The 72089-nt window shown below is 43.1% G+C and overlaps 1 protein-coding gene across 1 annotated transcript; it reads right to left on the reverse strand.

The window, feature by feature from the left end:
• Positions 1-7492: 7492 nt before the first annotated feature.
• On the reverse strand, positions 7493-56087 carry LOC307174508 (olfactory receptor 13H1-like; the record flags this gene model as incomplete). The annotated part of the gene is made up of 3 exons (XM_079898375.1): positions 7493-7550; positions 11312-11774; positions 55649-56087. 3 exons carry the CDS (start codon positions 56085-56087, stop codon positions 7493-7495), a joined length of 960 nt encoding a protein of 319 aa, XP_079754501.1.
• Between the last annotated feature and the right edge of the window lie 16002 nt (positions 56088-72089).

A 72089-nucleotide genomic window follows, 5' to 3' on the forward strand; every position in this document is an offset into this window, starting at 1 on the left:
TCGTTCCCTGAAGGAGGGAACGGAGACGTTCGACGGAGGAGACCGACAGAAATGGAATCTTCGCAGAGAGACCAATCTACTTCAAGAGAAACTAAACGAGCCAATGGACATTGGCATGTGATAATTTGCATCGTGGGTATATAATGAGCAGAAGGTGCAACGCATCTTTGGTTTTTGCTGAGGAGCCGAGCCAGAGTCCTGGCCGCACAGCGATAGTTCAACAACATGGCGACGGGACGAACGTAACCGAGACATTCGTCGGAGGAGACGGACAGAAATGGGATCCCTACTAAAACGCCATGTCGTTGGCCCAGTGCCCTGCATAAGCTTCACTTCTCTCCCTCTGTTAGGGGCAGAAGCTTATGCAGGGAGTCCCGGCCACTGATGTACCACAAGAAACTCTCAGTGAGAACATTGGATAACACTGGGAAAGCGTGCCCTTTCCAGTGGAAGGGGAACGCTTGCCGTGAGGGAGGTAACATGTGGAGAATACACATATGGATTAGCCAAGCAGGGTAGTACAACATATGGAAGTCTCTAGGGTGGTTACAGCCTAATCCTAGGGGGGAAGTGCACCGGCAGAGATGGCAAAGCGGTCTCTGCCAAGGGAAAGAACTGGCTAGCCGACAGGGTAGCCATACCGTGGAAGAATACACATATGGGGTCACCAGAGGGACCGCTACATGTGGACACCCAGCCTATCACAGGTTCCTCAGTGCATACGAGTGTTAGGCATGGCATCAGACGCTACGCAATGTCTGACTGCCGCAGGGGTGACGGAGGAACTCAACAGGGTTATCCGGTTCCAGGGGAACACTACTGGAGCAAATTGACACACATATCTGGCCGACCAGGCAAGAATTACATAGCAAGCCGACACTTGAGCGGGTTCCCTGTGCTACTGGCCACTTGGGGCAAGTATACGGGAGGACACTGGCTCTACACGAAGGCTACAGAATCTAGCGAACATGTTGGGTGTCGCCCAGCCCACAGCTCTAAATATATCTGTCAGTGAGGCGCCTAGAGCCAGCTCCCAGGAAGGAGCAACACTTCTAGTTGAGTGTGCTCGCAACCTGAACGGGCAAGGCACGTCTTGGGATTTATACGCCAAGACAATAACATTGCTGTTATTTTTCTTTCTTTTTTTTTTACATTTATTAGGCTTCAAAAAATATATAACAACTTTTAATTCAGGTGAACTTCAAACAATCCTCACATAAACCCATAATAAATGTTATATTTACCTGTGCTCTTCCTGTCTAACAGGTAGGACATATACAGAAATTGAATAAAGTTATCTGCACAGCATACATTATAAATTAAATATAGACTAATCCTTATTAAAGCTACAAAAGTTATTTAGTCAAGAGTAGTCATTTGTTCTGCTCTCTTTGTTCTTTGATTAACTTTACTGACAGAAAGCTTTATTGGTTGCTGTCCCTTTAAAACCAGCCGCTGCTGCACATGACGTGGATCTCACACGTGACTCATAACTCATTCTCTCACAACTGATCTTATGTTATGAGGATACTCAACAAAACGGACATTTTGACATAATTGTGTGTGTTATTGTTCATTCAAGCACGAAAGAGAACTGTATGGCATGCTGTCTGTGCACACGATACTGGCACGCGTCTTTCTGTGCATCGTGTGTGTGTGTGTCAGAACATTCACAGACAGCACGGCTTCTTTTGTCTTGTCGCGCTTGCATGGTTTTAAAGCATTTGCATGAATAAAAGCAGGATCATATAATGTAACGCTACCCAAAGGATGACAAAAATTAACGGATGCTGCGTTAACTGCATTAAATATTTTAACACGTTAAACTGGACAAAAATTAATTGCATGCATTAATGCGTTAATGTTGAGAGCCCTAATATATATAGATATGCTTTACAGTTTCCTGGTTGTTACATTACATTGGACTGATTTCACATGTGCTTCACAATGCAATCACGTAGAGCGTTCCCACAGCATCAATCGACACAGCGCGAGTTCCCTTGTAAGGGAACAGATATTTTACATTGTAATACTATTACACAATATTAGTGTTTTTACATTTTTGTTGTGCTTTTATTGACGGAAACATGGCTTAAGATTTGTCTAGATTAGCGGCATGCTACTCCACCGAGCCGACCGGAGTCGGTTTTCGGGGAAGACTCGGGGAGGTGGACTTTGCGTGTATATCAACAAAGGTTGGTGCGCTAACTGTTCCATTATTAGCACTCATTGCTCTGAAGATGTCGAATATATGACTATCAAATGCCAGCCATACTACCTACCACGAGAGCTCACAGCGGTGTTCATCGTAGTTGTTTACATCCCCCCGAGCGCAAAAGCTAGTGAGGCGCTAGGAGAACTATATGAAAACAGGCTCTCTCCAAAACAAGCACCCGGATGCATTTTATGTGATTGCTGGAGATTTTAACCATTCCAATTTGACAGACATTACACCAGTGTTTTACCAACATGTCACTATTGCGACCCAGGGGAATAATACCCTCGATCATGTGTACACAAATAGACGCGGAGCCTACAGAGTGGTCCCTTTTCCCAACCTTGAACTGTCCGATCACATCGTTATGCTTGTCCCCTCCTACAGCCCTGTTGTGAAGACAATGAAACCAACACAAAAGTCAATCACGGTGTGGCCCAGTAACGCTGCCTCTGTGTTGCAACACTGCTTTGAGTGTACTGACTGGCAGGTCTTCAGGGAGGCAGCAACAAATGCTGGAGAGGTGGATCTGGAGGAGTATGCATCCTCTGTCACCTGTTACATAAGTGTGTGGACGATGTTACTACCACCAAAATAATAACTATCCACCCAAACCAGAAGCCCAGGCTTACTGCTGAGGTCAGATCTCTTCTGAGAGCACGAGATTCAGCATTCAGGAACGGTGACACTGAGGCGTTTAGAGTTGCAAAGAGAAACTTGAGTACCGGCATTAAAAGAGCTAAGGCTGATTATGCTCTTAAGATACAGGGCCACTTATCTACCAACGACCCCCAGAGGACGTGGGCCGGCATTAAGAGTATCACTGATTACAAAAGAAAAGACACTGAATGCCCCAGAGATCCATATCTTCCAGATGCTCTCAACACTTTTTATGCTCGCTTTGAGGCCTCTAACGCCACTCCTAGCACTAGACTAGAGTGCGGATCGGGCCGAATTTTTCTGTCCGAGCCCGGCCCGCATCCGACAGAGCAGTAACCGAGCCCGACCCGAGCCCGACAGGCATAAAGATATTTATGTCCGAGCCCGACCCGAGACCGACAGTTAAAATCCCATTTTTTTCTCATACTAATGACACATGTACGTTTGTTTGTGTGGAAAGCCCGCTTTTATTAAGCAACTGTAGGAAGGCATTCGGAAATGTCAACAGGATGAGTGCATCAGCGCGCACGGAGAAACAAGCGCACTTAACATAGGCGCGCATGCAAGTGTTTGGTTGTCACGGCTACATAAACAAATTTCTAATTTGCGCACACAGGAAGACAGATGTTATGGTAAAATTTTACATGCATTTTAATCACAAAAACGAACGTGTCACGGTTGGTAAATTCACTGTGTCCTTCTTTTCTCGTGTCACTGTTTACATGTGTGTGGGTGTGCGCGAGTGGGCGTTTCCACTCGCGCTCAGTTATCAGCGCTCCAGCTGATTCACATCATCTCATCACCATCACACAGCTGCAACTCATTCGCGATCCATATATATACTCACTCCTTATCTCCTCTCATTGTCAGATCGTTGTTTGATGTCCGTGTCTGAGATCCCGCGTTACGTGTTGGTGTTCCTGTTTCGTGTTCCTGCCTGTTCCTGCCTGTTCATTGTTTCACCGCTCACGAAATCACCTGGATCACTTCTTCAACCGGACATTTCTTCACTTCTTCTGCACTGACCATCTAGTCCCTGCGTTGCCAGTTGCTGTGTGTGCTGGACTGTTTGTTTGTATGTTTGAAGATTATTTTTGTGCTTCAATTACATTAAAATCTGAGTTTCTTGCATCTTGCTTCCATCATCCTTTACCATGACAGAACGATCTGACCGTTCCATGGAAGCAGCAAGAGCTCCAGCATCCATGGAGGAATTTGTGGGAAGCAGCATTCAACGGATGGACCAACAAGAGAAAAACCTCAATGATACGGCGAGGGCAGTTCAGGCACTGGTAACGCAGGTGTCCGAGCTCACCCAGCAAGTACAACTGTTGCGAGGTCCCGCTGCGCCCCCCCACACCAGCCGCTCCTCCCACACCACCAGATCGCGCCTCCCAGTCAGAACCCCGTCTGCCGGTTCCGGAGGCTTATGGAGGTGAGCCTAACTTTTGTAGGGCATTTCTGACCCGTTGTTCTATGCACTTTGCTCTACAATCCCGCACTTTTGCCACGGAGGCTGCACGAGTGGCATTTGTTCTCACCCTGCTGACTGGGAGGGCAGCGCTATGGGGGACGGCGGTGTGGGAGAACTCTGATCCATGCTGCGAGTCGTTCCAGGCACTCTCCGCCGAAATGCGGAGAGTATTTGATCGGGCCAACACCGGACGAGAAGCGGCCCGCGTTCTGGCCGAATTAAAGCAAGGCGAACGATCGGTATCTGAATACTCCATTGAATTTAGAACACTGGCGGTAGAGTGCCAATGGAACGACGAGGCGCAGTGGGACATGTTCCTGCATGGGTTGGCCGACCGCATTCAACGTGAGATCTACGCCCTGGACCTCCCGGCGGATTTCAACGGACTCGTGGAGCTGGCTCTTAGAGTGGATGCACGTCTATCCCGGATGGAGCGACGCATTCCACCCAATCGCCATCCGGGGTTAACAGAGAGCCAGCGGTCCAGCGGCGGGGATGCGGTCGGTCACATCTACGATCCCGAGCCCATGCATTTGGGGCGAGCTCGGCTTTCCCGGGAGGAGAAGGAAAGGCGGAGATCCCAGGGACTTTGTTTGTATTGTGGAGCCGCGGGACATTTTGCCTCTCACTGCCCGGTAAAAGGGCAAGCCCGACAGTAAGTATGAGGCTACTGTCGGGTGGGATCTCTGCCAAAAAGATCTCATCTACATCGACTCTCCTCCCGGTTAGACTACGATGGTCTATTCACGAGCACGACTGTCAAGCACTGGTGGACTCGGGAGCCGAAGGTAACTTCATGGACCACTCACTAGCACTCAAGTTACAGATTCCACTCCAACTACTCACCCACAAGATTGAGGTCCATGCACTCAATGGTCAAGATCTACCTCACATTTCACACGACACCGGACCAGTCACGCTCATCACTTCTGGCAATCACACTGAAACATTATCATTTTACATCCTGGACTCCCCCCTGGCTCCCATCGTTTTAGGACACCCTTGGCTCATCAAACACAACCCCAGAATCGATTGGCTCCAGCAAACAGTTTTGGAGTGGAGCACTAAGTGTCATGAGTCTTGTCTTGTGTCTGCCTGTTCGTCTGTTTCTGTTTCTGTGTTTCAGGAGGAGGCTGTGAATTTATCTAACGTGCCCACGGAGTACCTGGACCTGAAGGAAGTGTTCAGTAAGTCTCGGGCTGCGTCTCTGCCTCCGCACCGTCCCTATGACTGTGCAATAGATTTAATGCCAGGTAAGACTCCGCCGAAGGGCAAGTTATACTCGCTCTCCGTTCCGGAGAGGGGGGCCATGGAGAAATACATTTCTGATTCTCTAGCAACGGGGTTCATTCGTCCTTCCTCTTCTCCAGCGGGGGCGGGGTTCTTTTTTGTGGGGAAGAAGGACGGGTCCCTGCGACCTTGCATTGATTACCGAGGGCTGAATAGCATCACGGTAAAGAATACTTATCCTTTGCCGTTGATGTCTTCAGCCTTCGAGAGGTTGCAGGGAGCGTCTATCTTCACAAAATTGGATTTACGCAATGCTTATCATTTGGTCCGTATCAGGCAGGGGGATGAATGGAAGACAGCTTTTAACACCCCCAGAGGGCACTTTGAATATTTGGTTATGCCATTCGGCTTGTCCAATAGTCCTGCAGTCTTCCAGGCGCTCGTCAATGACGTGCTGCGAGATATGGTCGATCAGTTCATATATGTCTACCTGGATGACATATTGATTTTTTCTACATCTCTCCAGGAACATGTGCAGCACGTCCGACGAGTGCTTCAAAGGTTGCTAGAGAATGGGCTTTTTGTCAAGGCGGAGAAATGCGATTTTCATGCACAGTCTGTTTCTTTTCTAGGTCACATTGTGTCGGCTGAGGGAATTCGCATGGATCCTGAGAAGATTAAGGCTGTGGTAGAATGGCCAAGTCCAGATTCCCGTAAGGCCCTACAGCGGTTTCTGGGGTTCGCCAATTTCTACAGGCGTTTTATTCGCAACTTCAGCCAACTAGCCTCGCCTCTGACCGCCTTGACCTCCCCCAGGACGACGTTCAGGTGGTCAGACGCAGCTGAAGCTGCGTTCACCAAACTGAAGAGTCGCTTTGTTTCGGCTCCCATTCTTATTACCCCTGATCCTTCACGTCAGTTCATGGTGGAGGTCGATGCGTCAGAGGTGGGGGTAGGTGCAGTGATATCCCAGCGTTCTCCCACAGACGACAGAATGCACCCATGCGCGTTTTTGTCTCATCGTTTGTCCCCTGCAGAACGCAATTATGACATTGGTAATAGAGAATTGTTGGCAGTCAAACTTGCGTTGGAGGAATGGCGTCACTGGTTAGAAGGGTCAGGGGTACCTTTTATCGTCTGGACCGACCACAAGAATCTGGAATACATTAAGACTGCTAAAAGACTGAACTCCAGGCAGGCTCGGTGGGCACTTTTTTTTCGGACGTTTTGATTTTGTTCTCTCGTACCGCCCGGGTTCCAAAAATGTCAAACCTGACTCTTTATCGCGTATTTTTGACCGTTCCGAACGCCCGTCTACTCCCGAGTGCATTTTACCTGAGAGTCTATTTGTCTCAACACTCGTATGGGAGGTCGAATCGAAGGTCAAGAGAGCCTTACAAGGGGTAACGCCCCCGGCCGGTTGCCCACCAAACCGCCTTTTTGTACCGGAGTCAGTAAGGTCCGACGTTATTCAGTGGGGGCATTGTTCCAACGTGGCTTGTCATCCAGGGGTTAGTCGTACCAAGTTTTTGGTTAAACAACGATTCTGGTGGCCACTTATGGCTCATGATGTTCACGATTTTGTATTGGCTTGTTCAGCTTGCGCCACTGGTAAGACTTCCAATCGACCCCCTGATGGGCTCCTTCAACCGCTGCCAGTCCCTTCGAGACCCTGGTCCCACATTTCGCTAGATTTTATTACCGCCCTCCCACCCTCCCAGGGTAACACGGTAGTTTTGACCGTGGTGGACCGGTTCTCGAAGGCGGCTCATTTCATTCCCAAATTACCCTCAGCCAAGGAGACAGCGGTGGCTGTCGTTGACCACGTCTTTCGCTTACATGGCCTCCCGACAGACGTGGTTTCCGACAGGGGACCCCAGTTTGTGTCCAAATTTTGGCAAGAATTCTGTAGATTATTGGGGGCGACGGTCAGTCTGTCCTCCGGGTTCCATCCCCAGAGCAATGGTCAGACTGAGAGAGCCAACCAAGATTTAGAGAGAACATTACGATGTCTGGTCTCTAAGAATCCTACTTCATGGAGTCAACAATTGTCTATGGTGGAGTACGCCCACAATACATTACCAGTGTCATCTACGGGCCTGTCTCCGTTTGAGTGTAGTGTAGGTTACCAGCCACCAATTTTTCCTAGTCTGGAATCCGAAGTCGCGGTTCCCTCCGCTCACGCTTTTGTCCAGAGGTGTCACCGCACATGGACTAGAGCCCGTGAGACTCTACTCCAAGTGGGGGCGCGCACCAAGGTCAAGGCCGATCGCCACCGGTCTAGACCTCCCGTATACGTCGTCGGTTCCAAAGTGTGGCTTTCAACAAAGAACATTCCTCTCCGGTCCGTCTCGAATAAACTTGCTCCCAAATTTATTGGCCCGTTCACTGTCACCAAGATTGTTAGTCCGGTGGCAGTCCGCCTTAACCTTCCTCCAGCGTACAGGAGAGTTCATCCCGTGTTTCATGTTTCCAAAATCAAGCCAGTGTTTTATTCCCGTATTAATCCGCCAGCCCCGGTTCCTCCACCGCCGCGTCTCGTAGATGGGGAACCGTCATATTCGGTAAACCGTATTCTGGACTCGAGACGGAGGGGACGCGGATTCCAGTACTTGGTGGACTGGGAAGGTTACGGTCCGGAGGAGAGAAGTTGGGTACCTGCCCGAGACATTCTGGATCACTCCCTTATTGATGATTACAATCGACAGGTAAGGGAGTCTGGGGACGCCAGGAGGCGTTCCTAGGAGGAGGGGTACTGTCACGGTTGGTAAATTCACTGTGTCCTTCTTGTCTCGTGTCACTGTTTACATGTGTGTGGGTGTGCGCGAGTGGGCGTTTCCACTCGCGCTCAGTTATCAGCGCTCCAGCTGATTCACATCATCTCATCACCATCACACAGCTGCAACTCATTCGCGATCCATATATATACTCACTCCTTATCTCCTCTCATTGTCAGATCGTTGTTTGATGTCCGTGTCTGAGATCCCGCGTTACGTGTTGGTGTTCCTGTTTCGTGTTCCTGCCTGTTCCTGCCTGTTCATTGTTTCACCGCTCACGAAATCACCTGGATCACTTCTTCAACCGGACATTTCTTCACTTCTTCTGCACTGACCATCTAGTCCCTGCGTTGCCAGTTGCTGTGTGTGCTGGACTGTTTGTTTGTATGTTTGAAGATTATTTTTGTGCTTCAATTACATTAAAATCTGAGTTTCTTGCATCTTGCTTCCATCATCCTTTACCATGACAGATCGTTGTGAAAGTGAAAGCATCAGGCACATTGGCTAACGTTACCTACATAATAAGCTGTTTTAAATTTAAAATGTTCAATGCCTTATCGCGCTGATGTGACCGAGCCCGACCCGAACCCGAACATAATTTCTAAATATCTGTCCGAACCCGGCCCGGCCCGTCGGGTACCGACGGGTCCCGTCGGGCTCGGGTCGGGTATCCATCCTCTACACTAGACTCACTATACCACCTGGTGAGCAGCCACCCAGTGTAACCACAGAAGATGTTAGGAGGGCCCTACAGAGAGTCAAGCCACAGAAAGCTGCAGGCCCAGATAACATCCCAGGCAGGGTCCTGAAAGACTGTGCAAATCAGAGGTACTGACTGACATTTTTAATATCTCACTCTCAAAAGCAGTTGTACCATCATGCTTCAAATCTGCTACCATCATTCCTGTGCCTAAGACTACTACAGTGTCATGCTTGAATGACTATTGCCCGGTAGCACTCACCTCGATAGTGATGAAGTGCTTTGAGCGGCTGGTCATGACTCAAATCAGTGAGAAAATTGATGCCAGCATTGACCAGAATCAGTACACTTATAGAAAGAACAGGTCCACCGCAGATGCTGTCTCATCAGTTGTACATCTGGCTCTTACCCACCTTGACAGCAAAGACACCTATGCGAGACTGCTTTTTTGTCCTAAAAGTTACACTGTTACTACTATGCTGCTAATTCTTCAGGGTTTTTAGTGTGTATAGGTGTGTATGATTTGTTATCTGTATTTATTCATGATGAGTTTTAGTTATTTATTTATGAGTGGTTTTAACCAGACCTCAGCATCTAATTTCGTTCCAGCTCATGTGTCATGTTTTGGAATGACAATAAAATTCTCTTGACTCTTGACTCTTGACTTGATTTTGATTTTAAACTAGCAAAAGTGGATTCGGACACGCCCTAAGTGCACTTGCGCCGTGCGCTTTAAACCATGCATTAAAATATGGCCCTAGATGGCCCAGACTGATATGCCCTTTAACATGAAATCTACCAGCAATCACATTATTTACTCCACATTGGCCAATGAGTAGACCTTAGTCAGGAAAGCGCCGGGGCAGAAATGTAAGGCTTAATACCAGTTTTGTTTTATCTGACTTTTGTCTAATTGACAGATTGAATTTTTTTAATCTCATCTTTTTTTTTATTTGGTAAGAAATCAAATACACTGCTAAATAATAACCACTAATATCTATAATATTTTTTTCCCCCTATATTTTATGACAATTTTATGACAACGGTTGCACTTGCGCCATGTCAGATTTGCTATTTACATGGCGGAAAAGACTCCAGAGAGCAAACGGATCTGCACGTGCGCAAGATTACAGTGGCGAGCAGACCATCTACGGGACAAGCAGGATTCCACCATATCTTTACACAATATGAATCTTTTACATTGTAATCCTTTTATTTTTTATAATTGGTTAGGCTAGTTTGTGTGCTGATGCCCTGTATGTGTAATAAGCAGAATGTACGCACGTTGAGGACTCATTACTATCACGCTCTTTAAATAACAAAGAAAAAACTGCGCCATTGACTTTAGACCAGGTTTTTGTTGGTTAATGGCGCAGTCTATTTCAGTTGCCTCAAAATAGCAATAAGCAATTCGCCAACAATATGCAGTTATCATGTAACTGCAGTTATCAGTTACATGATAACTGCATCTGGCTGAAACTAGCAAAAAACACTTGGGCCTGGGCCCCTAGAGTTGTATGACTGAACTAGATGTGAATTCAATTAAAAAGAATAAGGATACATATTAAAGCAATATACATATTAACCAATATTAGGGGAAACATTCCAGATTAATGAACCTCAGTATCTGATGAAGAATTATCTGAAAGTTGGATTTAAGTAGCTTATTTTGATTGTAACAACGTTTAGCAAGATCGCAATACCCTCTACTGATATTGTATAACCACAATGGAAAGGCTGAAGGGTGAAGTACCCTTCTTACATATACAGTTGGGGAGTTGAGAATTTTGTGATCTAGGGTTGACTCAATCAAAGCTCACAGAAGCTTAGAATATTCTTGCTTTCTGTGCATGTGCAAATGCTGATGCACAAATATTGCCTGCTTTTATTATTTACACACATATTACTTAATACATCCTCATTATCATATAAAGTAATTATACATTTGAAATGATGAAAAGAACAAATTAACAGTAATTATTTATATTTATTTAATGTACACCAGCTGCAAATTATGCATTCATCATTATGCTGATCGTTATCACATATTTATGTTATACATGTCATGCGCCCTGCTTTGTCTGCTATACCTATACACAGGAAATTCTTGAGAAGAAATTAAAATACATATTGCTCTCAAATTTGCACTCAAAGAATATTTTCACATCATAACAGTGGCTAATTTATTGCATACATTAATATTTTAATAAATTAAAATCAGCAAGAATTAATTTTTTTTTATGCAAAGTTTTAACATTTTTTGTCTTATTACCTTGGATTGTAAACCATATATTATGGGATTCAATCCTGGTGGTATAACATGAAACATTACACTCCCGAACTTCCTACTCTCAACATATTCTGGGAAACGATGGAGAAATATTGGTACAAATCCACAGATCTGCATGATAATATAAACAGCTAAGTGAGTGCTGCAGGTTTTAATTGCTTTGCTGTTGGTTGCTTTGTTTTTGCTTTTTATACATACAATTGCTATTCTGATATATGTCAATAACACCCACCCCAATGAGGAGGTGAGTAAAACCACAGTAAAACTTAATCCATATATATTATTAATCACTGTGTTTTCACAGGACAGTTTAAATAGTGAAGCGTTGTCACAACAGTGGTTTGGAATGAATGATCTGCAGTGAGACAGACGCACACTGAGGCCGATCAGAATTCCCACTGGAACTACTGCAGAACCCCAGGCTCCTGCTGACAGTTTCACCATCATTTTATTGCTCATTATAGTTGGGTATCGCAGTGGATTGCATATGGCCACATATCTGTCAAAGGCCATGATCATTAAAATAGTATTAGAGGTTGTTCCATATAAATGTGTAAAAAAAGCTTGGAAAACACACTCCACATATGTGATGTAGCGCTCAGAGGGGTCTGTTAATAAGTCCTTCAGTAAACGCGGTATTAGGACAGTTGCTCCCATAATATCACTCACTGGCAAGTGACAGAAAAGAATGTGCATAGGCTGGTGTAAACTTTTTTCTGCTGAGATCTGAATCAAAATCCAAATGTTAGACACCATCACAAAGACATAAGCTATCAAAAGAAAAATGAACGTGAGCTTGCTGGACTGAGGTGTAACTTGCAGTCCGTCCAGTAAGAGTACACTGTATCTGAATGTCAGGTTATCCATTTGTGACCTAAAGAAAACATACAAATTAAGTGACAAACACTTGTATTAACAGCATTTTCTGTCAAAGCATTGCTACAGGTAGATCATATCTTCATATCATGTCCACAAGATAATAACAAGGGTTTTCTTAGTTATGTCATGCTTTACAATCTATTTCTTCCTGTAGAAAGGTTACTCATTTTTATCAAGGGAATTTTACTCTTTTTTTTTTTTTACACTCGCTTACAGAACTTAAGCTATTGTTGATCACTGTACAATTATGTAACATCATTTTGGGTCCCACTTTATATTAAGTGACGTTAAGTACTATGTACTTACATTGAAATTAATAATTTGATACAATGTACTTATTGTGTAACTACATGTTTTTACATTGTACTTACATGTTAAAATTTCCTGCATGTAATTACAGCTGTAATTAATTTATGTAATTACATTTGTAATTACACAGTTGACCCTTCCATTACACCTTAAACCTACCCAATCCACCACACCTGTCCCTAACCTTACCCGTATCACCTCAATAACAGCAAAAGTGTTTTACAATACAACATGAACACAAAAAGTACATTGTACTTATTTTTCAATGTAAGTACATAGTACTTAACGCCACTTAATATAAAGTGGGACCTAATTTTGATATAATATGACTACATCTGAAATATTCTTAACTTACCAAGGACAATGACCGATATATACACAGTTGTCTCGTCACTTTACAGAGTCATCTAATCTATTAATCAGTGTTACTGAGTTATCATTTGTTATGAAGAGAACAATCTGCTTGTCTCGGAGTAGATTTAAGCTGGCTTGACCATTTTATTTATATGTCACCACAACTTAAGTCTTGTCGTCATACCCCAAGAGTGAAAATACACTTTTAGCTCTCTTTTCTGCAATTGGTGCACTGTTTGCCAGGGGTGTGTTTTTCAAAGGCATTTTTGCAAGTTTTGTTGTTACAATCAAAGTTCAATGATTTAGTGTTTCCCAAAACCATAATTCTATTATATATTTGCAAACAGCATTGCAAAATTGTGGTTGGAACTGCAGCTCTCGACCTGTCGTTAGAAGCTTAGTTTGGAGTTAGAATGAGAGTTAAACTTAATTAGATCATGCTCCTAATATTGTTTCATATTTATTTGAATTTCATTCTGTATCTTTTAGTGTGTCAAGCACCATTTTTGAAGAGTGCACAACACTCAAGCTCCTGGAACCCTGGATTATGACATAATATTTCTTATATTTCTAAATTATATTTTCAATGCTTTTGTGTTTGTTTGCACAACTGTAAAATTTTTCAGAGGTACTCTGATAAGCACGCAGGTGCATAGTAAGATAACCAAAGGCCCCTGGGCTACAGCATTTCAGTAGCCCCCAGACCAGAGTTAGTTTTACAGAAAATGGTATGTTCCTATTAACTAAAGGCAGGGAAATTATGTGTTTAAGGGTGATTAGAAGTGAGGCATGGGAAACAGAGAGTGGTTTGGAGCTTAAAGGGATAGTTCACCCATAAATGAAAATTATGTCAGTAATTACTCAACCTCATGTTGTTCCAACCCCGTAAGACTTCGTTTGATCTTCAGAACACAAATTAAGATATTTTTGATGAAATCTAAAAGCTGTCTTACTCCTTCATAGGCTTCTAGGCAATTTCATTCAGCCGGTCCAGAAAAGTTAGTAAAACATTGTTAAAATAGTCCAAGTGACTACAGTGGCTCAACCTTAAGTTTATCAAGCGACAAAAAAAAAATTTTTGCGAAAAAAAAAAAAAAAAAACTAAAATAATGACTTTATTTAACTATTCCTTTTCTTCTGTGTGGGTCTCTGAGTGAGTTCACGAGAGCGTCACGACGCATGCTCGAGAACTGAGAAGGTGACACAGATGGGTCTCGATGTAGTGTTTAAAATGGTTCTAAAGTGTGCATTTCCTGAATGTCCGAATCGTGAGAAACCAATGAGAAAATATAAAAGTGCCTTATGGCGCAAAATGAATGGCTTACCTTTCACACTTTCCCATCAAATGATCGTGAGCGTCATCTTCTCAGTTCTCGTGCATGTGTCGTGGCGCTCTCGTGAACTCACGTCAAAGGCCCTCACAGAAGAAAATGAATATCTTAATTTGTGTTCCGAAGATGAATGAAGGTCTTATGTTGGAACAACATGAGGGTGAGTAATTACTGGCAGAATTTTTATTTTTGGGTGAACTAACCCTTTAATGCAAAGGTTGTTAATGATGCTTGAGCATGAGAAACTTTGTTCTCCAACAGTTAGTGAGAGAAGTTGGTGCTAGTTTTTAGAATGTTTTTGTAACCTTTGTTTTTATTTTTGCTCTTATCCACTGTTGTATGGACCTTTTGCACTTCCTTGCCTTTAAAGCATTAAAATTCTTTTGGAACGACCTTTAATAAAATGGGTCTCTATTACAGTGGAATTCACTCTTTGCCAGCAGGTGGCGCTAGTGGAACAGAAGAATTATTATAGTGGTTACATAAACAAAGCAACGATATGCTTTTAACACTAGCCCTATGGCAAGCCGTTTTAACATTTAATCCTTTGAACCGACTAGTATCTATTTTCATGCTACTAGTACTTATTCATTAGCTACTTGTGCTTTTTCTTTAGGTACTAGTGCCTATTCTTTAGATACTAGTGCTTATTCTTTAGGTACTAGTGCTTATTTCTTTAGGTACTAGTACCTTTTTAAAGATACTAGTACTTATTCATTAGATACTAGTTTGTATTTATTAGATACTAGTACTTATTCATTATACTAGTTCTTATTTATTAGATACTAGCCTATTAAATTGGTACTAGTACTTATTCAATAGATACTACTTATTAATTAGTTACTAGTATTTATTATTAGATACTAGTACTTATTCATTAGATACCAGTACTTATTTCAATAGTGACTAGTAACTATTCATTTGTTACTAGTAACAAATTAAATTTTTTGCCATTGACTTCTATGGGGATCTGTCATTCAGATATCAACTATTCAGTTCTGACTAGTATGTATTCCAATTGTGACTAGTACATATACAGTATATTAGATACTAGTAGTTATTCATTAGGCACTAGTGCTTATTTTTTAGATACTATTACTAGATACTAGTACTTATTCAATAAATACTAGTACTAAGTCATTAGATAGTACCTATTAAATAGATACTAGTACCTATTCATTAGCTACTAGTACTTATTCATTAGATACTAGTACTTATTCATTAGATACTAGTGCCTATTCATTAGATACTAGTACTTATTAATTAGCTACTAGTACTTACTCAATAGATACTAGTACCTATTTATTAGATACTAGTATTTATTCCTAATGTTACTAGTAAGATTTTTAATTGAACTCTATCGTGGCCGTTCTGACTAGTCAAAACATAAGACTAGTAAAATAGCAGTTGTGTAAAATAAGAATAGCAGACTAGTAAAATAAGAATAGTTACTAGTAACAATTACAAAAGATACTAGTGTCTAATAAATAGGTACTAGTATCTATTGAATAAGTACTAGTAGCTAATTAATAAGTATCTAATTAATAGGTACTAGTATCTAATGAATAAGAACTAGTAGCTAATGAATAGGTACTTGTATATATTTAATAGGTACTAGTATCGAATGAATAAGTACTAGTATGTAAAAAATAAGTACTAGTACCTAATAAATAACTACTAGTATCTAATATACTGTATATGTACTAGTCACAAATGGAATACATACTAGTCAGAACCGAATAGTTGATATCTGAATGACAGATCCCCATAGAAGTTAATGGCAATTTTTTTTATTTTTTTTATTTGTAACAAAAGAATAGTTACTAGTCACTACTGAAATAAGTATTAGTATCTAATGAATAAGTACTAGTATATATTTAATAGATACTAGTATCTAATAAATATGTACTAGTATCTATTGAATAAGTACTAGTAGCTAATTAATAAGTACTAGTATCTAATTAATAGGTACTATTATCTAATAAATAAGAACTAGTATCTAATGAATAAGTACTAGTACCTAAATAATAAGCACTAGTATCTAAAGAATAGGCACTAGTAGCTAATGAATAAGTACTTAAAGGTGGGGTCGGCAGTTTAAAAAAAAAAAAAAATTCCAAATTTGTTTAAACTTTCTTTATATACAATACATAATTAAAATGTAAGTACTCTGAAAAAGAGAGCATACAAATCGAGTGTCTGTAGTCCTCTCAGGGCGCAATAAACACAGCTACTTATTTCCATTCGGAACGAATGAAATGATTGGCTGGGCGACTGTCACTCTCCCTCGCTACCATGGCTACCACCCCTGCTGCTACAGGAGCTGAACGCATGCGTGCACCCGTTTGACTCGAAGAGCAGAGGGGAAGAGGCACGGAAGCTGGAAGAATCACAATAATGGCAGAGAAAGAGCAGTCAAAATTCCCAGTCCCTGCATATACAGTCAGCGAAGGCAAACAAGGCAAAAAAAGGAACTAGTAAGGTAGAAAGGTAGGCTACTTGTCACCGGAGTGTAACGTTAGTCCTCATCAGAGCCAACAGTGCTTTCATCGTGGAAGCTCTTACATGCCAAACACCGTATATGTTATGAATCTTACACGAAATTCACCTTCATCATAGTGTAACTGATGGTAATGGGAATACGTGTATCAATGCAACCAGTTTTTAGCTTTGCCTTATGTTACTAGCTCGTTAACGATGCAGTGCTGGCATTAGCCTTTTAAAGTTTATCACATATAATCACAACATTGCGATTCCTGTTTTTCCGTACCCAGTTTTAAAACCTCCTGAAATTAAAATTAAGATTTTAAAGCAGCACTGATGGAATAGTGACAGGATCCACTAGATGGAAGAGGTGTTAGTGAGGCCAGAAGGGGGTGCTCACCCTGTGGTCTGTGTGGGTCCTAATGCCCCAGTATAGTGATGGGGACACTATACTGTCAAAAAGCACCGTCCTTCAGATGGGGCGTTAAACCGAGGTCCAGACTTTCTGTGGTCATTAAAATCCCAGAATGTCCTTCGAAAAAGAGTAGGGGTGTAACCCTGGCACCCTGGCCAAATTTGCCCATTGACCTCTGTCCATTATGGCCTCCTAATCATCCCCATACTGACTGGCTTCATCACCTTGTTTCTTTTACACCAATAAGCTGGTGTGTGGTGGGTGTTCTGGCGCTGACATCATCTAGGTGGATGCTCCACATTGTTGGTGGTTGAGGAGATTCCCCCCTTCCATGAAAAGCGCTTTGAGTACCCAGAAAAGCGCTATATAAATGTAACGAATTATTAGTGGTTCAAGCACGAAGAGCTGAATCCCTATTGTAATTGTTAGGATTTTTATTAAGAATTCTTCTTCTTCTTCTTCTGCTCTTGGAGTCTATGGCAGCCCATAGAACCACTTGCGGGAAAGTTATGAAATTTGGCACACTGATAGAGGACAGTCTGAACTATCAGCATAGCAATTTTGGAGTCTCCAACTTATTCCCTCTAGCGCCACCAACTGTCCAAAGTTGCACTCATGTTTATGCTAATAACTTTTGAACCATAAGGGCTAGAAACAAAATTATTTTTAACTATGATTCCTTTCCCTACGATTTCATTGCACCTTATGACATCATTTTCCGTCATGAAAATTTGTCCGCCATTTTGAATTTTCTGAAAAAACTACTTTTTCGAACTCGTCCTAGATAAAATTTAACCAGATCATCTTTAGGCAGTGGCGACAAAAAGTTATGGCAATGTAAACAAACATGGCTGCGCCCATATCCTTATAACTTTAGCACTCTCTTATCTTAGATAATACCAATATGAAATTAAAATATATGTTAATTAATTGTAATATTATAAAATGTAATGTTAATTGAAATGAATAAATAATTAATAAAAATATTAATTTGAAAAATTAAACTCCTATAATAGTGCTAATTTGAGACGTCACTGCCATCACACTGACAGTGCAATTACCTAAGGAAAATATTTTACCTAAAACATTAGAACCTCAAAATTTGTCATAATGTTCAGAAAAAAAGGGGGGAAAAATGACAGATCATGAGATTAGAGAATTTTTTTTTTTAATCTGATGAAGAGTTATAATTAAATTATGTTTTATTAACAAAGTTCGGGAGAAGCACGTTTAGATAATTAAACTAATTATCATGGGAGGAGCTCATCCACTTAATTAGCATCAGGAGGTATATATACAGCAGACTTACCTCTGTTCTGACAGTTCCCTTTCGAGGTGGTAACTTCAACATTACGTCAGCGTGACGTATATGGGAACTCCTCCCTTCTCCACTTTTGATGAAATCTTATGGGCTAACGCCAGCTGGGTACAGCTGGCCAATTGATGCGAAGCATTCAAATACTGACAGGTTCGCGGGCAGTATAAAATGCATGGGCGACAATCATTGAAGTTGCACCTGAGGACTAGTTCATCTTTTCTTCCTCGCATCCGATGGATAACCTTTGCAGGATTTGTGCGGGCACCATCGACCCGGCCCACACCCACGAGTACTACGCCACCTGCCTGGGCCTGGCCTTAGCCAAGATGTCCTGGACTCTACGTGCGTGCACTGCGCTGACCTGTTGGTGCGCACCCAAAAGGGTTCTTGCTATTACGGGGTCGAGGCCCACTGCCGCCAGCGAGGCGCTGGTGGGCCCTCCCCCACCCAGGAACGACGTGGACGACGAGACCTGGGGCCATAGTCCTCTGCCGTCGCCACGCACCAGTCCTTTTCACGGACGCACTGGGCTCAACGTGAAAGGCCCCGGTAAAAAGGAAGTAAGTTTGGTATCTCCAGTTGAGCCGACTCAAGGCTGCTTCAAGGAGGACTCCGTTCTTACACGACATCCACGAGTACATGGTAAAGTCGCGCGCGCGTCTAAAAGGGATTAGGCAGAAGCCCAGGGCTCTGTGCGCACGCCCCCCATCGAGGAGACTGTCGCCATGCATCTGTGACCTTCTGTTCGTCTCTGGCGCGGATCTCAGCTTGTAGTCCAAGCAGTGCAATTTCACGGCTCATCTGGCTGGAAAAGAAAGGATCCAATCACTCCCTCCGGCCTCTTTGGTGACGCCGTGGAGTCAGTTACTGAGCATTTCTCCGAGGCACAGAAGCGCGAAGACTATGAGTCACGAGGTCTCTCTCTTCATCAGCACCTCGTCCCACTTAAGATCGGCTGAGCAGCCCGCTAAGCGGCTCCGCCCTGAGCCGGATCTTCGCCGTAGGCAGTGGGCAGGACCGGGAATGTAGCGTCATGGACCACGGGAAGTGCCGTCCTTGGCTGCCAAGCCGTCCTACGGACCATCCAAAAGGGGAGATTGGGGGCCCCGCCCCAAGCGCAGTGTTCTGCATCATGTCCCCTCTGTTCCTGTAGGCGACATTTGCAATGTTAGGTCAAGGTCAAGGTCAAAGTTTATTTATAAAGCACATTTACAAGCAGTCACTACTGCCCCAAAGTGCTGTACAGATACAGGTAACAGCATAAGATGTTAACCGAAAAGAAAGAAGAAAAAAGAAGAAAAAAAAAACCTTCTAAAACAGAATATACCAAAAAATAATAAAAACAAACAACAAATAAAACTATGGTTACAAACAATATTAAGAATATCACAGCTTAGCTTACATTAAAAGCTAGTGCAAAAAGATGAGTTTTTAAAAGTGATTTAAATTTCTCGATAGAGCTAGCTGCTTTAATATTGAGAGGAAGAGAATTCCAGAGCTTAGGACCTGTTACTGAAAAAGCTCTATCCTCTCTGGTTTTCAGTCTGGATCTTGGACAGACTAAAAGCAACTGGTCAGTTGACCTAAGTGCTTTAACCGGGGTATGCAAAATCAACATATCAGATAAATATGCCCAGCTTCGATTGCGGTTAGGAGCTTTCCCTGAAGACGGCCTTACTTCTTGCTCTCGCCTCGGCGAAGAGCATTGGAGACTTACACGCATTCTCGGTGAACGACGATTGCATCCGTTTCAGACTTGGCGACTGCAGCGTCACTCTCCTACGAGACCTGGCTACGTTCCGAAGTCACAGGTTGTTTCCCTGCCGCCTTATCTGTCTCACGTGATGCCGACACTCAGAGCGCTGTTTGCCCGGTCAGGGTTTTGCAGATGTATGTGGATCGCTCGGCCGCCTTTCGTCAGTCGACCAGCTGTTCGTGTGCTTTGGTGGATGTACTAAGGGATGTGCTGTCTCAAAACAGAGACTTTCTCACTGGATTGTGGACGCTATATTGGCTATCACCTCCTCGTGGGCCTGGTCTAGAGGTATGTCTATCCAGGATTTATGTCTTGCTACTGGCTGGTCTTCTCAGAACACATTTGCCAGGTTGTACAAGCTGGATGTACCATCTGTAGCGTCACAAGTGCTTTTGGTGAGTTGAGTTTTTACTCATGTATTTTAAAAACTATTATGTACGGAAGCCCTGAAACGCAACGTTAAAAAAAAAAAAAAAAAAAATTCTAGTATTTCGAGAATAAAGTCGAAATATTTAGAGATTAAAGTCTTAATCTCAAAATATTTCGACTTTAATCTCGAAATGCTAGATTTTTTTTTTTTTTTTACGTTGCGGTTCAGGGCTTCCGTAATTACAACCAGCTATGCAGTAGTTACCATTATGTTGCTAACTCTGTGTTATGGCTATTAAGGTTGATGCAGCTGTCACCGCAAACGCCGTCGACACTGTGTTTAACTCTCATGCTTGAGTGCTTATTGTGTTGTGTCTGCCCTGATCAGTGCAGCCTTCGCTTTCATTGCATTGGGATATGCAAATTTTGATAAGGTCGGAGCAGACGTCTCGTTCCAAATGAATTAGCCGATGGAAACGCGGGTCAAGGTAGCTAGCCGTATAAGCAGCTTGAAGGCATCTTTGTCTCGACTGTATCGATCGTAGAGGTCCGTTTTATCTTCGTTTTCATTTCATTTTCATTTCATTGAGTGCTGCCGGATCACCAGTGGATGGCTGAAGATGTGACAAAAGTACATACTTCAGGGGGAAAACAGCTGATGCTGTTGGAAACTGGTCGGTGGATAACGCCTCAGTGGCCACTTTGAGTGGCTTAAGCACTGCTCTCACCTATGAAAATACACACAAACATAATTAGAATAACTTTATGGCTAGCAGCTTAACGTAATGCAGCTATGCATATGCTGCTATGCCCTCTTCTGTAGCCTATTATTAATGAAAAATCTAGCCTATTAATTGGTCAATCAATATCACCTGGTTATTTCATGTAATGCATACATACAGTATATGTACATCATTTTTGTCACTCACCTGCTCCATAAGGGTCCACTCGCTGGTAGTCAACTCGAGATGACCAAGTTTCTTCTCCATGATGACCACTGCTACCGGAGCTTGTTGCTCGGCTGCCCGACACACGTAAGTGCTGTTCCATCGGGTAGCGCAGTCGTTCATTAGCTTCGCAGGTTTAAGACCAAGCAGCTTCTGCTTGGATTCCAAAAGGTAGCTGTCGGTAGTGGATTTGTTAAAATGCAGTGCTGTGGCCTTCAGTCTGCTGATTGGAGTTTCTATAGCTCACACTGCCAGCCCCTTCCTCACAGCCAGGTTAATGGTATGTGCCATGCACGGGACATTGACGGCCTGCTGGTGCCTCTCGACAGCGTTGATATAATTAGCGTATATGATATAATTAAAATTATAATAATTGTCAGTGGTGATGGAAAGCACTGACTCACGACTAACGTTGTACTCTCCGAGTATGTTTGAGATGCACTCAGCAACGTTCTCGGTGTTGTGGCTTTTCTGCGCTTCAGCCGTTTTGAGAATTACATCTTTTAATTCCCAGTCATTATCTATAAAATGTGCGGTGACCGTCACATATGCCTCTGTGGCAAGTGATGTCAAGCCATCTGTGGTCAGGGCGATCTTTTTTCCACTGATCATTTGTCTGATGCTGTCTGATGTTGTGTCATAGAGTTTCACAACTCTGTCAGTGATTGTTGCGCAGCTAGGAACCGTGTACCTTGGCTCAAGCTCGTGAATAAAATCTTTAAATCCAGACCTCTGCGTGATGTTGATCGGTCTCATATCTTTACAGATAAACCGTGTCAGTTTGTCTGTTATCGCCTTTTGGCGGACAGCTGATAAGCCCTGTGATGAGGAGAGAGGCAGAAAAGAAGTAATTCTTGCCTGTTTTAGCAGTGGTTCCTTGGACAGATCACCTAGCTTGTCAGGGTGTAACTGTAACGTCAACGGGTTGAAGAAGAAGACGAAGGTATACTCAATACTCAATATTTATTTATTTCCATAGGCAAAATCCAAACTCGAAACAGTGTGCAAGTGCACAAACAATAACCGACAATGAAAAGGAGTGAGAGGGGAACTTAAATACACAGATAATGACAAAGACAACAGGTGACGGTGATGATGAGGGTGATGAGGAGCAGGTGCAGGTGATGATGACAGAGGATTCTGGGAAGTGCAGTGAAGATACAGACGATGAAGAAGGCGGTGAATGTGACAGTAACGTTGTCAGGTGTGCCCTCAGTTTGCTAGTTGAGGAGTGATATTTCATTCGGATTTTGCATATTCTGCAGATTGCCACTTCTTTATTTGTAATTTTCCCATTTATGGTTTGAAATCCAAACACCTTCCACACATCGCTTCTCAAATTGTCAGGAGTGGTGATCTCCGTTTCCATGGAGATATTGCTCTCCGCCAACAGTATTGTTATGATGATACAGCGTGGATAACGTGCACAATTGTGTTACGATTCAAAAACTTTATTGTTCATCAGACGAAACAAAAGCATTTCATTTTCACATGCGTGTAAGCCAAGGCGGAGAGAAAGGCAAGATTGCATATAAAAAAAATTCAAAATATACATAAAGCAATATTCGAATAGTACCTTCAGCATTCGAATAGTATTGATTTTTTTAATATTCAAATTAAATTCAAATTTCGGAATTCATTCCAACAGCCCTAATATATATATATATATATATATATATATATATATATTTTTTTTTTTAATCTCTGTGCAAGCTTTAAAAATGGCAAACCTGTGAAAATGCTGACAGCATGCACATGCGTATTACGTGTTTAGTCTATAGGAATGCGCATTTATATATATATATGTATAGCCTTTGAAGCCTTTGACACCATTCTTCTATGATGTAACGAGTACATCAGGATTTATGGGAAGTGTTCCCGGTTCCGGCTATGCAGCCTAACATTGAATTATATAAGTTTGTAATGTGTTATGTGTATGCTAGGTCAAAGAGATGTGTTTTTAATCTAGATTTGAACTGACAGAGTGTGTCTGCTTCCAGGGCAATATTAGGAAGACTGTTCCAGAGTTTTGGTGCTAAATAGGAAAAGGATCTAACGCCAGCAGTCAATTTTGATATTCTAGGCATTATTCTGGCTGGAATTTTGAGATTGACACAATAGACATGAAGGAATATAATGCGTTAAGAACTCGCTCAAGTACTGGGGAGCTAAACCATTTAGTGCTTGTAATCAGCAATATTTTAAAATTCATATGATGTTTAATAGGGAGCCAATGCAGTGTTGATAGAACCAGGCTAATATGGTCATACTTCCTGGTTCTGCGTTTTGGACCAGCTGTAGATTATTTTTGCAGCGCAACCACCCATAAAAGCATTACAATAATCTAGCCTTGATATCATGAACGCATGAACTAATTGTTCCGCATTTGTAATTGAAAGCATATGATGTAATTTAGATATGTTTTTAAGATGGAAGAATGCAGTTTTACAGATACTAGAAACGTGACTTTCAAATGAAAGATTGGTATCAAAGAGCACACCCAGGTTCCTAAATGACGACGAAGGTTTGACAAAGCAGCCATCAAGTGTTAGACAGTATTCTAGGTTATCACGTCAGGAAGTTTTTTGTCCAATAATTTGAATCTCTGTTTTTTCAGAGTTAAGTAGTAGGAAATTACTAGTCTATTTTTTTATATCAACTATGCATTCCATTAATTTTGTGAATTGGTAAGTTTCGTCAGGGCGTGAAGAAATATAGAGCTGATTATCATCAGCATAACAGTGAAAACTAATGCCATGCTTCCTAATGATATCTCCCAAGGGTAGCATGTACAGATTGAACAGCAGTGGTCCTAGTACTGAACCTTGTGGTACTCCATACTGAACTTGTGATCGATAAGACATCTCTTCATTTACTACTACAAACTGATAGGCTAACTGTCAGATAAGTACAATTTAAACCATGCTAATGCAATTCCACTAAATGCCAACATAATTTTCGAGACTATTTAAAAGAATGTTGTGGTCAATAGTATAAAATGCAGCACTAAGATCGAGTAACACTAATAGAGAGATACAACCACTATCGGATGACAAGAGCAAATCATTTTTGACTCTAATGAGAGCTGTCTCAGTACCATGGTACGGTCTAAATCCTGACTGGAAATCCTCGCAGATACCATTTCTTTCTAAAAAAAGGAACATAGTTGTGAGGATGCTGTCTTTTCTAGTATCTTTGACAGAAAAGATAGATTCAAGATCGGCCTTTAATTTACTAATTCTGAAGGATCAAGTTGCGTTTTTTAACAAGCAGTTTAATCATAGCCAGCTTAAAAGTTTTTGATACATATCCTAATGACAAAGATGAATGAATGATATTAAGAAGAGGATCTATGACCTCTGGAAGCATCTCTTTCAATAGCTTAGTCGGTATAGGGTCTAACATACATGTTGTCGATTTAAACGATTTAACGAGTTTAATGCAAAATGCAAAAAAACTCTAGTTCCCCTTCGTTACGGGGAACTCCCGCTGCGTCGAATACAACGCTACGGGGAATGCCTTCGGCATGCGTTATCTGAAGTCACTATACAACTATTCCAATCTGGATTGGTGTGCGTCATCGTGCGTCATGACGTTGCATGTGACGGTGACCCGGACGCTATATAAGGGTCACAGGAACAAGGAAATGACAGCTTCTGTTCTTCAGCAGCGTTCTATGTCAAACTGTACGTCTTATTTGGTGTTGTCTGTCAAATCTACTATGGCGAAGGCAGTGTGCGTCTCCTTGATTTAAGAAAAATTAAAGAAGCAAGGATGGCGCACACTTGCTTTGTGGTGTTGGGTTGTGAGCGGAGCTTGCACGGACAGTTCTCGAGGGCACTGTCTATTTTGTGCAAACTGAAAGGATTCTGTGACTGGGATCTCGCGTTTGCCGAGGCAGCGCGTAGGTTTATGTCTGCATTGCAATACAGAATCTATAGTGGCTCGGATCTCGCGTTTGCCGAGGCAGCGCGTAGATTACGGCTACTCTGCAATAAAGATTCTGTGACTAATCTCGCGTTTGCCGAGGCAGCGCGTAGATTAATGTCTGCATTGCAATACAGAATCTATAGTGGCTTGGATCTCGCGTTTGCCGAGGCAGCGCGTAGATTACGGCTACTCTGCAATAAAGATTCTGTGACTAATCTCGCGTTTGCCGAGGCAGCGCGTAGATTAATGTCTGCATTGCAATACAGAATCTATAGTGGCTTGGATCTCGCGTTTGCCGAGGCAGCGCGTAGATTACAGGTCTGCAGGGTGTAGACTCTGAGTTTACTCTTCCGCTCCCGCCTGAGCCTGTTTAAAAATAATAAAATAGGCTTGCGTTCCTAGTGCATCAGCTCGCGTCTGTCGAGGCAGCGCGTTGTCTGTTTGCATTGGGTTCGCACGTGGAGCAGTGTTTACAGGTCTCGCGCACGGTTCGGAAGCCCGCGTCACTGCGGCTTCTTCCGACCGTGTTAAAGACCCGGTGTTTGATTTATTTGATTCTGAGGAGTCAGATACTATCAACACTGAACCACGAATATTCACCACATTATGAGGAGTTGCTGGAGAAAGACTGGGGCTGTAATGAAATTAAATGTTTGGTAATTTAATAAGAAGGAAGCGTCTAAAAAGAGTGCTTCCTGCAAACCCAGTCAAAATCCTTGTGTCAGAGTCTTCCTTTTTCAAACGATCTCCATACTGAGGTACTGAGATTGTGGAATAATTGAAGAGGAAAATTAAAGGGGAATTTAATGATGCAGGGGGTAGAAGAATATTTCTCCCAGATATCGTATTACCTCTGATGACTCAGACACGTCCCTCTAAAATTAAAGTGGAGCTAATATAAATATTATCTCGAATTTGGTAGGGAAGGCTTATATGGATGACAGTCACCAGCTCCTCATATTCTGGGAAGTCACCTCTTCCCCTCCCCTTCCCCCTGTACAGGGCTCGGGGTCAGAGGAGACGTTCTCATAAAAAAAAATAAAAAAAACCCGAAGTCAGGTCTGAGGACTGCCTTTCGGGCTAAGAAGAATAAATCAATAAACTATGAGGTCCTGGCGTAAAAATGCGGACCCTTATGGGCACTTCATATTATTTTCGGTTAGTTCCTGCCGGTCTATCGCTTCAGGTCACCGAATCTCAAAACCTGAGGTCAGTCTCGAGGGACTGATCTCCTTATTAGATTATTCATCGGTTACGTCCTGCCAGTAAACTGCTTCAGACCACCGATAAGCACATTATATCACCTGAGACTAACCCAGAGAAATTGATTCCTCTTGTAGATTGTTTAGACGCCTGGTCAGGCCTTCCGAATATATCTAAATGGACCCTGGGTATAGTTAAAGGATATAAAATCCAGTTTAAAGTAAGACCACCCGATTTTAACGGGGTATTTCACACACTGGTTTTCTCACATCAGCGCCAGGTGATGGAAAATGAAGTTGAATCTCTTTTAGCAAAAGCAATAGAAATTGCCCCTAATCAGGAGAGGGATTCAGGTTTTTACAGCCGTTACTTCATTGTTCCGAAAAAGGATGGTGGACTTCATCCTATTGTAGATCTTAGAGTATTGAATAAATCTTTGAGGAGATTTAGTTTCAATATGCTCACTATACCCAGTATCATTCAGCAAATCAGATCTGAAGACTGGCTTGTGACAATAGATCTCATGGATGCTTATTTTCATAACTTCATCATCCATTATCATAGGAAGTTCCTTAGGTTCGCTTTTGGGGGGAAAAGCTTACCAATATAGGGTTCTTCCTTTCGGCCTAACTCTATCCCCTTGCACTTTCTGTATGGATGCTGCCCTTGCTCCACTGAGACTTCAGGGGAACCGCATCCTAAATTATTAGATGACTGGCTTATTCTGGCAGAACCAGAGACGCTAGCAATCCAACATCGAGATGTTGTTTTGCGTCATCTTCAGTGCTTGGGGCTAAGGCTCAATGTCAAGCTCTGTCTCCTCTTCAAAGAATAAAATTTCTTGGAGCTGAGTGGGACTCGCAATCTATGCAAGTTCACTTGACCCAGCCACGTATTTAAAGTATCGTGGCTGCAGTTAGAGCTATCAGGTTAGGCCAGGCCATCACTGTCAAACATTTTCAAAGAATTTTGGGCCTTATGGCAACCGCATCAGTAGTGATTCTACTCGGCTTGCTTCATATGAGGGCCCTACAGTGGTGGCTCAGGACCAGGGGGTTTTCCCCAAGGGGCAACCCCTTCCGTACGATTAGAGTTACGTCCAGATAACCTCGTTCTCTAGTCATATGGAAAGACATACGGTTCCTGTCCTAAGGCCAGGTGCTTGGAGCTTCGTGTCCCAGAAAAATTCTGACCACGGATGCTTCCCGCATGGGCTGGGGTGCGGTCATGGAGGGCCGGTACACCCGCGGGGTCTGGAAGGACCATCACCTCGCATGGCACATCAGTTGCCTGGAGATGCTGGCAGTATTCTTTGCCCTTAGGCATTTCCTTCCAGACCTCAGAGGCCATCAGGTCCTTGTTAGGTCTGATAATATATCGGTGGTCTTCTACATCAACCATCAGGGGGGCTTGAGGTCTCGTCCTCTGTGCAAATTGGCCCATCATATTCTATTATGGTCTAAGGACAAATTTCTCTCTGTGAGGGCCATGTATATACCTGGGGTTGATAATGTGGGAGCAGACACCCTGTCGAGGCAGGGGCCCAGGCCAGGGGAATGGAGGCTCCACCCCGAGGTGGTGGAGCTTATATGGGAGAAGTTCGGCCAGGCGGAGGTAGATTTATTCGCTTCTCATGAGAATTCTCATTGCCCGCTCTGGTTCTCTCTCTCGCATCCAGCCCCGTTGGGTCTGGAGGCCATGGTACAGACGTGGCTGAGGCAACGTCTGTACGCCTTTTCCCCCGGTCGCTCTACTCCCTGGAGTTCTGGAGAGGGTCAGAGGATTTTGAGTAGATCTTATTCTCGAAAAACCACTCTGGCCTTCTCGAATAGGGTGATCTGGTGGCCGAGGTCATCAGATCAGCTACCTCCAGAACTCCCCGGCTCAGGAAGTTTTAATTGAGTTAGCTGGACCCAGCCTTTTACTGCCCTATGGCTTCAGTACTGGGATTCTTCTATACTCTAATCGGGACCTCTCGTCCACGCTCAGAGCCGCTATGGCGCCTACGGCCTCCGTATGCTCTCAGGGTGGTCCACCCGGGTCGTCCCATGACCTCCATATTTCCCTGTAGCCTTCTAGGATGAATCCTGTTATCCTTGCAGGCTGACAGGTCTGTGGAAAGAAAAGCCCCTGTCGGTTCTGCGGGATAAGTGTATATAAGTTAGATTAAAAGAAAATCTACATATTTTGGAAATCTGTTAGCTTTCTAGTAGGAAATTTCCCCGGTCACCAATAAGGGTACCGGAGGCTATCTTATGATTTCCTCTGGCTCTTCATCCTTCGTTGCTATAAGTGTGACAGGAGAGCCTTCTAGGCTTTTAGGGTTATCCACTAATGGTGCCTTGGAGTCAGTGTCCTGCCTTTTTAGGCATATGTATATATTGGACCTCACTTCTGAGGCTGTTAACTCAGCCTTTTTCTTACACCAAAAAAGACAAGAATAAAATTCTTAGTATAGTGGGTTCTATAAATTCTCCCCTGTCCTTAGCAATGATCCTCACCTTCAGAGTGCTTTCTGCCTCTGTATGCTGCGTCAAAATCTGGATGAACCCTGTCTCTGCAGGCTATCATATTAAATTGCTTAGAGCCTTTATTCGGCTCCGCAGAGTATATCTATATAGGGTATTAAATGGGAGTTTGTTAGCTTTCTTTGAGATATTTCTCCCCGGTGACCAAGGTACCGGAGGCTATTCTAAAAATTCCTCAGCTCTTCATCCTTCGTTGCATGTACGGTGTAAGCAAGAGAGCCTCTTAGGCTTCCAGAGATTATCCACTAAAAAGGGTGTTAGGAGTTAAGTGTTCTGCCTGTCATTAATCAGGCCTATCTACTTGGACCTTAATATCAAGGTTGCTGATGCGACCTTCCCTTTGTACACCAAACAAGAAAGAATAAAATTCTTAGCACAGTTGGATCTTTCACTCTCCCTTGCTTTAGTGCTCTTGAGTGTGCCAGATGCTTCACACCCAGGGCGCTTGTTCTCTGTGGGGGCTAGCTGGTACTCGTTCCCCGTAGCGTTGTATTCGACGCAGCGGGAGTTCCCCGTAACGAAGGGGAACGTCTCGGGTTACTGGATGTAACCCTGGTTCCCCGAGAGAGGGGAACGAGACGCTGCGTCCCCTCTCCCCACCTTCGGGGCGCCCTGAGAACAGCTGCTTTGAACCTTTTTCGAAGCTGTCATTTCCTTGTTCCTGTGACCCTTATATAGCGTCCGGGTCACCGTCACATGCAACGTCATGACGCACGATGACGCACACCAATCCAGATTGGAATAGTTGTATAGTGACTTCAGATAACGCATGCCGAAGGCATTCCCCGTAGCGTTGTATTCGACGCAGCGTCTCGTTCCCCTCTCTCGGGGAACCAGGGTTACATCCAGTAACCCGAGACGTTTTGTTTTCTTCCAGTTGCACTCCATTTTTCTGGCTGCTCTCTTAAAGGGATACTTCAGGATTTAGCATTAAGCTTTGTATTAGTAGAAAACCTGTAGTATTTTCGAATTACCATGCTTTCCACCCTCATATCCCCCTGAGACAAGAGATTTATGTATTTTTTGTCTGGAAAAAATCCTCTGATGACGCAAAAATCGTCATTTTAAGTCATCGGAGGATTTTCTGGCCAGAGGCTAAAGACTACAGCCAGTAGATGGCGTTGTTCCGCATGTTTTCAGCCCGCCCATAGGAGGTGGGATTTCACTCACAGAATGTACACAGTGTCAGCCGTCTTTCTTTGGAAGCTAAGCTAGCAGGCTCTTGTTCTGTGGAGAAAGCTGAATAGTAGGAGAAAGCTGAGTAAGTAGGGGTTATACCATCCTCCTTTTCCCGGACTTGTCCGGCAGGCGAGATCGTTCAAAATGTACGGGATTCAGCTTTTGCGTTCTGCGGTCGCCATGTTTACATGCACATGCACCTTTTGTTTCAATCTAACTGAATTCATTCCGATTGGTGAATCTGAATGTAGTGTTTACATGAACGCTAAACAAGTGATCGGTTGATGTGCGTTTTACCATTGCTAAGAAAATTCCCGCTCCTCCGTGAGCGATGCGAGACCCGGCACGTCTCAGTAATGACGCCACCGGCCTCGCGCCGTTCTCCCGCGGCCGTCAGCCTCGTCCTGCTCGCCACAGTAAACATGATGAATGGCGACTGTAGAACGCAAAAGCCGAATCCCGGACATTTTGGCCGATCTCTAAATCACTGGCAAACTCATCACGTAGGCTAGCCTTGTTGTTTTCAACTACGCACTCTTACCGGTAGGCGTGGCCTCCTAAGGCAGCGAAGCAAGTGCATTCTGGGAGTTGTTGTCTTTCATCCACATAAGCCAAAAATACATTTTCTGGCTTTTCTCAGTCTAGAAAGCTCCAAATTCAAACATTTCTTCACATTTCTTCTACTTAAATGACCTATTTTAAATACACATTTACAACGCCTTACAACGACGACACACATGCATTATATTGCATTGCATAAAATGTGTGCTGGTCAACTAGTCTAAAATTAAGAAACCACTATAAAACTGTAAAAAAAAAAAAAAAAAGACAATTAAGATAGGCTACTTAATTTATTAACACGCATTAGCTGAATAAATGTTAGCCAAAACATATTTATAGAAAACAGTTGACAATGAATAGACAGGAGTCCAATAATAGCATAACGAATCACTTATTCTAAAAAGAATATCAAGTATACCGGTAAGTTAGACGAATCCGACATATAGGCTAAGGGCTGTTAACAGTAAAACGTTCGTCATTTAACGAATTTTAAAAACAAGGATGGATAATACAAAATGCTTTCTGCCATTTTCACAGAAAAAAACAAAAAACAAAAACAAGCAAGAACAAAATTTAAACTTAGCCCGTCAAATTTAATTTTACAATTATCTTCTCTCTGTGCGCGCGTCCGTGTTTGTGAGAGAGCTCGCGCAGCACTGATACAACGGTACTTTTTAATCCATAACTAACACGCTAGTTTTCATACAAAATAAATATGTAACATAATTAGGTACTTTAGTTATTATTAACACAATAACGTAACACATGAAGGCTACGTTTCTAAGCACTGAGAATTAATTAATAAGCGCCTGTTTCTCCAGACTCGCGCTTATCCGTAATCCACAAATGATCACATCACTTTCATAATCACGAAGCCATAGCGTTCTCTTACGAGAGGTCTCTCGTACTGCGTCTTAGCTAAGACGCTATGGGAAAAGACCTCTTTTCACGAAATACTGAAGCCAAAAAATTATCCTTAATTTTGTATTATTGTAAAACGCGTTGCAGCAACACGCGGCCATAGGCGAGACGGCTCGCTTGCTCATTGGCTGTTCTGCGGCAACTGCATTAGCCTATCGAGCGAGGCCTGAAGTGACGTCAGGCCAATGAGGGTGCTTCGCGCCCTCTGTGCCACTTCCCGCCGAAAGGGGTGTGGCTTACCCCTATAAAGGGAGCTCGAGAAGGCTGATCCACTAATTTTTCATCTCTTCAGCGAAGCTCACGCATCGCTGGATCACTGTGTGTTTCCCCTGTAGCTCAGTGGTGAAATCATAGGTTTTTCGCACGGGAGACCGGAGTTCGAATCTCGGTCTAGCGGCATATATTTATGCCGCCAATGCTTTGCTCTGTCAGTCCCCTGAGGGCGACTGCGGAGGTGCATTTTGCAGCCAGCAAGCGCGTAGTACCCGCTTGCCTGCAACCGAACACCGCTCTACGGTTCCCGTGCGTCTCTGGCGAAAGGAGAATAGAGTGTTTTTAGCCCCGCTGAAAACCGGGCGATTTCCACTCTTCTTACATTCTGGCACTTTTCAGGCATCTGAAAATGTCAGTATTGCATGTTGTGCTACCGCATGCCTGCAAACAAACGCCAGTGCGGATAATACCCGCGCTGACTGAATGACTGTATGTCTTCACTGTGGCCCAGTGGTAGATTCCCAGGTTTTCGCGCGGTCGACCGGGGTTCGCCGGCAGAAAATATTTTTGCCGCCAAATGCAAATCACTCTGTCAGTGCCCTGAGAGGCCACTGCAGATGTGTATTTTGCAGCCGACGAGCACGTGGTACAACCCGCGCTCGACCAGCCACCACCCCGCTCCGCGTGGGCCACGGCCAGGGTTTACGGTGAAGCACAAAGCCATCCTATTCAGCGCGCTAAAGCGCCTCTGCCGCCAAACGAGCAGAGCGCGCTTCAAAAAAAAATAAAAAAAAATCCCGGCCACGGCCGATGGTGCTTCAAGTGTAGAGCAGATGCCCACTGTCCAGTGCCCATCCCTACGCACAAGCACAGCCCTTCACAGGGCCCGCGCTCATAGAATCAACTCAGGTCGATCGCGCATTCAACATAGTAAACCTGCCCACTGCCTCAGTGCCCATGAACACTATGTTCTGCAAATGCCACGGTTTCTGTGAAACGAATCCAGCATCCAACCTTTAGCCTACCATGCAGATGCATGGGCAGCGCTTCCAGGGGTTTCGGATTGGGTGCTAGACATTATAAAGAGAGGCTACTCGCTACAGTTTTGTCGCCGTCCTCGCCGCATCACAGCGTGAGTCGAAACTACGGTGAATTCGGAAGTAGCACACTTACTTCGTGCAGAAATATCAAAACTGATGAGCAAAGGGGCTATAGAGCCTTTATCTCAAGCTCAAAGCGAAGGGGGGCTGTACAGCAGATACTTCCTGGTTCCCAAAAAAGACGGGGGTCTCAGACCCATACTGGATCTAAGACAGCTGAACAAAGCATTAGCGAAACGCAGTTTCAAAATGCTCACGACCAGAAAAATCCTCGCGCATTTTCGCCGGTTTGTCGATAGATCTGAAGGACGCGTATTTTCAAATACAAATAGCGTCACGTCACAGGCGATACTTGAGATTCGCCTTCGAGGGCCAGGCATACCAGTACACAGTCCTGCCGTTCGGCCTGTCCCTAGCGCCCCGTACATTTACGAGGTGCATGGACGCAGCGCTCGCGCCTCTCAGACTCCGAGGCATGCGAGTGCTGAACTATTTGGACGACTGGCTGATTCTAGCTCAATCACGATCAGAGCTCGTGGAGCACAGGACCATTTTACTCGATCACCTCGAGAATCTCGGTCTCAGAATCAACTGGGCGAAGAGCTCTCTGAACCCCAGTCAAACGATATCGTTTTCTGGGCACAGTTCTGGACTCAGTCTATGATAGCGCGTCTGTCACCACAGCGCGTGCTAGGCATTCAGAGCGCAGCGAGCTCTTTCCGCTGCGGCGCGACCATCACGCTCAAAATGTTTCAACGGATGCTCGGTCTTATGGCCTCAGCATCAGCAGTTCTCCAGCTGGGCCTGCTCCGCATGCGTCCTCTGCAGTTCTGGTTGATGGCGCGAGTACCGCGCAGAGCGTGGGCATCCTGTCAGCTCCGTCTCAAGGTCAATCAGAGTTGTGTTACAGCTCTGAAACCTTGGAAAGCAAGCGACTGGTACCAGTCAGGTGTAAGCCTGGGGACTTCCTCGAGAGTGAAAGTGATGTCGACAGACGCCTCCACCTCGGGATGGGGAGCACTGCTCGAGGGCAGACCGTTCTTTGGCCAGTAGTCAGAACTGGAGAAGCTCCAACATATCAACTGCCTAGAAATGCTGGCAGTGGACAACGTGCTGACGCGTTTTCATCCCCAAATAAAAGGACACCACATCCTAGTCCACTCGGACAATATGTCTGTGGTGTCCTGCATAAATCGCCAGGGCGGTCTCAGATCCCGAAACTTTTACAGGCTGGTGGAACGCCTCCTGGTACGGGCTCAGCGCAACTTGCGCTCGCTGAGAGCAGTGCATGTGCCTGGGCTCCAGAACTTGGGACCAGACAGGCTGTCCAGGAACAACATTCCTATGGGCGAATGGTCTCTACACCCACAGACAGTCCAGCTGTTGTGGGAGAGATTCGGCAGAGCGGATGTAGACCTGACGCGTCTCACGAAAACGCTCACTGCCCCGTGTTCTTACCAAGAGCGAGAGCGCGCTGTCCCAAACGTGGCCGCGCTGTCCGCTCTATGCTTTTCCCCCCGTCTCACTCCTGCCTCAGGTGATAGAACGGATCAGGGAAACGAAATGCTCAGTGCTGCTTGTAGCACCGTTCTGGGAGAACCAACCTTGGTTCCCAGTTCTGATGCAGTTAGCAGACACTGCCCCATGGCCAGTGCCATTTGAGGAGGGGCCTCCTCTCTCAGGCCAGGGGTTCGATTTGGCACCCTCACCCGGAATTGTGGTCCCTCCACGTGTGGGCGCTCAACGGGTACCCGCTGATCTCTCAGTGGGAGTGCTAAACACTATCACTCTACCAGACGTCTCTATGCCTCAAAGTGGTCGGTATTCTCCAGCTGGTGCACAGCTCGGGGTTTCTCACCCTCCGACTGTAGGGTGACGGAGGTTCTCTCCTTCCTGCAAGAGCTGTTGAGAGCTGTTGGATAAGGGCAGAGCTCCTTCCATGCTCAAAGTCTATGTGGCGGCTATCGCAGCGTTCTATAACGCAACGCTCGGTCAGTCAATAGAAAGGAACGATTTAGTCATCCGCTTCCTCAGGGGAGCTAGGGGGCTGAATCCTCCCAGGCCCCCTTCAGTCCCTATGTGGGACCTCTCTACGGTTTTGGAAGCCATGGAAGGTGATCCTTTCGAGCCCATCCAAACAAATAGCCTCAAACATCTGTCTTTCAAAACAGTGTTTTTGCTGGCTCCTCAACACACCGTTTCGGGCTCAAGTCATTTCCCTGTCCGCCCTGCCGGTGTCGGGCGAGGAAGGAGACGCAAGCGTTCTTTGTCCAGTTAGGGCACTAAGAGCTTATGTGTCTCGCTCGTCTGTTTTTCGACAGACTGAGCAGCTATTTGTCTCGTTCAGTGGACGTTCCAAGGGACTGGCTGTTTCGAGAAAAAGCCTATCCAGATGGATAGTTGACGCCATAGCGCTGGCTTACACTGCCAAGGGCTTACAGTGCCTGTTGGGATTCAAAGCGCACTCCACGAGAGGTGTCTCCTCTCCGTGGGCTTGGTCTAGCGGGATTTCCTTACAGGACATATGTATGGCGGCGGGCTGGGCCTCGCCGTCTACATTCATAAGGTTTTATAACCTTGAGGTTCCCGCCTTGCAGGCTAAGCTACTGTCGGTCTAAAGAATCAGTTCTGTCTGATTACGACGCTGAGATCGTGAGCGCTGTGCGCAGCCGACTAATATACTATGGGCAGTATGGCGTAAGACCCGCATTTTCCACATTAGTCAGGCTACCCGCCTTGTCTATGTGATGTCACGTTATCGCGTCTACGGACGCTGCTATATGTGGGACAGGGGGAACCCCCCCCTTCCTGTTCCAGGACTCTCTGTGAGTCCCTCTGGTGATTGTGCACTTTAAATCCTGGGCTTCGCTTCCAGGTTTATTAGTGTCTGATCCCAGCACGCACGGCGTTTTACAATGGGTTCCCATAGCGTCTTAGCTAAGACGCAGTAAGAGAGACCTCTCGTAAGAGAACGTACTCGGTTACTAACGTAACCTCGGTTCTCTCTAGAAGAGTTAACGAGTACTGCGTTCCCTGCCGTGCGTGCGATCCACTCTGGTTCGCTTCGGCGATGAAAAATGAGTGGATCAGCCTTCTCGAGCTCCCTTTATAGGGGTAAGCCACACCCCTTTCGGCGGGAAGTGGCACAGAGGGCGCGAAGCACCCTCATTGGCCTGACGTCACTTCAGGCCTCGCTCGATAGGCTAATGCAGTTGCTGCAGAGCAGCCAATGAGCGAGCGAGCCGTCTCGCCTATGGCCGCGTGTTGCTGCAACGCGTTTTACAATAATACAAAATTAAGGATCATTTTTTGGCTTCAGTATTTCGTGAAAAGAGGTCTTTTCCCATAGCGTCTTAGCTAAGACGCAGTACTCGTTCTCTCTTCTAGAGAGAACCGAGGTTACGTTAGTAACCGAGTACGATTTCAAGTTTATTAAGATTTATTGTTCAGTATTTCTTGAGCATTTTATTATTTGCGTGGCTGAATGATGTCTTCCTCTTTTTCTGAGTGACCATGAAGAACGGAGTATTTTAAGATAATCCATGCGATCCGTGTGATCATTGAATCCATAGGATTAGGTTAACAATATTTCAACTTTCCACATCGAGCCCAGCCCAGCCCGTTTACCTTCAGGAGTCAGATGTACCGTGACTACTGTAACGTTACTGTCCTCGCTTATGAAATCAGTCAGACTGCGGGCCGCGGGAGTGGAAGGCGGATCGAGCGGGATTCTTTATTGGTGTCGATTTTCAGTCTCTTTTTAATGATAGGCCTTTACGCATCTGTCAATCATCCCCGCTTGCTATTTGGGGAATGAATCCAGCGCTATGATTGGTCGAACTCTTCTTCTTTTGCTGTTGCTTGATTTGAGGACTGCGCGTGCAGAGGCGTCACCAGGTTTTTGCGTAGTTTAGACTAACAAATCGTACCAGCGTACTTTGATGTCAAAATGCGTATCCGCTACGCAAAATGCGTACAGGTTGGCAGGTCTGTCAGTCTGTGCAGCGCCGGTTCAAGTCAAACAAGCCTAACACATCACACATTGAAGCAGTGTATCGGAGCTTGATTCGTTTTGAGCAGGTTTCCCCCTTGAGCAGGTTTCGAGTGTCATTCCCTTTGGTAGTAGTAAATTTTAAAAAGAAATAGACTTAGCCCTCACACTGTTGAACAAGTCCTGTTCCTTAATAAAAAAACTTTCATTTATTAAATTACCCACAAAATAAAATGTCAGCTCCCCAGTTCACAAGCACTTCACCATTCCACAACAATTTTCTTTTATTTTGATTATATATACCTACATGAGCCTTTCCTATGAACTCGTAGGATTAGGACTGAGGCTAAAGTTTATGTGAATAAGGCTGCATTTGAAGATCAAAGCAGATTCATAAGAATTGTTTCTGTACAAGTGAATTAGTCCCATTTATTATTATTTTTTCACAAATTAATTCATATAGTTGTTTGTTCATACATTGTATAAGAACTACATAAACACTAACACATTAATTATGAGGATTAATTGTATTGCTTTGTGGTTTACAGAGCACAAAGTGATTTATTAAATGAAAAAAAAAAAAACGTCTTCTGGGACAGAAAGGCAGCTTTTCCACCTTTTGACCACAAGATGTCGTTAGTGTGCAACTGTAACCCGCGTCTCAGGTAAGTGTAACGGAGCCTGAAATAGACCCCTTTTGCGCAGACGTCACAGTTACGTCACGGCACTAGCTGGAGTCAAAACAAAGGGAAAACTGGAGGCGGCCAATACAAACCAGCACAGATTCGGCTACATAATAAGGAGCTTAAATTATTATTTTTATTATTAAATGTCATCTTGTTGTGTTGTTGGGTGCAAGAATCGACGAAAAATGAATATGCTGTATCTGGAATTTTTATTTCTAGAACATATCCACATCTTTAAAATTGCACCGTAGTGTCACTCTTTACATTGTCGTCTTCTTGACGCTGGCTAGGCAGAACTGCGGATCGTACCACACAAGTCTTTACATAACCATTCAGCACATAGTTATAGGCATCTAAATATATATGCCCTCAGTTTCTCTTTACCCTCGGTTTCTCTATCGGGTAGGTGTAGAAGTCAGGCCACTCAACCGGAGGTAGCGTTGACGTTAATCCTGTCAGATCGTCCATCCATTAAAGCTAGGGTATGTAATCCTGTTCAGAAAAAAAAACATTCCAAATTTGTTTAAACTGTCTTTATATACCAATACATAATTAAAATGTAAGTACTCTGAAAAAGAAAGTATAAAAATCGAGTGTCTGTAGACCTCTCACGACTGTTGTAAACACAGGTCATTATTTCCATTCACTCCACCCCCTCCCTTCTGGGCTCCTTCCAAAGCCACGCCCCCAAAACACATGAACGCGCGACGCCAAACGCTCAGGCTCAGCTGAAGACGCATTTATTATTTACCTGAGACGAGCGGAGAGGAAGGAGCGCAGTGCATGCAGTGACATCATGTCAGAATCACATGTAATAAAATACCTAACTTTATCACTATGAATATAAACAAATATGATGGCTTTTAGTACTCACTATCAAGCTAGCATATCGATACTGGTAAAGTTTAAAATATATTTTGTTTGATTCGGTAACGAGCTATATTTAGGCTATAGGTAACGAGCTATATTTATAAGGCAAAGCTAGGTTGCATTGATACATGTTTTTCCATTACCATCAGTTAAACTGTGATGAAGGTGAATTTCGTGTAAGAGTCATAACATATACGGTGTTTTGCATGTAAGAGTTTCCATGATGAAAACATTGTTGACTCTGATGAGGACTAACGTTACACTCCGGTGACAAGTACCGCATCGTCGGTTCGAGGACAGGTCCACTCCGGGGTCGGGGACGAAGCAGAGGAGGTCGTTCAAGAGTGCGGGCAGGGTCCGAGGAAGTAGTTTAGCAAAGTAGCAAAGCTGGCATTGGTACTTTTTGCTGCATTTTCTCAGCCATTGTGCCGCAAACTCCTGCTTACTCGGTGTAGTGAGCTGAATATTTCCGGGAACGGTGACATGTGATGATGAGTGCACGCAGGGCTGTGCACGCAGTGGTGCTCGGGCACGAGACATGAAGGCATCTGATTGGTTCTTTACATTCGCACCGAATGGCAGTGATTGGTCAGAGTTTTTACTGTCCTACAGCTGCTACAGAGGTCAGATTTTTTCCATTCCTTTTTCTGAACACATAATGTATTGACTACTATCAGAATGGAAGGACCATTTCACCCAGTATAAAAAAAAAATGTTTCTGAACAGGATTACCTACCCTACCTTTAAGTGATCGTGTACGGGTCAGACAATCTGGTTCCGTCCGTTAAAATTAACTTTTGCAAATAACAATCGCGGTCCTGGACAGTGAGTGACCTTGCACATTAAGATAAAATTGTATTTTCTCCAGTCATTGTTAAAAAAACAAGCTAACAAACTGGCAAACTAACGTTAGTGAAGCGGCCAGAGGGATCTTTCTGCCTCCAGCTAAGCCCCGCCCACACAAATACGTCACCATGTTTACCAACTGTAAAAGGGTCTATAGTAAAAAGGTCGGCAGAGAACAGACAACACAAAACAGGTAAATTTGAGAAATGTATTATACAAAATTAAAGACAGTTATTTACATTCCCTGCCTATCTAAGCCGGCTTCCTGAGTGCACAGCGCACAATAAAATCCCAAAATAAACAAACTCAAACAAAAATGGAAGAGTCCATGGAAGTTCTTGGTGTGTGTGTGTGTGTGGGTGTATTTCTTGGAGTATGTATGCTCTTTTCACTACCCGGGTAGGTTTACATGTGTTCTTATCTGTGTTTCAAATGAAGGCACACGATGATGATGGTTACAAAAATGCCATGGCTGGCCACACCAGGCTCTTGGTCCATTCACTTCTGCAGTTGGCTCGCCACTGACCACCAGGGACAGATTCAGATGATCAATCCCTCTCTAAAACCAATCTATTCATACAGTACAGAATGTATTAGTTACTATTGCCTCATTTCTGTTCAAATCCGATCAACTTATCTCCATTCAAATGTCAAATCAAATATAACCAATTGTAAAGGATATAAATACTCTAATCATTATGTAAATGAATAGGTACACATCACACCACATAACACAAGTCAGTTCCAATGAACAACAATCAATCATGTACTTCCATCTCACGGTATAGAAATAAAATCATGAGACTTCTGAAACCGGATATTTATATTTTTAATCTTTTAAATCTATTTATGCATCTTAACATTTTAAACATCACATTTTAATATATTTATTCTTTTTAACAGTTAAGATGAACTTGTAAGTCAACAAAACAGAGTATAAAGGCACCTTTAGTGGTGTGAATACCATGAAAGATCTGCTACAGTGGTGACTAGTTTAGTTGAGCTAGCAGCAGAGCTAAAATCAAAACAAATTTCAGGGCTCGAAATTAACTTTTTTATTTGGTAGCACTGGTGCTCCCAACTTCAAAAAGTTAGGAGCACCAGCAAAAATTTAGGAGCACCCACCAAAAATTAAGGAGCACCACAACTACAAATTATATATTAACAGATTTTATTTCATCCTGTGGCCAAGATTTGAAATTTGGTCTTCTGGCTCTATATCATCTCACCCCGATGATATTGGCACATGATTTGTCATTTGACATAAATTTAGTGAAGGCAAGCTCTTCTTTGGCGATTGTGTATGCAGTGTTATATTCATAGACAGTATGGTTATATTTGACGTATCCTGCCAATTAAAAGCCTTAATAATCGAACCTGATGAACCTGATTTGTTTGCCACACACCTGTCCCTGCATTTTTTGCTTGGCACTTGGCACTCCATTGCTATTAATATGCTGTATTAATCTTTGTTAATCTTAGTTAATAAAAATACAGCTGTTCATGTTCGTTAATGTTACTTCACAGTGCATTAACTATGTTAACAAATAATAATAAAAAAAATCAATAATGTAGGCTATTAGTAGCCCAAATGTTGAAATTAACATTAACAATGGTTAACAAATTAACAAAGTGCAGTTTATTAATAGTACATGTTAACTGTGTTAACTAGAATTTAATAAGTGGAACATTATTGTAAAGTGTTACCGATTTGTTATACACCGATAGGCTTTATGCCCAGCTCCACTACTTCCTGAACTTCAGCCAGCTCCTTTGTTTCCTGTCTGCCATTATTGGACAAACTGATTAATCCAGGTGTGTCTGATTATTGTTGTTGTACTGAGGTCAGGCACACCTGGATTAATCAGTTTGTCCAATAATGGCAGACAGGAAACAAAGGAGCTGGCTGAAGTTCAGGAAGTAGTGGAGCTGGGCATAAAGCCTATTCAGACGTCTCGTGAGTGTGTTGGACAGATCAGTTGTTTTAACCATTAATTAAAGTGAATCGGTTCAAATGAGTCATTAGTTCGCGAATCGGACGTGTCATTAGTGGACGTGTAGCATACGGCAAGCGTTGTGATTATCCCGGTAGTTTATTTTTTAGCACAATTCACACTCCACGGTAATTTAGGAGAAAAAAAAATCTCCGAATGCTCCACGTGAAACTTCGGTCTTCCGCCCTTTTTCTATCGTGTCAAATGATTTTGATTAATATGCGCGAGGGAGAGAGAGCAAGACAGCGCTCATGTTGTTTGAAGACGTGAGAGTGCGCGCGCGCGGCCGGGGCTTTCTCTCGTCAAGCGCAGCAGTCACTCACGCACCGATCAAATAAGGCTTTGGCGGCCGCCAAAAAAAAATCAATGCAGGAAAAACCCCGGGATTGGTTATATAACGTTGGATAGAATGACGGTCCGGCCATCGCGTATCAGCGCACATAAGGTACACACTGTGAAGTAATTTGCAAACGTTTTTTAGAGAAATGAAAACAGGTCGCACCACAACCATTATTTGCACTCGCACAAATGCTCCCAAATATATTTTTAGGTCGCACAGATTAAATTTCAGGAGCATATGCGACCAAAATGGTCGCAATTTCGAGCCTTGAAATTTACATTTGAATTGCACGCGATTAGCACACGGCTAGCGTGATTAACGATCTTTTATGAGCATCTCAAACAACATAAAACAATCTGAATCTGTGTCTATATGGTATCAAACAGCAAGAATCAGGGTCACAACTCCGATTGGTTTTAGAATGTTGCACCATAATAGAGCTAGCTGCTAGCACAGTCAGCATAACACTCGCATTAGTATTATCATCCTTACCGGAGATTTCTCGAGGAGCTCGCAGAGACATGCGGCTTAACTCTCGCTCATAACTTTCAACCTAATGGACACACAATATTTCAACATTTGGTAATATTTGGAGATTTTTCTTTGAATTTGTATCCTTCAGAGGATATTTTTCATACCCGTCCTTGTAGCTTTCTAGCAGCGTCTTCACCGGAGGGAAGGTGTATTGTTTTTTATTAAAAGATTCGCTGGGGGTGTACGCGCCACCCTCTGGCGGAATAGAGGGTTGCACTCCAGTAACCTTGTGCGGGTTACACAACGTGTTGAAAAGCTTCGAGTAATGAACCATTTTAGATACAGTCGAGGGGAAAAGCCCCAGTGCTTCACAAAGCTTCATTTCGCCATCACTAGAGAGCTTTGGACAATCACACCTGGATATGACACAATATTTGAGAAAGGTCTTGGACATGAACACAAAACAACAAAAAAGCAAAGACAAGCAGAAAGGAAGCACAATATAAAGGGAATGGAGCAAACGAGGACCAGGTGAACACAATTAGTGAATGAGGACTAAACGAGGGGACGTGGTAAGGGGAAACTAGGAGGCAAGACAAGGGAAGCACATGGCCAACATAAACAAAGACAAAGCCATGTGCTCAAGCACAAAACAAACATGGAAACATTAAACAAAGATACAAGAGACAAAGCTGCCAGGGCAGAACCCTGACAGTTGTAGCCAGGTTTCTGTAAAACACAGCACATCTAGGTTATAATCTGATCATATCATTAATAAGTGCTTTTGAAGTAAGAAATCGAATATTCAGCAACCTGAGCTTTATCATTTGTATTATATCTGTTTTTTATTTGTTGAACATCAATTACATTTTTAACTTAAATAGGTTTGGGAGTTTTTTTGTATTTCCTAATTCAGGGAACAGACACAGTCTCTATATGATGACATCTAGGTGAAAGAGTCTCTATGTGATGGGATTTATCTGACCTCAGTGATGTGAGACAGCTAGAAGTGAGTCTAAACTCATTTAAGACTGCTGTTATGTTATGAGGATACTCAACAAAATGGACATTTTAGCATAATTGTGTGTGTTATTGTTCATTCAAGCGCAAAAGAGAACGTCTCGGGTTACGTATGTAACCCTCGTTCCCTGAGTAGGGAACGAGACGCTGCATCGATACTCGATACTTTGGGGAATGCCTTCGGCATGAAGCGTCTGAAGTCAACTATGGAACTATTCCAATCTTGATTGGTGCAACGTCACCCGTGACGTCGCATGTGATGGTGATCTGGAAGCTACAAAAGGGTCACAGGAACCAGGAAATGTTAGCTTCTAATTGGTCAAAGCAAGTCGTTCTCAGGGGCGCGAAAAGTGTGGCCGAGGGATGCAGCGTCTCGTTCCCTACTCAGGGAACGAGGGTTACATACGTAACCCGAGACGTTCCCTTTCGTAAAGGGAACTCCCGCTGCATCGATACTCGATACTTTGGGGAACGAATACCCACGCCGCCACACTGAGAGAAAAAACGCCCTGGTATAAAGCATCTGGTACACTCACGGACGATAGAATGAGTAGAGGGCAGATCCAAACTAGCTTGTCATAAGATTTGGTGCAAGAAGGGGAGGTCTGGAGCCGGAGGCTCGACTGACCTCATGGCTGGGAGCCCCAGACAGTAGAAAATATTAGATGAGAGGTGAAGGCAGAAGCGCACCTTGTACTTCAAATATGAGTGGTTTTAGATAACCAACTGTACTCTTAATAAAGGGAATAGCTCCTAACCCTTGATGCATAACTAGATGGACTGACTCCTCTCAGCCTGAGTCCTAATGTAGGAACCTCAAAGGCTACGACCTTGACCATCCGACACATGCGATGGAGGATGGAATACCTGAAGAATCTTAACATTGCCTACAAGTACCTCAGTACCGGGCAAAAATAACGTTGAGTGGCTCCCACGCTAGCAAGTAAGAGGGGGCAGCACCACCACTCTTCCAGGGAGTAAGACGAGCAGGAAGCAGACTCAATAGATTCTCCTATATATACTTATATATCTCAAATATATATTTGTATACCTCACCCACAGGACATGATGGGTGCCAGGGATAACCCATCAGCCTGATGCCAATAGGCTGGATGACAGGATTCATCCTCCAATCTACAGGAACATGGAGTTTCAGTGGGAACGTCCTTTCGAGAACACCCTTAGAGGCTTGCGGAGGGCACTGAGGCCGCCACAGAGGCCCTAAGCATGAACAGGAGATCCCGTTAGAGAGCGGGATGGAACACCAGTACTGAAGCCAGTGGGCAGTAATAAACTGGGTTCAATGCCCTCCCTAACTTAATTGTTTAGTTCCTAGTAGAGTGGGGTTCTAGTATGGATGTCCTGACCACCTCGGTGGAAAGGGCAACCTAATTATGGGTGGGACCCCCTCAGGAGCCAGACCCATAGTCTCCATAACTCTGGTCGGGGATGAAATAATATACCATCAGCCTGAGACAGAAGATCTCTCCTAATAGGAATTTTCCATGGAGGACTCTCCAAGAGACTAATAAGGTCCGAAAACCAAATTTGGGCCGGCCAGTACGGAGCTACAAGGAGTAGTCTCACTCCGTACCTCCTGACCCTTTCTAGAACCCCAGGGAGCAGAGCGATCGGGGGAAAAGCATACAGATGTGACCTCAGCCACATCTGTACCGTGGCATCCAAGCCCAAAGGAGCTGGATGTGAGAGAGAGTACCAGAGCGGGCAATGAGAGTTCTCATGAGAAGCGAACAGGTCAACCTCCGCCCGGCCAAACTCTCTCCATATAAGCTCAACCACTTCAGGGTGGAGCCACCATTCCCCGGGCCTCGGCCCCTGCCTCGACAGGATGTCTGCTCCCATATTTTCAACCCCAGGAATATAAATAGATCTGACAGAGAGAAATTTGTCCTGGGACCAAAGAAGAATTTGATGCGCCAGTCTACAAAGAGGGCGAGATCTCAAACCTCCTTGGCGGTTGATATAAGAGACCACCGACATATTGTCTGTCCTAACAAGAACATGATGGCCTCTGAGGTCTACAAGGAAGTGCCTCAGGGCAAAAAATACAGCCAACATCTCCAAGCGATTAATATACAATGTGAGATGATGGTCTTTCCAAGTACCTCGGGTGTAACGGCCCTCCATAACCGCACCCCAGCCCGTGAGGGACGCATCCGTGGTCAGAGTTTTTCTCTCACATGGTGCTCCCAAAACCGGGCCCTGAGACAGGAACCATGGTTTCTTCCATACGACAAGAGAACGAAGGCATCTGCGCGTAACTCTGATCGTACGAAAAGGGTTTCCCAGAGGAGAAAATCCCTTGTTCCTGAGCCACCACTGCAAGGCCCTCATATGGAGCAGACCAAAGGGTACTACCGTGGAAGCTGCAGCCATAAGACCCAAAACTCTTTGAAAGTGTTTGACAGAGATAGCCTGGCCTAACCTAATACTCTTCATTGTGTTTAAGATAGTATTTATACAAGCAGGAGACAATTGTGCCCGCATTGTGACTAAGTCCCACTCTACTCCCAGGGACGTAGTCCTCTGAAGAGGAGTTAAGGAACTTTTCTTGACATTGAGTCTCAACCCCACGCACCTCAGATGGCGCAAAACAACATCTCGATGTTGAATTGCTAGTTCTTTTTGACTGAGCCAAAATGAGCCAGTCATCTATAAGATACGGACCCCCTGAAGTCTCAATGGAGCAAGGGCCGTGTCCATACATTTAGTGAAGGTGCGAGGGGATAAGGCTAGGCCGACTGGAAGAGTCCAGAACTGATGCGCTTTTCCCCCCAAAAGCGGATCTCGGAAACTTCCTGTGATGGGGTTAGAAGGGAAAGAGGAGTTAAGGAGCTTGTGGATCTATCAAGACAGACCAGTCCTCGGAGCTGGTCTGACTGACAGTCGGTAACTTGAATCTGAACCCCCTCGGAGGTTGATCCAGTACCCTGAGATCCAAAATAAGGCCTAACTCCCCCCCTCATAGGAACTATGAAGTGCCAGCTGTAGAACCCGGGCTCCCGTAACCAAGGAAGAGCCCACTTTGAGGTTTCCTGTGTTAAGAGGGACTAGACTTCCTGTTCCAAAAACCGACCCTGCTCGGGGCTGGCCGACATGTGAACCACCCTTAGTAGATAATATTTGTATATTAGCTCCACCATAAGCAGGACCCCCTAGGCTATATTTTGAAGACCCCTCGGGGTGTCTAAATATGCCATTATGGGGACCAGTCCCTCGAGACTGGCCTCGGCTATAAATTTCCAAATGGCTTTGGTGACCTGAAGCAGCTAACTGGCAGGAACTTACCGAAATATGCTCTCTACAGACCTCCTGAGAGGCGGCGAACTCGACAGTGCCGCAACGTCTTCGGGCAGATACTGCGATTTGTGTTCGCTGGAAGCCGATGTGTCCCGAAGCGCCATCGGCGGCGGGAAGCAAACATCGATTTCCTAAGGGCTGCATAAGGGGGCGAGACTCCTGTACTCGCTCTCCTGGGGGAACGCCCATAAGGGTCTGCGTGTTACGACAAGACCTCTTAGTTGAAGCCTTCTTAGCCCGAGAGACAATCCTCAGACCTGTCTTCGGTATGGAGAGCTTCGTGCGAGAATGTTTCTTCTGGCCCCAAGCCTTATACGGGGGGGCACGAGAGGAAACCTTCTCAAAATATGAAGAGCTGGCGGCTGTCCCATGAGGCTGCCCCCTGGCAGCAACCCCATGAGACCTGGACTGACAACTGGGGATAGCTGATTGTCGCTCTGCCTCCTGAAGCCTCTCGACAACGGTTCTTGCCGCGTCGCCAAAGAGGCCAGAAGGTGAAAGGGGAGCATCGAGAAGGAAAGCCCTGTCTTTCTTCCCGATCCACAAGCGAATAAGCCATAAATGTCTCTCTGAGACGACTAGTGCTGCCATAGAACGGCCAATAGCACGGGCCGTCTCTTTAATAATACGGAGAGATAAGTCAGATACTCTACGATATTCAGTAATATAGAGTGAGACCTCCCAGTTATCATCCACCTGCTTGAGGAGGTCAGCCAGGTATGCCTGTAATAACCCCATCGTGTGTGGGCATGCACCAGCTCGACCACCGCCATATATGCTTTCCCTAACAAATTCGATGTACGAGATTTGGAGGGAAGTGTCTGAGCTATCAGGGGTGACGCAATGTCGGGGAGAAAATATTTCGCAAAATATTCCTCAACCCGAGCCATCACCTAATAACCATTTTCATTAGATTCCCTAATGGATGAGTAAATATATACATGGGGGAAAATAATTGAGATGAAAATGGATTTTTCCACGATCTTGATACCTCAGTATGGAGATCAGTGAAAAAGGGAAGGCTCTGACACGAAGATTGTGACTGGGTCTGCAGGAAGCGCTCATTCATTTTATTTTTCTTAGTCGCTTCCTGCTTATTATATGGCCATTTAACATTTAATTTAACCACTGCCCTGATTACAACCTCCAGCAACTCCTCACTAACGGGAATATGGGGTGGCGAATCCCCCTATCCACGTGATTCAGTGTTAATAGATAATATCTAACTCCTCGGAGCCAGATAAATCAAACGCTGTGTCTTTAACACGGTCGGAAGAAGCCGCAGCGCGGGCTTCCGAACCGTGCGCGAGACCAGTGGAGCTGGTTAATAAACACTGAGAAAGGGTCGCAACCGTCTCAGTATGTATCATATGCCAGCCCCACGTGCGAATCACATGCATACAAGCGGCGCGCTGCCTCAACAGACGCGGGACCTGATGCACTGGAAACGCGAGCCTGATCTAATTGATCGAACAAGCTCAAACGGGAGCGGAGCTTTTTCATTGAAAACAGTTTGCACAGACAGCGCCCTCGAGCACCGCCCGTGCATGCTCCACTCCCAGACAAACTACACAAAGCGTGTGTGTGTCATCCTCGCTTAAATAACGTGGGCAAGGGGACGCACACTGCCTGAATAGCTTCTCTTTTTTCGCCATAAATCTTTTCACGGGACAAACAACACCAAATAGAACAGACAAGATGACATAGAGCGCTTGCTGAAGACCAGAAGCTAACATTTCCTGGTTCCTGTGACCCTTTTGTAGCTTCCAGATCACCGTCACATGCGACGTCACGGGTGACGTTGCACCAATCAAGATTGGAATAGTTCCATAGTTGACTTCAGACGCTTCATGCCGAAGGCATTCCCCAAAGTATCGAGTATCGATGCAGCGGGAGTTCCCTTTACGAAAGGGAACTGTATTCTGGTGTGCTGTCTGTGTGCACGATATTGGTGCACGTCTTTCTTTGTGTGTGTGTGTGTGTGTGTGTGTGTCAGAACATTCACAGACAGCACGGCCTCTTTTGTCTTGTCGTGCTTGAATAGTTTTAAAGCATTTACATGAATAAAAGCGGGATCATATAATGTAACAGTACCCAAAGGATGACAAAAATTAACGGATGCTGCATTAATTGCATTAAATATTTTAACGCGTTAAACTGGACAAAAATTAATCGCATGCAGTAATGCGTTAATGTTGACAGTCCTAATATATACTGTATAGGCCTATATATATATATATATATATATATATATATATATATATATATAAATTAGGGGTGTCGCAATATACCGGTATTGACGATAATCGTGATATTCAAAGCATGAAATATCGACATCGTGTTAATTTAGAGCAATACAATATACCGGTATTGGCGATATTGGCGTTTTCTAGACGCAGCGCTCGTCCGCGCCCGCGCAGCTAGAGTGAAACACTCTGTCCACACCCGAAAAAAGTAAGCTGAGCTCGCCGGTATTAACAACAGAGTTCTTCGGCTTCAAAGAAAACAGCACCTTAGAGGTGGTCGCACACCGGACTAGAAGCGCAGCGCCACGTCTTTAAAATTCGAACACATTCTGTATGAGTGTACACACACCGGACGAGAAGCACAGCGCGGTTCTATTCGGCGTCTGTCCGCGTCGCCCAGCAACGGCTCAGGACCTTGTTCAAAATCCTGCCGCGACACAGAGCGCAGAAAAAAAGTGTTCAGATCACAGACTCAGCAACTATTGTATTTACTTGTACAGTACAATCATAACATAGTACAGACATTATCTCAATTCCATAATGTCCTAATGATATTGCTGGTGGCCATAAACTGAGAAAGTGCGTGTCCGGTGTGCAATACCTCGAGTTGTCATAGACGCGGCTATTATTTTACTAGTCATCATGGAATGGGAAACGTGACATTAACTGTTAACAGGGGGTTTCTGTGTTCATATATTTAATAAAGGGTGATTATTAAAATTAAGAACCCCGTTTTCTTTACTCATCTTATTTTTGTATTTGTATTTGCACTTGATTTTTTTATTCAAATTTGCTATCTGCATGACTTTATTGGCGCCAGTGCAACAACAGGTTTAAGAGCTTTTCAGTTCTTCAGGAAACCTTCAGACAGTGTTTGGCTTCAGTTTGAAACCAGATAAACTTCACATGCTTGTCTTCCTTCACAAAAATTTGCCATAGATTGAGTACGCAAGAAGTAAAAATGCATGTGCCTTGTGTTTATCAGTATCCTTATGTTTGTTGGGTAAAAAAGAAAAACTATATAAACAAAGTAAAAATTAATTTGACTGATAACTACCCCCCCCCCCCCCCACAGAGATTCTATAGATATCGCGATATATCGATATCGTGAATTCGTTTGGCCACAATAACCGTGGTGTGAAAAATCTAACATCGTGACAGCCCTAACATATATATATATATATATATATATATATATATATATATATATATATATATACAGTGAGGAAAATAAGTATTTGAACACCCTGCTATTTTGCAAGTTCTCCCAATTGGAAATCATGGAGGGGTCTGAAATTGTCATCATCGGTGCATGTCCACTGTGAGAGACATAATCTAAAAAAAAAATCCTGAAATCACAATATATGATTTTTTAAATTATTTATTTGTATGATACAGCTGCAAATAAGTATTTGAACACCTGTCTATCAGCTAGAATTCTGACCCTCAAAGACCTGTTAGTCTGCCTTTAAAATGTCCACCTCCACTCCATTTATTATCCTAAATTAGATGCACCTGTTTGAAGTCGTTAGCTGCATAAAGACACCTGTCCACCCCATACAATCAGTAAGAATCCAACTACTAACATGGCCATGACCAAAGAGCTGTCCAAAGACACTAGAGACAAAATTGTACATCTCCACAAGGCTGGAAAGGGCTATGGGTAAATTGCCAAGCAGCTTGGTGAAAAAAGGTCCACTGTTGGAGCAATCATTAGAAAATGGAAGAAGCTAAACATGACTGTCAATCTCCCTCGGACTGGGGCTCCATGCAAGATCTCACCTCGTGGGGTCTCAATGATCCTAAGAAAGGTGAGAAATCAGCCCAGAACTACACGGGAGGAGCTGGTCAATGACCTGAAAAGAGCTGGGACCACCGTTTCCAAGGTTACTGTTGGTAATACACTAAGACGTCATGGTTTGAAATCATGCATGGCACGGAAGGTTCCCCTGCTTAAACCAGCACATGTCAAGGCCCGTCTTAAGTTTGCCAATGACCATTTGGATGATCCAGAGGAGTCATGGGAGAAAGTCATGTGGTCAGATGAGACCAAAATAGAACTTTTTGGTCATAATTCCACTAAACGTGTTTGGAGGAAGAAGAATGATGAGTACCATCCCAAGAACACCATCCCTACTGTGAAGCATGGGGGTGGTAGCATCATGCTTTGGGGGTGTTTTTCTGCACATGGGACAGGGCGACTGCACTGTATTAAGGAGAGGATGACCGGGGCCATGTATTGCGAGATTTTGGGGAACAACCTCCTTCCCTCAGTTAGAGCATTGAAGATGGGTCGAGGCTGGGTCTTCCAACATGACAATGACCCGAAGCACACAGCCAGGATAACCAAGGAGTGGCTCTGTAAGAAGCATATCAAGGTTCTGGCATGGCCTAGCCAGTCTCCAGACCTAAACCCAATAGAGAATCTTTGGAGGGAGCTCAAACTCCGTGTTTCTCAGCGACAGCCCAGAAACCTGACTGATCTAGAGAAGATCTGTGTGGAGGAGTGGGCCAAAATCCCTCCTGCAGTGTGTGCAAACCTGGTGAAAAACTACAGGAAACGTTTGACCTCTGTAATTGCAAACAAAGGCTACTGTACCAAATATTAACATTGATTTTCTCAGGTGTTCAAATACTTATTTGCAGCTGTATCATACAAATAAATAGTTAAAAATCATACATTGTGATTTCTGGATTTTTTTTTTTTAGATTATGTCTCTCACAGTGGACATGCACCTACGATTTCAGACCCCTCCATGATTTCTAAGTGGGAGAACTTGCAAAATAGCAGGGTGTTCAAATACTTATTTTCCTCACTGTATATATATATATATATATATTAGAGGTGGGCATAGATTAATTTTTTTAATCTAGATTAATCTAGATTAATTTTGAAATTAATCTAGATTAATCTAGATTAAAATGGCTCATTTGAATTCTGCCGAAGGCAATCAGAATATGTGTGCTACCCAAATAATGACTATAAAAGTAAGTCTTTGAGAACGGGTTTCTCAAGCCAGGTGGCGCATTAGACCAGCGGCTCATCTCCTGTTTCCAAAATGCATCACAAACTGCTTGAGAAAGCTGTTCTACTCATAGACTGTAAAAGGTTACTACTGTACTGTTACCGTCCGTAGGCAACATTAGGTAGGCCTATGTTATTATCAACTAGGCTATCAATTAGGGATGGGCGATATGGCCTAAAATCCATATTGTGATATACATTGCAGCCTCTTGCGATAACGATATTATAATAAAACCATTTCAGAACAGGTTACACAGACCCTGCTAAACAACTGCTAAATGAGGTTTTTTTTTTTTTTTTTTTTTTTTTTGAAAGGGTGTATGTCGTTTTGAGAACATATATTGTGCAAAACTGTAAGTATACAACATAATTTTGCAGATAAATAAAATTTAAGTACACTAGCTGCAGAGACTTAAGTAGGTCTAATGTTTATTATGGCTTGGAACTTATGAAACCCCAAATTTAAAAATAGAATATTGTCTAACTGATGTCTTTTCAGTTAAAAAGAAACACAACAACGATTCTTAAAATCGGGCGCTTTTAATAAAAAGAGATTATGTGCTACACCACTCACTAAGATATATTGGGAATAATACGCGCGCGCTGGTATTCAGTGATATGTTTCGTTTTGAATTTGAGGTGGTAGAACGGATTAGTCGTGTGTTAACTTACCGAACTGTTACACCACACAGTCTACGTCGGACGGCTTAAATCCGAACCAAGTCCAAATAATGGATGTTGCACCGATCTTTTACACCAGCTTTCACTTTCAGCCGTGTTTACATCAGTTGACGACGAATATGATGCGTTGAAGCCGGGTGTTCCTCGCGGCCGCGGGTAGATTGCGTCATCATAGCTTGTGTAGCTTGAGCCAGCTGCCAACCCAACTTGGAGAATAGATTAACGGCGATATTTTTTTTATCGCGCGATAAGAGTCTCGCGTTAACGCGCTAACGGCCCACCACTAATATATATATATATATATATACAGTGGTTAAAGTGGGATTTGGCAGGTGGGGGAACCCTCAAATTTTGTGTAGGAGCAACAGGGAAAAATTACTCACCGTGGGACAACATATTGAGTATCGTGGTATAGCAATACTTTTTGGGACAAGATTGTCACTGTGGCACCAAGTATCACAATACTTATTTAATACTTTTAATGTTTTAATTTTGGTCCATCTACACTGATATGATGACGATACTATGTTAAAATTGCTGAACACCACGATATGGAACACAACCTTGTTTTTCACAATGAAAATTTAAACATAAAAATGAGAAGTCCAAAACTGACTGAAATGTGATATAGTTAGGGGGGTTCGGGGGGTTCGGGGGCATGCTCCCCCGAGAAAATTTGGATTTCTCTGACCAACATATGTGCAATTTAGGGCTTTTGAAGGCCAAAAAAAATTGAAAAGAAATAGCTTTAAAACTTTTTCATTAGATTATTTGTCAATACCTGCTCTCTCCTCATCTTCATCTTTCTTTTTCTCTCAGTCTCCTTCTGCCCTAATTCTTCCCCTCCTAAAGCTGAACTTTGACTGATAGTCTTTTCATTTTCATTGGCTGTACCCAATGTTTAGACCTGTTGTGGTATTTATGCAAATTAGCACATACGTAATTAGATTCTGCACCGTTTGTCCATGTTAACAAACAATTTAAAAAAACTTGTAATACATTTTTTGTTTGTCTTGATTTTTTACCCTATTCACGTAAGTAAAAGAATGAATAGGTGTAGCCTATGAATAGGCTATATTTGGGTCTTTTTCTAAACTTTCCCCTAATGGGATTCCTCGGGGCTTTTTTTCCTTACTCAGGACATATTGAGGAAACAAAATCAGTTGAGTTTGCTTCTGTTGCAATTTGTTCAAGGTTGACCCCCATTTTGGCTTATAATGACTGGACTGTATGCAGTTGGTTGGTGGAATTGGCAGACGTTCCCTTGTGCTGTGGAAACGCGTCAAAGCATTCTCAGGTATAAATATAATATATAATAAAATAATAAATAATAAAATATATTATAAGGGAAAACAAATGTCCGGCGAATATCGAACCTAAAACTAACTTTACCGCGCTCAACCACCGTGAGTGCATTTCACGCATTAGTAATCGCTGGCGTTCAGCGGGGAAGGGAGGCGTGAACCGGTGCAGATGCACTCAAATCAGACAGGAGAACCATGAGAACATAACGTCGGGACTCGGGAAGCGTGTTTGTGAAGGCGGGGCCAGGCGGTGATATTCAGTTTTGATTTGATGAATGATGAGAATCATTGAATTTGATGAGAATAATTTGATTTGAATCTATTTATTTATTAATTTATCTGAGGTGCCGGAACGCAGTTCCGGACCGTTCCGGCCCACTTTAACCCCTGTATATATATATATATATACACTCACCTAAAGGATTATTAGGAACACCTGTACAATTTCTCATTAATGCAATTATCTAATCAACCAATCACATGGCAGTTGCTTCAATGCATTTAGGGGTGTGGTCCTGGTCAAGACAATCTCCTGAACTCCAAACTGAATGTCAGAATGGGAAAGAAAGGTGATTTAAGCAATTTTGAGCGTGGCATGGTTGTTGATGCCAGACGGGCCGGTCTGAGTATTTCACAATCTGCTCAGTTACTGGGATTTTCACGCACAACCATTTCTAGGGTTTACAAAGAATGGTGTGAAAAGGGAAAAACATCCAGTATGCGGCAGTCCTGTGGGCGAAAATGCCTTGTTGATGCTAGAGGTCAGAGGAGAATGGGCCAACTGATTCAAGCTGATAGAAGAGCAACTTTGACTGAAATAACCACTCGTTACAACCGAGGTATGCAGCAAAGCATTTGTGAAGCCACAACACGCACAACCTTGAGGTGGATGGGCTACAACAGCAGAAGACCCCACCGGGTACCACTCATCTCCACTACAAATAGGAAAAAGAGGCTACAATTTGCACAAGCTCACCAAAATTGGACAGTTGAAGACTGGAAAAATGTTGCCTGGTCTGATGAGTCTCGATTTCTGTTGAGACATTCAAATGGTAGAGTCAAAATTTGGCGTAAACAGAATGAGAACATGGATCCATCATGCCTTGTTGCCACTGTGCAGGCTGGTGGTGGTGGTGTAATGGTGTGTGGGATGTTTTCTTGGCACACTTTAGGCCCCTTAGTGCCAATTGGGCATCGTTTAAATGCCACGGCCTACCTGAGCATTGTTTCTGACCATGTCCATCCCTTTATGACCACCATGTACCCATGCTCTGATGGCTACTTCCAGCAGGATAATGCACCATGTCACAAAGCTCAAATCATTTCAAATTGGTTTCTTGAACATGACAATGAGTTCACTGTACTAAAATGGCCCCCACAGTCACCAGATCTCAACCCAATAGAGCATCTTTGGGATGTGTTGGAATGGGAGCTTCGTGCCCTGGATGTGCATCCCACAAATCTCCATCAACTGCAAGATGCTATCCTATCAATATATGGGCCAACATTTCTAAAGAATGCTTTCAGCACCTTGTTGAATCAATGCCACGTAGAATTAAGGCAGTTCTGAAGGCGAAAGGGGGTCAAACACAGTATTAGTATGGTGTTCCTATATCCTTTAGGTGAGTGTGTGTGTGTATATATATATATATATATATATATATATATATATATATATATATATATATATATTAGGGTGCATCAAATGTGACAGTTTAACCATCATTGTATTGCTCATTATAGTTGGGTATCGCAGTGGATTGCATATGGCCAGATATCTGTCAAAGGCCATGATCATTAGAATAGTATTGGATGTTGTTCCATATAAATGTGTAAAAAAAGCTTGGAAAACACACTTCACATATGTGATGTAGCGCTCAGAGGGGTCTGTTAATAAGTCCTTCAGTAAACGTGGTATGAGGACAGTTGTTCCCATAATATCACTCACTGGCAAGTGACAGAAAAGAATGTGCATAGGCTGGTGTAATCTTTTTTCTATTGAGATCTGGATCAAGATCCAAATGTTAGACACTATTACAAAGACATAAGCTATCAAAAGAAAAATGAACGTGAGCTTGCTGGACTGTGGTGTAATTTGCAGTCCCTCCACTAAGAGTACACTGTATCTGAATGTCAGGTTATCCATTTGTGACCTAAAGAAAAGATACAAATTAAGTTACAAACACTTGTATTAACAGCATATTCTCTCAAAGCATTGCTACAAGTAGATCATATCTTCCAGAGAGTAGTCATATAATGTTCAAAAGATAAAAACAAGGGTTTTGTTGTTACCATCAAAGTTCAATGATTTAGTGTTTCCCAAAACCATTATTCTAGTATATATTTGCAAACAGCATTGCAAAATTGTGGTTGGAACTGCAGCTTTCAACCTGTCGTTAGAAGCTTAGTTTGGAGTTAGAATGAGAGTTGAACTGGTCAAGACAATCTCCTGAACTCCAAACTGAATGTCAGAATGGGAAAGAAAGGTGATTTAAGCAATTTTGAGCGTGGCATGGTTGTTGATGCCAGACGGGCCGGTCTGAGTATTTCACAATCTGCTCAGTTACTGGGATTTTCACGCACAACCATTTCTAGGGTTTACAAAGAATGGTGTGAAAAGGGAAAAACATCCAGTATGCGGCAGTCCTGTGGGCGAAAATGCCTTGTTGATGCTAGAGGTCAGAGGAGAATGGGCCAACTGATTCAAGCTGATAGAAGAGCAACTTTGACTGAAATAACCACTCGTTACAACCGAGGTATGCAGCAAAGCATTTGTGAAGCCACAACACGCACAACCTTGAGGTGGATGGGCTACAACAGCAGAAGACCCCACCGGGTACCACTCATCTCCACTACAAATAGGAAAAAGAGGCTACAATTTGCACAAGCTCACCAAAATTGGACAGTTGAAGACTGGAAAAATGTTGCCTGGTCTGATGAGTCTCGATTTCTGTTGAGACATTCAAATGGTAGAGTCAAAATTTGGCGTAAACAGAATGAGAACATGGATCCATCATGCCTTGTTGCCACTGTGCAGGCTGGTGGTGGTGGTGTAATGGTGTGTGGGATGTTTTCTTGGCACACTTTAGGCCCCTTAGTGCCAATTGGGCATCGTTTAAATGCCACGGCCTACCTGAGCATTGTTTCTGACCATGTCCATCCCTTTATGACCACCATGTACCCATGCTCTGATGGCTACTTCCAGCAGGATAATGCACCATGTCACAAAGCTCAAATCATTTCAAATTGGTTTCTTGAACATGACAATGAGTTCACTGTACTAAAATGGCCCCCACAGTCACCAGATCTCAACCCAATAGAGCATCTTTGGGATGTGTTGGAATGGGAGCTTCGTGCCCTGGATGTGCATCCCACAAATCTCCATCAACTGCAAGATGCTATCCTATCAATATATGGGCCAACATTTCTAAAGAATGCTTTCAGCACCTTGTTGAATCAATGCCACGTAGAATTAAGGCAGTTCTGAAGGCGAAAGGGGGTCAAACACAGTATTAGTATGGTGTTCCTATATCCTTTAGGTGAGTGTGTGTGTGTATATATATATATATATATATATATATATATATATATTAGGGTGCATCAAATGTGACAGTTTAACCATCATTGTATTGCTCATTATAGTTGGGTATCGCAGTGGATTGCATATGGCCAGATATCTGTCAAAGGCCATGATCATTAGAATAGTATTGGATGTTGTTCCATATAAATGTGTAAAAAAAGCTTGGAAAACACACTTCACATATGTGATGTAGCGCTCAGAGGGGTCTGTTAATAAGTCCTTCAGTAAACGTGGTATGAGGACAGTTGTTCCCATAATATCACTCACTGGCAAGTGACAGAAAAGAATGTGCATAGGCTGGTGTAATCTTTTTTCTATTGAGATCTGGATCAAGATCCAAATGTTAGACACTATTACAAAGACATAAGCTATCAAAAGAAAAATGAACGTGAGCTTGCTGGACTGTGGTGTAATTTGCAGTCCCTCCACTAAGAGTACACTGTATCTGAATGTCAGGTTATCCATTTGTGACCTAAAGAAAAGATACAAATTAAGTTACAAACACTTGTATTAACAGCATATTCTCTCAAAGCATTGCTACAAGTAGATCATATCTTCCAGAGAGTAGTCATATAATGTTCAAAAGATAAAAACAAGGGTTTTGTTGTTACCATCAAAGTTCAATGATTTAGTGTTTCCCAAAACCATTATTCTAGTATATATTTGCAAACAGCATTGCAAAATTGTGGTTGGAACTGCAGCTTTCAACCTGTCGTTAGAAGCTTAGTTTGGAGTTAGAATGAGAGTTGAACTTAATTAGACCATGCTCCTGATATCGTTTCATATTTATCTAAATTTCATTCTGTATCTTTTAGTGTATCAAGCACCATTTTTGAAAGATTGCACAGGACTCAAGATCCTGGAACCCTGGAGTATGATGTAATATTTATTATATTTCTAAATTATATTTTCATTGCTTTTGTTTGCTTGTACAACTTTAACATTTTTCAGAGGAACTCTGATAAGTGCGCTACAGGCAGGGGCACCTTAAGATAACCAAAGGTCCCTGGGCTACAGCATTTTAGTAGCCCCCAGACCAGAGTTAGTTTTACAGAAAATGGTATCTTCCAATTAACTAAAGGTGGGAAAATTATGTGTTTAAAAAAAAAAAAAAATCAGTCATGAAGAAATTCTTATTTTAATTGATGGAAACAAGAAAACAAAATTTGCCCACAGACAACAATTTGTGTTTAGTTGTATAGAAAAGTTATTTGATGTAGGCCCTGTCCTTAGTCCGAATCCTGGGGGATTAGGCTGTGCTATGCCAAGGGGCGTAATAGGCCGTGCTATGCCAAGGGCCAGTTATGTGAATAAAACAATTAAAAGCTATGATAGGCCAATTAAGTGAAGGGCAACTAAAGGTCAGATTACATAAAACAATAATGAGTCTTACCTGATGGCTGTGAAAGGCTGTGCTATGCGATATGCCAGTTATGTGGATAAAACAATGAAAAGCCATGATAGGCAAATTAAGTGAGGGGTCACTAAAGGTCAGGTTACATAAAACAAACAGTCTTACCTGATGGCAATGATAGGGCATCCTATGCGAAGGGTCACGATATGCCAGTTTTGTGAATAAAACGGTGAAAGGCCATGAAAGGCCAATTATGTGAAGGGCCACTAAAATTACATAATGCAGTAACAGTCAGTCTTACATGATGGCCACGATTACATAAACGATAATAGTCAGTATTACCTAAAGGCCACAATAGGCTGTGTGGAGTGTCACGATAGGCTGTGCAATGCGAAGGGCCACAAAAGGCTGTGCTATGCAGAGGGCATTGATTAGCCAGTTATGTGAATAAAATGATGAAAGGCCATGGTAGGCCAATTATGTGAAGGGCCACAAAGTTACATAATACAATAACAGTCAGTCTTACCTGACGGCCACGATAGGCCTTGCTATGCGAAGGACCACGATTTGCCAGTTATGTGAATAAAACGATGAAAGGCCATGATAGACCAATTATGTGAAGGACTACTAACATTACATAATGTAGTAACAGTCAGCCTTACATGATGGCCACGATAGGTTGTGGTATGCGAAGGGCCATGATAGGCTATGATATGCAGAGGGCCTTGATAGGCTGTGAAATGCGAAGGGACACAATATGATGTTTTATGAACAAAGTTCAGGAGGAGCACATTCAAATGATCACTTCAATCAGCATGAGAGGAGGCCTATAAATACGTAGCTGGCAGTTTTTTCTGCATCCCTCCACCACCCCATCTCCTCACACTCGCCGGGTTACTACCCTAATCAGAGATACGGGGGGAGTATTCTGGGTTTGGGCCACATTTCGAGCTTGGAGCCCTCCGCCGGACAGCATGCCAAATATGCATACTCTTTTGCTCTTATCTAATCATTTGTAAATGTGAACTTGTGAAATGCCAATTATGTGAATAAAATAATGAAAGAGTGAAGGGAAGAGTGAAGGGAAGTCTTTGTGAAGACTGAAGCCAAAGATATAGTAGAATAACGAATTAAACCACCACCAGTAGCTAGAAAAGAGAAACATACCTTGATTATTACTTGAAAGTGCCTGCTGAGCATTTGAGTTAGTTTTAGAGTCAGATCTTGAATACTGAGAATGACCATGTACACAGAACCTTGGTAGAGGAGGCTGACGCCCCACATATGGCTGTGTTTGTAGCAGCACCAGTACAAAAAGACATATCTTATGTAGAGGCGAGTTGGAAAACGTCTCGGTTACGTACAGTATATAACCATGGTTCCCTGAAAAGGGAACGAGACGCTGCATCGATAAACGCTTTGGGAATGCCTCTGCGTGATTGCATCGTGTAGCATGTACAAAATCAATCCAATGGCGTGACCAGGAAACTATCAAGTGTACCCAGACTGAACAGTGTTTGCTTCTGATAGACTCAAGCAAGTTGATTATGGGCAGCTGGAATCCAACAATCTCACTATGTGGGTGAGAACGAGCAGCAGTGATCAACTTTCTCTGCGTACAGCCCAATCCTTTCTTCCTCCCCAGCTGGTGCGGAGGTTCAGGATCTTGTTGAGAACTTTCTGTCACCTGTTTCCCTGAAATGAGGGAACATTGAAATGTGTTTTCGGACCTCTTCTAGTTGTTGCCCATGGGAGATATTAGTTGCTCTCTCTCGGTCAATACATCGACTATGCATTGTGGCTGACCGGTTCTCCCCCAACTGTTGCTAAGTTTTAGGATGATACATGCATCCTTAGTCCTCAGACCTCCTGGCTCCACCTCGGCCCTCCTGTCCTGTGGTATCACCATGTCCCTCATGTGAATCACTCCGGCTTCTCTTGGTTCTCCAGATTTTCTGACTCCGTCTCAGTAGCCCTTCCCCTGGCTCCACCCTGGTCAGTACCACCTATAGCTCGACCGTGGACCGGCATTCCTAAGGGGTGGGTGTGGGTGTGTGTGTGTGTGTGTGTGTGTGTGTATATATAAACCTGTGTTTGCCTCTTTAGTTTGTCAGTTCCCACTCATGGTGCATCGATTGACACTAAGGGAATGCTTTGCATGATGATGTCTTGAAGCACATGTAAAATCAGTCCAATGGTGTGGCGGAACTTCAGAGGCGGGTGACGTCATGAACCAGGAAACTATAAAGCCTGCCCAAACAAAGCAGCGCTAGCTTCTGTCTTCACAAGCGCTCTGTCTAAAACTGTCTATTGTCTATTTGGTGTTGTATTGTCAAGCAAAATATATATAAAAAAGTATGGCGATTAAGCTGCAGCAGTTCAGACTGTGTGTGCACCCCTGGAGGGGCACAGACTGGATGCGATGGTACAGACGTGGCCGAGGCTATGTTTGTGTACTTTTCCCCCGATCGCTCTGCTCCCGGGTGTTCTGGAGAGAGTTTGCAGAGACCATGTACGCCTACTTATAGCCCCGTGGTGGCCGGGCAGAGTTTGGTTCCCCAATGTAGTGTCTCTCCGCAACTGGCCTCCCATGGATTTACCCATCAGGAGGGACCTTCTGTCCCAAGCAGAGGGCTCAATCATTCACCCTTGACCAGAACTGTGGAACCTGTGGGCTTGGCTTCTGAGGGGGCCCAGCTCGTAGGGACAGGTCTCTCAACCAAGGTTGTGGAGACCATTCTACAATCCAGAGCTCCCTCCACAAGGAAACTTTATGCTCTGAAGTGGAGAGTCTTCACTTCATGGTGTAGTGACCATCAGATGGACCCAGTTAACTGCCCGTTTGGTACAATGCTGGACTTCCTGCAGGAGCGGTTCACTGCAGGTCTATCCTGTCAACTTTAAAGGTTTATAGGTGCTCACCACATTCCATTTGGTGGAATGTCTTTGGGCAAAGACCCCTTGGTATCTCGTTTCCTCCATGGTACTCTGAGGCTGAGGCCTGCAGCTTGCACCAGGGTGCCGACATGGGATCTGGCATTGTCCTTCGAGGCCTTTCCCAGGCTCCCTTTGAGCCTTTGGAGGAGGTGCCAGCTAGATTTCTTAATTTGAAAGCTCTGTTCCTCCTCGCCATCTCATCGCTTAAAAGAATAGGAGATCTACAGGTATTGTCGGTTGCACCCTCATGCTTAGAATTTGCACCTGGCATGGTTAAAGCATTCCTTCACCCTAGACCAGGCTATATTCCCAAGGTCCCCACTAATGTGGCTAGATCTATAGTACTGCAGGCCTTCTGTCCTCCTCCTTTTCAAGATTCGGACCAGGAAAAGAACAATCTGCTGTGCCCAGTTAGGGCACTGGATACCTATGTCCACAGAGATGCCCTGTGGCGTAAAGTTGAACAATTGTTCATATGTTCTGGGCCCCCTAATAAAGGGTCCCCAGCATCTAAGGAGAGAATAAGCGTTGAGTGGTTAAGTGGGTGGTTGAGGCTATCTCACTTTTTTATGAGTCGACCGGACAACCTTCACCTATGGCTGTCTGGTCCCACTCTATTAGGAGTATGGTGGCCTCTAAGGCTCTAATGTCAGGAGTGCCCCTCCAGGACATGTGTGATGCGGCAGGGTTGTCCTCACCGCATACATTCATCAGGTTTTTCTCTTTGGACCCAGACTCTATACCAGGGTCTTGGTGTTTTCGTCCTAGTGCTGCTCTTATGATTTCACACAGGACAGACACTTCTCGCTATGGTGGCGTTGGTATAGACGTTCCCTTAGCGTCAATCAAAGCAGCATGAGTTCCTTTGAAAGGGAACGCCTCGGTTACAACTGTAACCTCGGTTCCCTGAAGAGGGAACGAGATGCTGCATCACCTGCCATATCTCCTACGTGCCTGTAAGTGACTTGCTCAGACCTTAAGAAGCTAGCGCTGCTTTGTTTGGGCAGGCTTTATAGTTTCCTGGTTCATGACATCACCTGCCTCTGACGTTCAGCCACACCATTGGACTGATTTTACATGTGCTTCAAGACATCATCACACAAAGCATTCCCTAAGAGTCAATCAACGCAGCGTCTCGTTCCCTCTTCAGAGAACCAAGGGTACAGTCGTAACCGAGGCATTATTGTCTATGGCGTTCTATGTATCATACTTTCCCGAGTTCTTTGCTTTTGTACTATTGATATATTTTGTTTTTGGAAATACTAAAGTTGTTACTCAGTATTGTTTTTTTGTAAATAAAGGTCTACTGCTGTACTTGATCCAAGCCTTTACTCTGTCTCTCTGCCTGCTCACTGTGATAATATGTCTGTATTTAGTCCTTTAGCTTTACTCATTAGATTTTAGTTTGTTTTGTTATTATGTTTTCTAAAAAGGTATAAACATTTCGAATTGGTGCTGTAAGGGTGAATTTCCTGCAGGGGTTCAGGCTGCAAGACTGCGGAATGACTAAAGAAACGTTGTCAGCAAGATGGTAGAAAACTGTACATTTCTTGCCTATTACCACCCACTGCTACTTATACCAACGACTGAAATAAGCACAGTTACAATAGCTAAATATGTGGGAGAGCGTTGCTTTGTAGAGTGACGATATTGTATTGCAATAGGTAGCACTTCAAAGTCAATAGCAAATCAGAACTAGTTAGAACATTATTTGTAAATGAAAGGGTTTAAAGGAACACTCCACCGTTTTTTCATATTAAACTATGTTATTCCCTTAGCTAAGACGAGTTGATACATACCTCTCTCATCTCAGTGCGTGCACTCAATCGCTCTGGTGCGCGGTGACACTTTGATAGCACTTAGCTTAGCCTAGTTCATTCAATAGGGACCGTTGGGACTAACAGTTTAATATGAAAAACGGTGGAGTGTTACTTTAATGATAATATATGGTTATGGTTACACTTAAAATAGTTACAAAGTAGATTTATTAACTGTAATTTATTACCATTAACTGTATCCAGCATATATGTAAAATGTCCCCAGAGAGAGAGAGAGAGAGAGAGAGAGAGAGAGAGAGAGAGCGAGAGAGAGAGAGAGAGAGAGAGAGAGAGAGAGAGAGAGAGAGAGAGAGAGAGAGAGAGTGGATTTAGAAAAGAGGGGAGAGAAAGACCCAAAGCCAAGAAGGGCCCGAGAATCAAAAAAGCCAGAGCATCAAAGAGACAGAGCAACAGTTACAATCCTCTTTTATCCATTCCCTGACCATGTGACTAAAACCCAAATGTGAGACATTCAAGATGACCAATCCGATAATTACAACTTCCACCATTGTACTAAAGGTGTGACAATTCATTGACCCCCGAAGTACACACATCTTGGCCTTCAGGCCTTGATCACTATCAGCCCCTCTGTGCCTTTAGGACCTCCAAATGGTCATAGGGGAAAGAGTGGATGGAAAACAATAAAGCAAATGCCTTTGTTCATTTAAAATAACTTGGATCTGTAGATTTTCAATCCTACAGTGCATTTCTTCGGTAAATTACAGGTTTGTGTACATTTTTTTTTTTTTTTTTTTATAAAATCAATTCTGTCCAGTAAATAATTTAATTGTATGCAAATCATTATACAGGTGCAATAACAGTGTGGTGTAGTGAGGAACAGGCTGAAGACTCAGAAGATGAAATCCAAACAACATTTTAATAATAACACTCAAGAATCAGGTAACAGGCAGGTAAACGTCTCAGGTTACTGTAACACTTGTTCCCTGAGAAGGAAACGAGACACTGCGTTGATACGACACTTTGGGGGGACCATGTAGCACGTCTGAAGCATGAATGAAACTTGCCGTTGCGTCATGACGTAACATGTGACAGCATATACGGAAGCTACAAAAGGATGCCGACACACAACAGATTTAGCTTTTGCGATAAAGCAAGTCGCTCCCAGGCAGGGGAAGGCATGGTGAAGGGACGCAGTGTCTCGTTCCCTTATCAGGGAACAAGGGTTACAGTCATAACCCGAGATGTTCCCTTTTGAGGGAACTCGCACTGCATTGATACAACACTTTGGGGAACGAGTACCCACTATGCCACAACGAGCTCTGCCTGTCCCAGTGTGAAGCTACACACAGGCACACTTGGGACGAGAACACTAGAGTGCCTGGTGTAGAAGGAATGTCCAGGCTATAGAATCTGATAAAAGTATGAGGGGTGGCCCATCCTGCTGCATCGCACAACTTCTCGGATCGGGGCCCCTAAAATGAGGGCTCTAGAGGACACCATGCCTCTGGTTGAATGAGCCCTCACGGCCAAAGGTGAAGGCAAGCTGCGCACCTGATAGGCCATAGAGATAGCCTGAACGATCCAGTTACTGATGGTCTGTTTGGATGCGGGAAGCCCCTTCTTGGGCTAATCAAAGCACACCAGCAACTAGTCTGACTTCTGCCATGAAGAAGACCTCTGGACATAAATCTTGGGAGCTCTGACAGGGCAGAGCAAATTAAGTCTTAATTCTTCTTCATCCACCGTCATGTGAGGTGGAGGATGAAAAGCCTGCAGAACTGTAGGCTGTGCAACATTAGATGGCATCTTAGGCACCCCTCCAAGGTCTCACATAAGTAGGACCTCTTTCCCAATGCCTTCCTGGCCTGAAGGACGGTCTTCAGATCCGTTTTCTCAGGAGGTTGTGGGCAAGAGTGCCACCTAGAGTCCCAAGCTCTCTGATGGGGACCTCTAGAAGCAACACTCCTTCTGTTCTGAATGGAAGGCTGAATTAAAATATCTAACTTCTCAAAGTCAGATAATTTTCCATCATTTTAATTCCTCAGAATTAAATGCAGCCATAAACTCTGGATAAGTAAAACACGGTCTGAATGGTAGGCTGAATTAAAATATCTAACTTCTCAAAGTTAGATAATATTCCATCATTTTAATTCCTTAAAATTAAATGCAGCCATAGTCACCAGACAATGCTGTTTTAACATTTATTTATACGGTCTCGTAATCTACACACTGCCTTGGCAAACGCGAGATTCGAGCCATTACAATATATTTGGCTTTCATCCTTCGAGAAGAAAGTCAACAGTATTATTTCACAGATCGCGTGTGTCCCTTTTATTCCTGACTCGTAATCTACACGCTGCCTCAGCAAATGTGAGATTCGAGTTGTTCACAATATATTTGGCTTTCATCTCTCGAGAAGAAAGTCAACAGGTGCAAGGCTGCAACACCCGAAAACGCACATCTGTGTGTGTCGAGATATTTCTCAATGAATGCCTCAGCAAACACGAGATCCCAGCCACAGAATCTTTATTTGAAGTTCTTACGAGACAAACAACACCAAATAGGACAGACAGTTTGATACAGAGCGCTTGCTGAAGAGCAAAAAGCTAACTCTGTTGTGTGCCAACGTCCCATTGGAGCTTCCGTGCATGCCGTCACATGTTATGTCATGACGCGAAGCAACGCCAATCAGGATTGAAATAGTTTCACACATGTTTCAGACATCGAATCAACGCAGTGCTAGGGATGGCTGACGCGAAACTGACGTTCCGAAGCTTTGCGAGATCCCGAAGCGCAGATGTTTCGAAACACTGATCCGAAGCGTGATTCAAAACACCCATGTCACGTGACTAAGGCTAAATGAAGCTCCGGAGTGTTTCACAAGTGTTTCGACAGGTGGCATGGTCTGCCGAATCAGCGTTTGATTGACAGGGTTGGGAACAGACCACACAATCGCACATCTGTATAAAAGTGAAGTCACCGCATCTTGACCTCGTGGGTTTTTGAGAGAGGAGTTTGTCAAAGGCTGGAGAAATTATCTGTAAAAAAAGAAGTAGGCTAAGTCCTTCCACAGCAGAGAAATTAATATTTTTTAATAAAAATCTATAAAAAAGTGAGACATTGTGGCTTGATTTCTGTTATTAATATTCATTTTTCATGACCAAAATAACATTATGCACAGTGAGGAGCCTACAGGTTACAAGCTTCACATATTAGAAAAATACGATAATAAAAAAAAATAAAAAAAATTAATGGCTCGTTGTCAAGGTTGTTTCAGATCAACACCTGCAAGTGACCACTAGGTGTCACCGTTGAGACGGGTGTCGGATTGTTTCGAAGCCTCGACACAATATGGCACATTTGCTTCAACTGTTTCATTGTTTCACGAAGCCTCGATCTGCCCACCACTACGCAGTGCGAGTTTCTTCGAAATGGAACTCACGATAACACAACAGTGTAGGTATTACGGTGACCAGACAAGGGGCCCGTTCTTCGTACGTTGCTTATTACATCCGAGATCAAATGACACATCCAAGATGATATCATCGTGCGAATCATGATCTGGCTAACTCGGTTCTTCGAACACACTTGCCGGATATGATTAGTATAGCTGGATTGAGTTATCTGAGATAATTGCGCGTTCATGCTAAGTTTAAAAGGGGATATGTATCGAGAGTAGAAACATTGATCAGCAACGCTGCTATTGGCTGCTCAGCGTGGCCAAAGAGCGCGCTCAGTTTTTCTCCTCAGCAGAGCAAGAACTAATAGTCAAAGTTTATTCGGAATTTTAATGTTTAATCAAAACGCCAGGGAATACCTCAAAGTCTGCAAAAGCCAGGAGAGAGGGCTGGCAAAAAGTAGCAGACAATTTAAATCCGTTAGAAGTGGCCATATTAGATGTTTTTATCACTTATTAGCCTATATTTTTGTATTTTAATAATTGCATAATTACTTTGTGCATTGTAATGTCAGTCACCATACTAGAACATGGGAACAAATAAAAGTGAAGTACAAAAATATTCTACATAATGGTAATTTTTTGTTATATTATAGTCTCTTTTATAAAAGGCACTGTTAAATAAATATTTGTCTGTTTATAAAAGCAACCAAGAAAAAGGCTGAGAAAAAAAAGAAAAGATCTTAGTAGCCTACACTGTAAAATAATTGCTGCATTAAATTAAGGCTGTATAGTCATTTCAACTGTTAAATCTTGAGTAATGATGAATTGCTTTGACTTGTGAAAGTGAAAACTGATAAACTTATGTTAATGTAAAAATATTTTGCCATGAGTTATTGATCACATTTTTCCCCAGTGTAGTTCATTGTAATGACATTGTGTTTTCCTCTTTTGTGCACTTTTACATAATACACCAACACTTGTATCTGTTCTCAAGAAAGTGGTGGCTGAAATATGTGCAGTAAGTGAACATTTTCTAACTTTCCAAAGGAAAGAAAGTATAAGACTTTGTAATGTCCATTTGTTTCCATTGCACTGGACAGTGAATAAACCCTCTCAGAATGTCATATGGAGGAACTAGCCTACCTGCAAGTGCATAAATAACTTTACTTAATTTATACTTGTATGCTTTATGGCTGCAATATAAGTTGCAGGATTCCACATCTACAGAAAGGCCTACAGAAGAGTCTGCACAGACAGAGGAGACATAGGCCTACAGGTGGGCAGTGTATAGCCAACTTTTCCTTTTTATTTGTTGCATGAGGCATGTGTCTAATATCTCTTGTTGCAGGCACTTGACAACTGGCTTTTCTTTACAAAGAACAATTGAAATAAAACTCAAGGAACTAAGCATATTTATCTTTTATTAAACATTTAATGAAAAGTCTTTTTTTTTGGCAATGTTGTGTAATATGGCACATGCAACAATGTCACAGGCCCTGTCAGGTGTGCAACCCTCAGACTTTTCAGACATTGAAATCTTCCCTTTAGTTAGCCAAAGTTCATTTCATTGTGTGCCCTTGTCCTGGCTAGAGCTGCATTGTAACTGGTTTGGGTCAGGGAATGGGGTCATAAAACACCTGTCTGCAGGCAGGAACATGTCATAATCACCTATGGAAAAAATGCAGTTCTGTTAGGATCAGCATAAGTGTATGTAATACAGTGAGCTTGATATTTAATTGTGGAACTTTTCTTACCACTTTCAAATAATGTGCATAAATGTGAATCTCTGAAAATTCTTAAGTCATGCACAGATCCTGGCCATTTTGCTTTCACATTTGTGATATGGAAGATTTTAGTCAACTGCCTTTTTTTATTTGATATAATATTAGGCTACTAATCTGGGATATTAAGAATCACAATAGTAACTGGGCTGCACATTTACATTGTGAATCCCCTTTCTGTTCACATAATACCCTTCATTGAGGCCTTGATGGCAGTCTATGGTAGCCTATAGTCTATGGTACCAATCACGTTAGTGAAGCCTGAGTGACATATCTGTAATCGGCATGGTCATGATTGTATGATCTTCATAAAAAATTATGATAGCCTAAAAAAAATAAAAAAAACACTGCTTTACAACATTGGGTCTTAAGTGGCTTGGAAATGCCACCAAAAAAAAAAAAAAAAAAAAAAAAAAAAAAACTAAAACTGTTTTTTAAACATAAAAGCGACAAAAAACGACAATCTCACGAATCACGAGAAAAAATATATATCTCAGAAAGTGCACTATCGCGCTGTGCTGGACTTCCCGTATCAGCTCCGCTTATGAAGCCGCGGTCTAATCCTGTTAACATGAAATAAGCCAGCTCCCGAGCAGGTTTAAGTTTGCGCACATGTTGCTATGACAGCAAGTCCAGGATGAGCGTTGAAGAACCAAACAATCCAAGATCATGCCAAATCGCCAACAATCAAATCCAGCTAAGTGAGTTAGCGACGTACGAAGAACGGACCCCAGGTTTAAGTTTGCGCACCTGTTGCTATGACAGCAAGTCCAGGATGAGCGTCGAAGAACCAAACAATCCAAGATCATGCCAAATCGCCAACAATCAAATCCAGCTAACTGAGTTAGCGACGTACGAAGAACGGGCCCCTGAACTGAACGTGACAACAGGGACACGGTGTGAGTCACCTAAACGAGTGTCGCATCTGTCTTTTGTTCTTTGATGGAAACGCCTGATGCTTTGCATAAAATTTATGATTTTATTCATAAAGATACTAAATATAAATACTTTGGATGTTATATGTTTCCACAGAGCTATTCACTTTTTGTTTATGGGCAGGTTATGGAGTCAGTCGTACATATTTCGGCTATGGGTGAAATGAGGGTGACGGTCTAAAGCATCGATTTTTCAGTCACTCTCCTGCCCGCTCCCACCCACAACATTCATGTTTTGTCCCGGTACCACCCGCAAAAGCCCACATAAAAGTATAAATAGATTTTTTTCAGTACATCCAGAAAATTTCCATGAAATAGTTTCAAGTTAGGCTACGTGTCGCCTAGCCATATTTGTAGGTTATGCATCAGCATAAAGGTTCCTGATAAATTACTTATTAAAGCATCAACATTCACAAACCACAGATCATTTTAACAGAAAAGCAAGCATTGGCTGCAGTGTGCATGGTTTGGCATGGCAGAATGCGTGCAAAGAGCGCTCCCTTCATAATCCCTAAAAAGCTGACATCTCAGTTCATTGCGATCTCACAAAACTCCATTATAATCCATAAAGCTGACTGCACAATGAATCTTTCATAATGCCTACACTGTTTATTCTTAGATATTTCTATTTTGCGGGAGTCCCACGAATCGTTCCCCCCTCAGGTCCCGTGGGAGTGCAGGTCTCTAGTTAGCAGTTACCCCACCGAGCACGATTCCAGATCCAGCACGAGAACGCAATCACAGTTACGGTAGAAATGGGATAATAGAGACTGGTCGATTACACTTGAATTACTTCTAAATGCTTAATTTTTACTAATTCACTAATTAATGTATGAAGTAAAAAGAAAAAGCTAGTATGATAAAAATGAATTAATACAATTAACCAATTATGCTGGTTTAAGTAAACAACCCAATTTGCTGGGTAAATGTAGCCCAATATGTGTTCTGTCCTATATTTACCCAGCACTTGGGATAAAAACAATCCAAATGGGTTATTTTTAACCCAGGTTTTTTTTGTTTTTGTTTGTTTGTTTGTTTGTTTGTTTGTTTGTTTTTGCACCCCAAAAATGATAGCATTCAAAATACTTGGAATGACATTAAACAGCAGGGAAGCCTGATCTGGGGTCCGTTCTTCGTACGTCGCTAACTCAGTTAGCTGGATTTGATTGTTGGCGATTTGGCATGATCTTGGATTGTTTGGTTCTTCAACGCTCATCCTGGACTTGCTGTCATAGCAACATGTGCGCAAACTTAAACCTGCTCGGGAGCTGGCTTATTTCATGTTAACAGGATTAGATCCCTCATAAGCGGAGCTGATACGGGAAGTCCAGCGCAGCGCGATAGTGCACTTTCTTTCTAAGATATATATTTTTTCTCGTGATTCGTGAGATTGTCGTTTTTTGTCGCTTTTATGTTTAACAGTTTTTTTTTTTTTTTTTTGTGGCATTTCCAAGCCACTTAAGACCCAATGTTGTAAAGCAGTTTTTTTTTGTTTTGTTTTTTTTAGGCTATCATAATTTTTTATGAAGATCATACAATCATGACCATGCCGATTACAGATATGTCACTCAGGCTTCACTAACGTGATTGGTACCATAGACTATAGGCTACCATAGACTGCCATCAAGGCCTCAATGAAGGGTATTATGTGAACAGAAAGGGGATTCACAATGTAAATGTGCAGCCCAGTTACTATTGTGATTCTTAATATTCCAGATTAGTAATATTATATCAAATAAAAAAAAGGCAGTTGACTAAAATCTTCCATATCACAAATGTGAAAGCAAAATGGCCAGGATCTGTGCATGACTTAAGAATTTTCAGAGATTCACATTTATGCACATTATTTGAAAGTGGTAAGAAAAGTTCCACAATTACAGTTTTTTACGATTGCTATGACAGATTTTTCAATACTTTTAACAATTTTCCAAAACTCTTAACACAGTTAGCACTACATCCGCCTGTGTAAGCTATACTATTAACACAGTTCTTGTTGCTTTACAGTTTTTTACAATCGCTATGACAGTTTTTTCAATACTTTTAACAAATTTCCTAAACTCTTAACGCACCAACACACCTAAAACACACAATTGGCAAAACGGTTAATTTCATGCTCAAAATCACACATTGTAAACTAAACTCCAAAACTCATTTTCAAAATACAATAATACACTAACACAATACACAATGTCTAACAAAACACTGCAAACATGTTTCAAAATCAAATAATTATTCAAAACACTAACATATGTTCTCTTCCAACAGGAACATTTAGTCAATCATAACACAATGACAAAAAAAACACTATCATCAGCTGAAATTACAGAAACTGCATTATTTTATGTCAGGTCTGCCCTTATACAACAGACAGTATATTGTATTA

Source organism: Squalius cephalus, assembly GCF_949319135.1.
Source record: "Squalius cephalus genome assembly, chromosome: 17".
In the NCBI taxonomy this organism is placed as follows: Eukaryota; Metazoa; Chordata; class Actinopteri; order Cypriniformes; family Leuciscidae; genus Squalius; species Squalius cephalus.